The 72,089-nt window shown below is 38.7% G+C and overlaps 1 long non-coding RNA gene across 1 annotated transcript; it reads right to left on the bottom strand.

Moving 5' to 3' along the window:
- Positions 1–67,914: 67,914 nt before the first annotated feature.
- Positions 67,915–71,026, bottom strand: LOC149316425 (uncharacterized). Its single transcript, XR_016280704.1, has 3 exons — positions 70,930–71,026; positions 70,137–70,230; positions 67,915–68,939 (listed from the first exon to the last, which is right to left on the bottom strand). It is a non-coding gene; the product is annotated as an uncharacterized LOC149316425 (long non-coding RNA).
- Between the last annotated feature and the right edge of the window lie 1,063 nt (positions 71,027–72,089).

The following is a 72,089-nucleotide window of genomic DNA, read 5'->3' as shown; positions in this document are numbered from 1 at the left end:
AATTCATATATATGGTAATGTTTCATTATATCACAACATATAAAAATCAGAATAAACCAAAGGTATATTTTTCATGATGAATAAAACTTTGCAACAGTGGTTATGGACACAGTTGTATTTACACTGCATGTTTTTTTCCCTTGCTGGAGACATATACAATAAGTTTCTATGGAATAAGATCATAGAGTGCTGATGTCACTTGCTTCTGTGGGACTAAAATCCTTGCTAGAACAGTATGCATGCACAAAATAAGAACTGTTTGGGAACAACCTTGGCTACAGTAACAAAAACACAATATGTGCAATGTGATAAAATGTGTTCTCATACCATTACCATCACGTTACAGATTATCAAATGCAGTAACACCCGTTCCCATATAGTTTCTCCAAGGAATGCTACAGGGACCCTATGGGAAAGTTAAAGGTACTGGTGCGATAAACTTAACCTTTGCAACAAAATCGATATGGGTGTAGGAAGTCAGATTATGATTTTTCCACCTTCTAAGCCATGTTTCTATTTTTTTTAAAAAAGCCAGTTGCTTCGTGGTTCAAACATCTCAGAGGGATTCAACAATCATGCATTTTCCCCAGCCTGTTCCTAGCTGTTTAGAGGCTCCCACCATAATATATTCAAACATCTGATCCTACTTTCTTGTGCAATCGGCATTTGCTGGGTTTCAGGCTCTGAGGCATGTTGACTTGTTCCCTCTGTTTTCAAATGCTGTGTGTGATTTAATCACATCCCGAGGAAGAGGTGTAATTATGAAACCACAGTCAAGTTAACGGGTGGTATGTTGCTGTTCAGTTTAGTGCCCAGGGTTTGGCATTTGGTCCAGTGGGAAAGCCCATTTGGATTAATATCTCTCCAAACCACACATCGTTTCCCATATTTTCTCTCTTTACATTTGTATTTCACATAGAACAACGGCTCTGTGGGTTTGGTATAACTAACCTTTTGTTCAAGCTTTCATGGCAGTGGCACAGAGGAAAGGGGCTGTCTATGCTGTTAAATTCTACCCAGAAATTATCCTATGTGTTCCTGTATGGTAGAAAATGGGTATGTCATTTTGCACAAATTAGCTTTTCACACACAATTTGCATGCTTATATAAACCCTTGACAGTGGTACTTGTCATTATGCAAATACATAATTCAGGGTATTTCATTAAAGCAGGAAGCCCTGCTGTCTTTTGCTTATTATGTTAAAATTGTTAGGAAATTGGGTACCAGTTGTTCAACATTCATTGAGAAGAGCCAGCTTGCCTAGCCATGACAGTTCATCTCCAGTGATTTTAATTGATCTATTTTTAGACTATTCACCACACTCTTATATATCATAATAAAGCTATATTTTGTATGAGCATCAGAAATAAAAATGAGCTCACTGCAGACTCTTCTGGCCAGCACATTCAGTTTGTGAGCAAATATGATGCGCTATTTTGGGAGAGCATTTAAGTTTAATAGTTCTGGACAATCAGTGGATCCAAGAAGAAAAACCATTTTGTATCACAAAAATGAGTGAAGGGGTGATGTGATGCTGAAAGTACATGATCTGTGGATTCTCCTTTGGTACAGGTTTCCTTTGCCATGCAAGAAATCAAGGTGTATTTGATATTAAATTAGACTTGAACTGGATACCAGAGTGAATAAGCACATAATACACCTGGTCACAGCTTTCCAGCTGTTGATGAGTTTAAATTATATTTAAATTATAGTGATTATTTTTTTTAAAAATGTATTTGTCAATTTAAATAAGATCTGTATTAGATGATTGTTGTTGCTGCTGCTTTTGCTGTTGTGTGCCTTCAAGTCATTTCTGACCTTTGGTGACCCTAAGGTGAACCTATCATGGGGTTTCCTGGAGCAGAGAGTGTCTGATTTGCCCAAGGTTGCCCAATGGGTTTCCATTGCCGAGTAGAGAATTGAATCCTGGTTACTAGAGTCATAGTCTAACACTCAAACCACTACACCACACTCGCTCTCATATTAGATCTACAGACCTAAATTATATTCCGTTTGTGCAAGCCTATGTCCTCTTTTTTCATGATGTGTTTCCTTTCTTGGGGGGAGGGAATGCATGAGTGACCACTCTACAAATTGGGACATCTCAACATACCACAGTCAGATTCACTCAAATGAATCTGTCTTAGGAGCTGAATGTAGTAAGTTTATGCCTGTAGAGCTTTCTTAGCACCTAAAGTTTTGTTTTCCTCTCTAATAGCCATGATTTGATCTATAAAAGAGCAAAATGCCTGAATCTTTGCCATCTTTGATAAGAATGCACATAATAGACTGAGAACAACCTAGACTTTACACACAAGAGGAGAAAAAATGAGGGAGCAAATATTCTTCTCTTTCTTTCTCCCCACCTTGCATTTCTTCGGCATCTCTACAGTATGCATTAGCCTCAGGGAAGGATCCATCCTATTTTCAGGGACCCCAGGAGAAGGAACTGGAAAGCTGAAGCTAGGGCCCAACATCAACACATACTTGCTGCAATCCAACATCTTAGCATGGCATAAATATCTACACAAGTAGATATGCTATGTAAGCTTGTTGTTTTTCTCAACCGTCCTCAGGTTGGCCCTGACTCATGGCCACCCTGTGAATTAAACCTCTCCAAACTGCCCTATCCTCCACTGCTCTATTTAGGACTTGTAGATTCATGCCTGTGACCTCCCTAACTGAGTCACTCCATCTGTTGTGTTGTCTTCCTTTCTTTCTATTGGTCTCCACATTTCTAAGTGTTGTTGCCATTTTAAGTGAGTCATACTTTCTCAGGATGTGGCCAATGTACAACAGCCTCAGTTTCATCATTTTGTCTTCCAGGGAGAGTTCTGGTTTGATTTGCTCAAGGACCCATTTGTTTGCATTTTTGGCAGTCCAAAGTATCCTCAGCGCTCTTTTCCAGCACCACATCACAAATGAATTGATTTTTTTCTTATCCCTTTTTTTCACTATCTAGCTCTCACATCTATACATAGTGATAGGGAATATTGTGGCTTGGATAATTCTGACTTTAGAGCTCAGTTGTATGTCTTTACTCTTTAGGATCTTATCTAGTTCTTTCATAGCTGTCCTTCCCATTCCTAGTCTTCTTATTTCTTAGCTACAGACACCATTCTTATCATTGTTTGATCCTAGGTATGGGAATCTTTTAATTATTTTAATTTCTCCATCATTTGATGACCACAGAAGAAATATAGAAATTCAACCTAGACCCAGGTTGATTTTATGTATTTTTTTTCCTGTGGTCATTATTGTTATTTTATTTATATTCAGCAGCATTGCACTGTCATCCATGACCTTCTTTAGTAATTGTTCCAAGTCTGTGATGTTTTCTGTTATTAATATGGTGTTGCTGTTGGTGTTCCTTCTTCCAGTCTTCAGTCCTCTTCCTTCTGAGTCTAACCCTCCTTTTCTTATGTTTTCTACATATCTAAGCACTGCACAACAGTACCCATGCAGGATAGCAACATTGCACTACACACATAAATAACTAGGTGTCATTGCACAATGTGCCATGCAATGCACAGTATGCGATTCACAAAATATGATGCGCAACCACAGTGTACAATGTAGGATGCACAATAGCAATGCACATTGAACAATGCACAACTGCAATGCACAGTGCATAATGAGTAATCACAACTTGCAAAGACAAGCCACAACTTGCAAACACAAGGCACTGTCTGTACAACCCAACTTCTGTCACTATCAGCAGAATATGTCTCTTGCACAATGGTTACTTTTTGGTCCTGCATGCATATCGTGATTTGTGCATGTGTATGTCCTTAACTGGATGTGAGCCACTGTTTATTCAGGGGCTCTCCTACCTCTTCAGGTGGGTACAGAAACAGGGTTATGCAACATCAGCGCTGATGACTGGTGGCTCATATGGACCTTCTTAGTTGGCCACATCCACTAAATCTGTGAGGAAACAACCCCTCTGCCCTTGACTGGTCAGTGACCCAGTCAGTGGAACAGTCAATTATTTTAGACTGCAGACTTTATGGTTTTACTTGAATGGTATTTCTGAAGTGGATAATATCTAGTAGTATGTTACTTACTGCCAAGTGTGGTAAGCCAGCCCAATTACCTTTCTACTTACTCTGGTTAATGGCACCCTTTTCTTACACTACCCTGAAATCATGCCTTACAACACCACCAAGAATAGCAACTTTTGTTGGTTGCTCCCCCTCCCAGGTAGTTAGTCCTGGAGATGCCAAATTGATGAGCACAGTCTCCAAATCTAAGTTCAGGTCTATCAGCCGAATCTAGAAGCCACCCATCACCTTGATAAGCTTTAGATAATAATATTTCCTATTACAGGAGAATGTACATATATGCAATTTGGACAGTATACAGATAGCCTAAAAAGAAACATAGAAGTCCTTCCTTCCACTAGAGTCAGTTGGATGAAATCTGCTTACAAATGTCCAATCAGTGAGTCTTTGCTGTCTCTGTCTCTGTGTCTCTCTCTGTATTTATCACTGCATATGTGTTTGTGTGTATTTGCTTTTGGACTGAAGAATTCTGCTTTGGGAATAAGAAAACAAATTGCTCACTTGTGAAGTTTGAAAGTTTGATGGTGGGTGTTTTTTTGTTATGGATGGGGGAGAGGTTGGACCCTGGGAAATGCATTGGTTTTTTTTCCCTTTTCTTTAATATATTTTTTTGGTTCACTCTATAAATAACTCTTGGCAGGCAGAAACAACCTTGATTGCAAGAGATGAAGTAGAACAACCAGCAGGCTCTACAGCAGAATAAATGGCACAGTGCCAAGAGCTTCATCAAATGAATAATAGCTTCCACTTGACAATCAGTAAAGTGCCTCTTCTCCTGTGGATTTAGTTTTTAATGATGATTAGAGAGGATGGGCCCCTAAAATTTCTCTGGTAGAAATGACCTCCTATTAATTTCTGTTACTTGAAAATGCTGAATTTAAAAGCTATTTTACAGCTGCAGAACCAAAGGCACTGACAGAAAGGAACTATTATCTTTGTAATTGTAGCAACAAGTACTAAATTTCTCATTGATTAACCAGGACTTTTTAACTTTATGGTTCCTCAATAGGTTAAGCCCTCCAATATTGTGTACTGGAGTTTTTGTAGACAGACTTACTTGAAAGTAAAAAAAGTGGCTTGACTAGGACTATGACTGCACAGTGTGTGTGTGAATCTTATTTCCATGTTACACTACATCATCTTAATGCCTATTATGTATATTCTCAAATCACATAAGTTACCTTCCCTTTGGCAGCCTTGTGCTGAGGAAACTGTTGTAGATCTAGATCTCTAAGGATGTGGACAGTAACAGTGGCCTACAGAGATAATTTTATCATAGGCCAGATCATGGAAATTTCTGTCCGATGCACCTGTTAATCCAAAATTTGTGACTCTTTTCCTGTTATAATCAATCTGACTCTGCAGAACACTGCATTATTGGACCTACCAAAAGAAGGATCTTAACAATAGCATATAATATATTTTGCATATTTAAGGATGAGATGGTGAACCAGTGACCCTTGCTGTTGGACTCTAGCTTGCATCAATCCCAGCTAGCTTGGCTCTGCTCAAGAATGATAGAGCACATCATCCAGTAACATCATTTGCGGGGGGGGGGGGGGGGGCACAGGTTCCCAACTCCTGCATAACAAGATACCAGTTTGAGAAATCAAACAATGGGCTTTCGTGCATTGAAGGAAAGGAATATATAATCCCTTCATATGAGTGCAGTATCTGGAACCTCAATACACTAATCTGCAAACTGTGGTAAGGAATGGAGCAGAGGAAAATATTTTTTTTCTGCCTGCCTGGAGTCATGTCTCTTGAGTTCCAGATCCATTTCCAATATCTCAAGTGGAAGGATCTCATGTAGTAGGACTGAAAAACCTATCAGATCTCGGAGACCTGTTGTCAGCCCAGCAATGCTAGCCCAGGTGGGGCAATGTCTAGATTCAGAATAAAGCTTTATATACCCATGTATGATTCCCCCCCCCCCTTCAGTCTAAAGTTGCTTGTTTCATCTAATATGAGGGGAAATATTTAGGTTATATTTTTCCCCTCATGGAATATTTTGCATTCCATTAAATTGGTAATTTGGTTACTATATTTCCATGGAAAGATGATACTTCAGACTTACCAGTTCCAAATTCTCAAATATCTTTTCCAAAAGTAAAATACCAGAACTTGGTATTTTTTGCAGGTGATCTGATGCTGTGACTCTGGCTTGGGTTTTTTGTAGAGTTCAGAATAGATCTGTCATCAACATTTCAAATGCTGATGTGAACTGCAGGCTGCTTGCTGTTTGTGTTCAGTGAGAGCTCATGCATTTCTTTTACTATCTCAGTGAATAACGTCAAAATTAAAATCTTTAAACCACATCACCAGATAGATGGTAATTTTTCTTTGTACAGAGAAGCCTATACTGAGTGGATTTTGCATTTAGAACAATGCCATTTTAGGTGTTCCCTCTGCCAAAGCCCAGATTTTCTGCCAAGAGCAAGTGATTAACATTAAACACATCTGCATAAAAATATTTTACATTAAGTACATTTGGGGGATGGAGATGAATGCACATTAAGGCTCTGACATTTAGCAGAGCAGCAACAAAACATTTTAAAGTATTTTAAAAAGTCTTCTTCCTAGTTGTTGGCTCAGTGGCGTAGCAGAAGGCTTCGCAAACAAAAGCTCCCACATTTAGCCTTTGCAATCTCCAGCTAGGCTTTGGAAAGAAAGAACCTGGTCTAAAACTGTGGCCTGCCAAGATCCATAGACAATAGTGAACTAGATTGACTAATGGTGTTAACTGGTAGAATTCAGAGACATACATCCAAAATACACGACAGAAACAATCCACTTCAAGAGCACTCTAACTGCCCTGTCTCAGTGCTAGGGAATCCTGGGAACTGTAGTTTATTGTGGCACTAGAGGTTTCTGATAGAGAAGGCGAAATGTCTCACAAAACTACAGTTCCCAGAATTCCCTAACATTCAGCCAGGGCAGTTAAAGCGGTCTCAAACAGGATTATTTCTGCTGTGTGTTTTGGACCATAGCCATATTAGTCTGGAATATCAGTACAGAAGGGATCTTGTAGCACTGAGACTAACAGTGCAAAAGAAGTTGTAGCATAAGGTTTCATAGACTTAGGTCTACTTCCTCAGATGCATGGACATGCATCAGAGTAAGTAGACCTAAGTCTACAAAACCTTATGCTACAACTTCTTTTGCACTGATGGGAGTTTATCCCAAGGGAGAAATCCTGTGCAAAAATAGGTGTTTAAACTAGAAAAAAACCACAAAAGTGGGTTGATTTTCACACAACATCATTGTTAAGCTTGTGTTAACCTGAACAGAAAGTGGACAGAAAGTAGACAAAAGGCACTCCTTTGCATATTGTTCTTAACTGGTGTATGGCATCTTCCTATAGTTCTTTAGAGTTGAGGTACTTCCTATTCCTTTCCTTGTTTTCACATCTGGACTGGATTATCAAATGGTTCAATAGATGCAATTGCTCTAATCTAGGAACCCATTGTTAAAGGAATTATATGTAGTTTACTTCCTCTTCTTCTCAGTCTCTTCTTGAATCTCCTGATATCTTTTCCTTATGATAATTTCCTGTATTACTTGAATAATACCTGGAATACTGTACAGTCAGCCCTTCTTATACACAAATTTCTTATACACAGGTTCAAGCATCCACAGTTTGAAAATGTTCAAAAAAAGTATAAATTTCAAATATCCAACCTTGATTTTCCATTTTTTTAAATAAGGAACACCATTTTGAAGTCGAAGGCTTTCATGGCCAACATCCACAGTTTTTTGTGGGTTTTTCAGGCTATGTGGCCATGTTCTATAAGAGTTTATTCCTGACATTTCGCTAGCATCTGTGGCTGACATCTTCAGAGAATGCTAACCTAGAAGAGAGTGGGTATACACACACACACACACACACACACACACACACACACACACACTGTGTGACCCTGGGTGAGGAGGAGTGATTCCCATGTTAATCTGTGTATTGTTCTGTTGATGATGCCCTCCTCAGGGTAGGAGGATATGCAAAAGAGGATTACTGTCTGCTAATTGATGATCATTGTTTGCTGGGAAAGTCTCTGAACCTGAGTGGTTTCTCATTGCATTTGTCCTGGTTTTGGTGTTCTTCAGGACTGGTAGCCAAACTTTATTTACTTTGGGGGTTTCTTCTTTCCTGTTGAAGTTATCCAAGTGCTTGTGGATTTCAATGGCTTCCCTGTGCATTCTGGCCTGATAGTTGTTGCCATGGTCCAGAATTTCAGTGTTTTCAAACAGCATTTTGTGCCCAGGATGGTTTATAACATGTTCTGCTATTGCTGATTTTTCTGGCTGACCCAGTCTGCAGTGTCTCACATGTTCCTTGATTCGTGTTTGGACACTGTGTTTGGTGGTCCCTATGTAGACTTGTCTGCAGCTGCATGGTATGCGATAAACTCCTGCGGCTGTGAGAGGGTCTCTCTTGTCCTTTGCTGAATGTAGCATTTGTTTGCTCCATCCATTTTGCTATATCATTTTATTTAATGGGACGTGAGCATCCGTGGATTTTGTAATCCACGGGGGATCTTTGAACCAAACCCCAGCGTATAACAAGGGTCCACTGTACCTATTTCTGGGCACCACCATTCCAAAAAGGATGTTAACAAGCTGGAGCATGTCCAAAGAGAGTGACTAAAATGCTGCTCCAGAGAACAGGACTCGGAACAATGGATGCAACCTGCAGGAAAAGTGATTCACCTAAACATTAGGAGGAACTTGCTTGACAGTAAGAGTTGTTTGATAGTGGAGCCCACTCCCTTAGAGTGTGGTGGAGTCTCCTTTTTTGGAGGTCTTTAAACAGAGGCTCAGGGATGCTTTGATTGTGAGTTCCTGCATAGCAGAGGGTTGGACTGGATGGCCCTTGTGATCTCTTCCAACTCTGATTCTATGAGTAATGAAGTAAAAATGCATAGGATGAGGCTGTTCATCTCATTGAACTTAACAGGGTTGAAAATGAATTCACACATGGACATTTTTTGGTTGCTGTCTGCTATATTTTTTTCATTGGCTGGTTGGTTGGTTTAGCTTTTATAACACTATTCCTAAATACGTCGCAAATTTTTTTGGAAGCTCATTGGAGCCCTAATGACCTTTATGTGTTGTTTCATAAGCCCTGTGAAAACACATTATTGTTATTTTTGTGTGTGTCTTCAAATTGTTTTTGACTTCTGGTGACCCTAACATGAACCTATAATGGGTTTTTCTTGGCAAGATTTGTTCAGAGAAGGTTTGCCTTTGGCTCCTCTTAAGGCTGAGAGAGTTTGACTCGCCTAAGGTAACCCAGCGGGTTTCTATGGCCAAGCAGGGATTCCAACCCTGGTCTCCAAAGTACTAGTCCAATGCGTAAACTACACCATGCCACTACACCACACTGGCTCCCCTTGGCTTTTTTTGTAGAAAGTAAGTGAAAACGTACCTTCTACAAAAGGTGTGGAGAATCTTTAGTCCTCCAGATGTTTTTAACTTCATTTCCACAATCCTTTTCCATTGGCCAAGCTGGCTTTGGCTTTGGGAAACTGAAGTCCAGACAGCTGAACCACACATGGTTTAAAATCCCCAGAACCATCAGTGCTTCCTGAGGAGACAGAATCCTTTTGGCAGATCTCCCTATTATGGTATTTTGAAAACAGAATGTTAGCATATTGGACTGAAATTAATATGGGCTAATTCTGAAATATTTGGGATCAGGGAAAGCCAAAACCATAGCTCCCTTCCTCAGATAGACAATTGCGCTAAAACCAGTCAATGTAGAAATTGATGTGTTCTACACAAAAAAGCAGCATTGGATGGGAAATTCCAACCTCTCTGGGCAGGAAAACCAAAGATACAAATACCAGACAAGAATGAAAAACTATCTATGGATGTTTTTAAGATCTATACTAAAAACGAAGGAGGAAAAATTATGTTTTTCATTATGGTTGATGTTAGGGCATTTCTTTAGAGACTTAAAAAAAGGGCTAACTTCACTTTATAGATAATGTGTGGGCCTCTATAGAGTGTGCTTGTGCTTATATTGTCTGTTAGCATCAAAGTAGATACTGTCTCCTTCACTGTAAACACAGAATAGGTGTTTGGGGAATCCTGGCAAAGATTTTCTGAAGTAAATAACAGCTATTGGATGATTGTGCTTGTGAGAAATGTTATGAGAAGGTACACACATAATTTGCAGTATGCTGGGCATCAGTATAGTTTGTTCCCTTATGAAGAACTGATTTAAATAGAAATGAATTTACAGAGGTTAAGTAATGCCCTGGTGTGCATATGTGAATCATTGGATTGCACATCCTGGGCATGCACTTGACCACTATGCATAGTGAGTTTTGTGACTATAGACCCTATGCAATGGCTTCATATGTTTGATTATATTCTTCATTTTATCAGGGTATGGGCTGCATGTATGACAATGTATATATTGAATGTACATGTGTAAACTCTGTATACCTGGATTCCTTAAATATGTAGGGATCAGGGCAGGATTTCATGTCCCTTCCTGTGTTCATGACTGCAGTCCAGATACTAACTTTTCCATACTCTAATTCCAACCTCCATATCCATCTCATGCCAGTTCTATGGGGATCTTTTTTTAAAGAGACAAAAAAATATTGAAAAATCCTGTACATTTTTTGAATGGATGAGGGTCATTATATAGAGAAATGCTGGATATAAACAAACAAACAACGTCAATACTTGTGTGGTTTCCCCTCCCCTAATAAATGTAAAGAGAGGTTTAAGCTGGGCTTGAGAGGCTGAGCTAGGAGATCTTACCATGGGGCTGTATACACTATTCAAAAAGTAATCACTTTGAATTGGCAGTGATCTGGCCTCATGACATTCTGACCAATTTGTGAAGGATGCCAGGCTTTTATGCACCTTTAATCTGCAGAAAAAAAGAATCTCAATGATCTCCAAAATTTCCTTGAAAATTTGGATGAGTGGATGTGTAACAGACACATTCTCATTGGTGGTGGAAGGAGGTACTTGTGATAGGTGAGACAGGACAGCAAACATACACCTTACCATTTATAGACGTTTTGGAAAATCTCACCAGCAACAGTCTGCAACAACTTATAGTGCGCCCGCGCCATACGCGGGCACGCCATACGCGGGCGCGCCATACACAGCCTTGAGCAGATGCGCTCAAGCCGCAGTGCGCACGCGGGGCGGAAGAGGCGGCGCGTCCCATTCAATTGAATGGGCGCGCGTGCCCGTTGTGCCCCACGCGCGCCCGCGCTGCGCCGCCGCACACAAGCCCCATTGTTTCCAATGGGGCTCGAGCATAGGCGAAATTCGCCTTACGCAGAGGGATCCAGAACGGATCCCCGTGTAAGGCGAGGACGGACTGTATATCAAATCATAGGAGTACATTAGGTCCATATTACCCAGTCATTAAACAACAGTCATTAAACCATAAATGCAATTTACCAAGCGAGCAAGAAGTGAAAACTCTTCAAGTTCAACGATTTTCTTATATTTCAGATTGTTGTTGTTATTAGAAGAACATGCCAGTTAGTCAATGTTAGGGTGAAAATGTTCAACACTTTTCTTTCAGTGTGGCTCTAATTTACTTTGGCTTTATGGTTAACCTCTGACCTTTTCACAGCAGGACGTACCCAGTCAGTTCTATTTGAATTCTACTGTGCTTTTAGATTAAGTGCATGAAATTTTGAAAAATCCTAAAGGCTGAGACATATCTGGTTTGGGAATTTACCTTAAAAGTATCTTTTGACCAGAAAAATATTGCCTGAAAACAATTTAAATAAAATGATATGAGATGCAGTTGGCCAGAGTAGCTGTGGTTGATTGGAAATGCAGCTGAATATCTGGAGGACATCAGATGAAAACTCTGTCAGAGAGTACCTCTTTCTATTATGATTTACTGCATTTTCATCCCAACTTTCCACTAAATAAAAATAGTTCTTAGAGTGCTCACAAATACCAATTAAAAAAAAGGAAAGGGATTGTATGACCCTCAGATGTTATTGGACTACAACTCCCATCAGTGCTAGCCAGTATAACCAATAGTGACTAATGTTGGCAGTTGTAGTCTAAACACATCTGGAGGATGATTCTTACTCTGAGTAAAAAAAATAGTAACGGAATAACAAAACCAATTCAATCACCACAAAACAATGTAAAGAATAAGAACATTGAAATCTGCAACCAATAAACTTTGTAGTTACTTGAAAGTCCTATTTGAAGAGAGGTGCCTTCATACACTTCCTAAAATCGGAGAGATCAGAACTGATGGTGACTCCGAAGGGAGTGCACTCCACTGTCATGGAGCAACACAGACCATCAAGCCAGTTTCTGAGGCCATGGTATTCTCAAAAGAGCTTCTGACCTAATGCTTGGACAAAGTTCATAACAAGATTTCTCCTTTTGATAGTCAGGCTCCAAGTCTTACCCAGGCTTTTAAAATCAGCAGGAATTTTTTTGTTAAATTTCTCCATACTGGAGATACTGGAAACAATGTGAAGATTAACAGGGTTGGTCAAAGATGTCTTGGAGCTAGAGTCAAGCTGTTGATGGTCTTATTCGCTCAAGTCAAAGGGCATAGTGTTACAGATTGCCTGTAATCTGAGGGGCAGGGTTCATCCTGCGGTATTGTGATGTAGGGGTGTAAATCCATAATTATTTCATCCACACATACAGAGGGGAATAAATATTGTCATTTTCTCTTCACTGCAAGAAAAAACAGATATTTTTGTACAGTATCCTTGCCATATCCAAGCATCCTGAATTGTTCTTTTCAGCCCAGAAAAATCACTTTTTTGTAGGAAAAATTTCACAAATGTCCTGCACACAAAAAAACCGTATTTCTTACACAGAAAACACTATTTCCTGTGAAGGCTCAGAAATGCTGTGTTTCTCTGCACTGAAATGCCTTTTAGAACATTTCAGGTTGTTTGGATACTGGGAGAAAAATGCACAATTTTTTTATTGCTCTATTATTCTTCCAGATGGGTTTTCCTGCCTTTGCAGAAGCAGAAAACCGCTTTTTTGATCAGGAAATGAATAATAGCGAATATTGTTTCTATCCCTCATCAAATAAAGTGCGTTCTCTCTCTCTCTCTCTCTTTCTCTCCAACCAAGAGCTTTTGGTGTACATTACACAAAGCTAGCCCAATTACTGCCAGATAGCATAAAATACCACAAATGTTTCTCCACTCCTTGCAGTAAAAATTGAAGTAATAATAAATTATGTAAAAACTTTATGCTCTTTCATGACATTGAAACTGAGTTGCCTAAGGCAACCACCTTCCCGCCTAATGATACAAGCAACTCCGAGGACAGAGCAAAATTCCTTGTACATCTTGAACTCTGAAACAAGGGTGGCCACATATCCTGCTTTACAGAGGGTTGTCCTCTCATTCAAAGGACTGTTAGAGGATAGTCCTGTATCACAAGCCACCCTCTCTTTGAAAGGTTGCCCAGTTCAAGTCAAAGATTTAGGAGGAAATAAATGCTGAAGATGCCCATCAACAGTTAGACCTAGCAGATAGAACATGAAGATAGGCCACCTGGGTATATAAACAATGAAAACATCCAAATATGCACCTCTGCATACAAATCAGTGAATGAAGATACATTCCACTCTATCTGGAACTCATTACTGAAGGTCTATATACTGCTTGTAGATTCTTTCCTCTTCTGGAAAGTTAGGGGAACAGGATAGGCAACTTTTTACTAGCTTAGATTTTTAAACACATTTTAATTGTGTTCAACATTGTTGCTGTATACAGGCATGCATTGGTTAACAATGCCTCTGACAATTAAATTCCTTTTTACAAAGTCTTTTTGTGCCTGGCCAGATCCCCTTTTCCTTCTTATCTTTTGACTGGCTGGAAGGGTTTTCATTTTTAGCAGCACTGACAATGAGAGGATAGCGAAGAAGGCTGGAGAAACATAAATTTTGGGTGCTGGGTTTGAGGAGCATGTTTGCAGTAAATACAGGTTGAGTGTCCCTTACCTGAAATGCTTGGGACCAGAGGTATTTTGAAATTTTGAGTTTTTTGGATTTTGGAATATTTGCATATACATAATGAGATGTCTTGGATATGGCACCCAAGTCTAAATATGACATTCATTTATGTTTTGCCTTAGATACATAGTCTAATTTTATATACAATATTTTTAATAATTGTGTGCATGAAAGTTTGTGTACATTGAACCATCAGAAAGCAAAGGTGTTTCAGACTTTGGAATTCCAGATAATGGAGAATCAATCTGTAGTATAATATATAGTTGACCCTCTATATCCATGGTTCCTTTATTCACAAAACCAACCAATCAATGGCTTAAAAATATTTTTTAAAAATCCAAAAAGCAAACCTTGATTTTGCCATTTTATATAAAGGGCACCATTTGATTATACTTCTGTATTTAATGGGAGTTGAGCATCCATGGATTTTGTTATTCATGGAGGGTCCTGGTACCAAACCCAAGTGGATACCAAGGGCCCACTGTAGCTTGAGCTGGGAAAGAATGGGATTCTGCTCTAGCGGATCTTTCTGTAGCTGTGTGTGCCAGAATGCAACAGGCATAGTAAACAGCATCTGCCTCCAGAATCTCTTACTGAGCATGCATGAACAGAAATAAAAGGGACGAGTGGATAAGCCTGCCTCTCCAGCCGCCCCCCCCCCCCCAGCATGTTAAACAATGGCTGCCAGAATGGAAATTGTAGGAAAACTGAAGGCTCACGAAAGAAAAATACATCTTTTGATATATTTTGGAAGAACCCTTCAAGTGGTCTTTAGAAGGTTCATTTTTGTTGTTGTTTACTTGTGCATGCCTTACCTAACCTGGTTTTTTCATTTCATGTGTGCACATAATTGTTGGCTTTGAAAGAAAAGTTGTTGACATCTGTTGAATGGCTCTTCTTCTTTGTGGTGCAGGAAACGATCCCCATTGTTTCCATGTTATTTCTGTCTCTAATATCAATTTTATTTTGGTTAAGGTATAAAACTTGTGACCAGAAAAAACAACTATTAATTTTAATTAGTTAAACATCCAATTTGAGAACAGTTAGCAGACCAGAGCTACCTTAGACGTTATATAGAAATTTCTATGTTAGGTGTGAGATCAGCCCTCCAGATTTCGTTTCTCCAGATTTTGTTCCTACAGCAGGAACGTATCTGGTGTTACTATTGTTGCTGGTTAGGACTTTTGATAGGTGCAATCGAACAACATCTGGAGGGGTGAGTCACTCCTACCTCTGTTTTGTATGCAGGAGATTTCCTCTATGGGATGGAAATCCTGACCAATTAGAAGTCCCATCTGTGTGGAAAAAATTCTACCTACTTAGAAGTGGCTGACTGAGACTGGTGTCAACTACATGTGACCTAGGGCACCTATTCAATGGTGGTGTTGATGAAATTAGTCCTGTGCATACTTATTGGTTTCTTCACACATTTTGTAACTATGAGAGACTGGTATGTCGGTACTTCCAATCCTGTGAAGCACAAGTTCCAGAACACTATTTGGCTACATTTTTCAGAGGTAGCCATTGTGGGAGTGGAGGTCAATTAAGGGAGGAGGCATGTTTCTGGCCATCTCAGAAGTATCTTTCAAGTCAATTCAGAAACTAGACTTGATGGAGCTTTGGTCTGATCCAACATGGCTCTTTTTACGCTTCTGTTCATGTATTACAATATGTGCCATAGTAATCATAACATGAAGTGGTGCCCTTATGCACTCTGTCCTTTTACAAATAATATTCCTAAAACCTGTCAGTTTAAGAAAAAGAAGAGGAAGAAAGCTTTAGTTGATCATTTTAAGTTAATTAGCCGTGTTTCATCTGAAGGCAAGTGAAAAGGTTTAAAGAAGATTAAGGTCTATAGCTGCATAGTAGAAGCCTTTCCATGTTATTTCCTTCAATTTCAGCCAGCTGGTATAAAAAGAATCAAAACACTCTGTAGGGATTATGAATGTTAAAGTGTGCTTTATTCCAGCAGTGCAGTTTGGATGGCTTTTGCAAGCACACAGAATGTGGCCAACCGTAATTGATCGGAAGCATTAGAAATAAAAATTAACACTAGAAAAATCAACTCCTTGAGAATGTTCCCCCAGTGATTTCTATTCGCCTGGGATAGGGAATCACCTCAACAAATACACCCCAGGATTTCTGAGAGATTTAAGTGTTTTGTTGTGGGGGTTTGCTTTCCAAAGCCTGAATTTTACAGATTAATATAGATTATGTACAATTATCTTGCCAAATATGTACATTTGTGTATGCATATCTATATTTAATCGTTTGTAACAGAAACTCTTGAAAAATATGTAGCTTCTTATTACAGGACACACCTTTCCTCCTCTTTATGTCTTGTTAACTATTACCAGTTCATTCTAAAAGATAAACAGTTTATGCTACTCTAGTCTCATTACAATTATTTTATGCTCAGGTTTTTGCTTTTTTTCAATGCACAGTATATTGTCCATTATTGAGTAAGGCGACTTTGCCAGTGGAAACTGGTTCTGCTGGTGGAAGTGATGGGGCTGACCTTTCCTTCCTGCAGCCTCTTCCCATGCACCCAGGAAGTCTCAGTTTACAAGTAATCCCCTAGATCAGTGGTTCCCAACAGTTGCTCCTCCAGATAATTTGGACTTCAGCTCCCATAATTCATCACTGTTAGTCAAGTTAACTGGAGTGTCTGGGAGCTGAAGTCCAAAACAAATGGAAGACCAAATGTTGGGAACAACTAGTTTAGATCCTATAGGTCATCTCAATCAGAATAGACCTACCAAATCAGTGATTTACCTTGGCAGAATGGGGGGAGAGATGTGACAAAGTCCCAACTACTACCATGAATGTAGCATTAGTTCAAGGGCATGGCTTCAGTTTTTTTATGAGGTAGTGTAAAATCTAGATTAGACTTTCCCATGTCTTGGCTTACCAGTGCTCATAAATCCCAGCTAGCAGAGAAAGAAGACACTGTGGGTTAGACACATTACAGTCTGGTCTAGATGATGCATAATTAAACATCTTGAAAAACATTTATAGTGCATCTAGCTATTGGAAAAGAGTTGTGCATCCTTGTTCATCCCCTTGTTCTCTGGCAATGCAGAAATGGCCATGTTCAGAATAGTGGGCACCACTATGTAAAAGTTAAGTTTTGTGGGGTAACAGCAGGAGATGTAGCTAGAGACAGGGGCAAAACAGATGGCCCCAAACCAGCGGCTTGATGCTGCCCCTTTCACCACTGGATCGGACTCACAGCAACCACATGCCATGAGCCCAATCCGGCACTTTTCTGGTTCTAAAAGAACTGGCAAAATGCCGCTCCTTTTTAGAGCAGCAAAAAGCTGCCCTTGCCACTGTGGTGGTGGTTTTTCCGGGTTTCTTTGACTCAGGGAGTCTAAACACTGTACCAAAGAAATAGTGTGACACCACACACTATGTGGTTGGGTGGTTGGCATGATGCCGGCATTGGGGCGGAGTTTGAGTGTGTGGCGTGTGGCCCCCACTCCACCCCATGCTGGCATTTTATGCCAGTCTGTTTAGCCCCATAGTGACATCTGTATAGATATATCTCCCAATGCAAGGTCTTGGCCATTGCTTATAACTGTACTGTGACAATATTGTAGGATGCTTACATTTTATGTCTAGGTCTGTGGGGACTAAAATGTACTGGCTTGGTGCATGAGACTTAATGTTGGAGTATTAATTCATTCTATTCAGATTAAATGGATGTCTCGCCCTTGTATTGTGATTGTTTTGGAACTGTGTTTGCTTCAAAACTCATCCATTTTCTTTATTAAATGGATTCTGAATATACAGGTTAATATGTACAACGTGTCCATCTCACTCTGAAAAGATGAGGGAACACCATTTTCACATTTATTACCAGAGCAAGCCTGGAGGTACCATAGATACTGCCCCTTAAATTTTCTGAAATCTATTATATCTAGAGTGACCGAAAGCCTCATGTCCTTCATTGGATGTCTTTTGGTCAGAATGTTGTTGCCAACAAATTCATCTTTCAGATGTAAAGAATAGATTTCTGTATCACCAGAGAGTGGGTATATTCTGTCTTTGATTCTTGTCTGGGAGCATCAGATGCAGTCCCAAGAGAATGCAGTGTTATTCTTGCTCATGACAAAATACAAAGTGATGGGTTTTCTCATCAGAGTAAATTGCAGAACTCATTCAAATGAAATGCTACAGCAGAACTTTAAAGTAATTCTCATGAGATCTAATTTCTGAAATCTTTTGATAACTGAATATACTTTCTTAGCTCTGTGGGAATATCCTGTTTATGGATAACTTGTTTATTGTAGCTGTGTGATGGCACAGGAAAAATGGAGGAGCTGATATGCCTAACGAATATTACAGTCTGGTTACCCATTGCTCAAGTAAAATGAAGGCTAAATAGCAGTTGTATTTCAGCAGGCTATCTGTAACCCTTCCCCCCAATAATATCTCAGTTGTAAGCAGTATTATACCTTTAAATGTTCCAGCCCTGTTTTCAAGATAAAATATACTGCAGCTTTTACTCGTGTGGAAAATGAACTCTCTATCCTGTTGGAAATATTCACATTCCAGATCTTACTGAGGGATGTAGACATCACTTGGAAATCTGTTACTCCCATGTGGATAAAGAGATACTAGAGGTTTGCTTTCAGCCTATTCATTATCTTATTTTCATTGGAATAAAAATGCCATGTCTAGGTGATAGTGTTTCTGCAGGCAGCAATAGCATTCCAGCAGGGGAGTTTATCTTTCTGCACAAGTGAGAGCTGCCTCCAGGCTCTTCAGAGGCAGATGAGTAAACTCTTCACAGAACGGGGTAAAACAGGGGAGGAAGACAGGGACATGCTACATGGCCCAGAGGGATGCTCTGCTCCACTGAAGGCTCTGGTGGAGTTCTGAAGGGTCACACTGTGCCATTGTGGATGCCATTTGTTGCAATCAAAAAGGACATTGTTTCACTTCCAGTAGCTTTGGGGATCTTTAAGTTTGTTTGTTTTATTTTTTTAACGTTTAATTTAATTTTTTTTTTTACTGTTTCATTGCGGGTCCCACAATATTATTTAACAAAATCTGCCATAAATTAGTGTTTTCTCAACTGATTTTTAAAGCCATGTTTTTTTTGAGGGGTTTTTTTGCTAGGATATTGAGAAGCCAGTGTGGGACCCAAGGCTGCACTGGATTCCCCAAATGACTGAATGTAGAGAACAGGTTGTATAACTCCCACCCCTGCTATAAAATATACATAAGTACTAGATGGAAGGGTAGCTCTTGGGTAGCTTTGTACTCAAGATTGTACCATCACTGGTTACCCAGACTTTTCTCCCTAAGAAAGATATTTTCAATGGCTGGGACTAACTGTGCATGTTATTCTTTTTCCATGTCATATTCTATGATATTAAAAATTAATATTAGTGATGAATTTTTATTTTTTTAAAATGAAGTTTCCTTGATTTCGAATTTGGATGCTAGTGAAAAACAAATGTAGAAATAAATATATCCAGATCAAGTGTGGATAAAAGTATCATCTTGTATTGGTAACTATTCTGACATTCTGCAAACAGAAAAAACAAAGAAGTAAAGATAAATAATGAATTTTGTGTTAGGAATAATGTCAAAACATACCTTTCTAAAGGTGAAACGTTATACACAATGGGGAGAATTTGGACACCATTGGCACAAAACAGATAGCTCTATCTGTTCCTTATGTTTTGGCATCTTATCAGCTATGGCTTCAGCCAGACTTTGCTCTTACTGGTGTAGAAGGGGGAAGCCAACTCTCCCTAATTTTTCCTGCAATCCCTTGCATTCTTCCCAAAGATTGTTCTTGAAGTTGGATGAATCCTCTGTAAGAGGGCATGGGGCAGGTATAATCAGGAAATATTGCTCTCACTTTTCCACCATCAGGGTCAATCCACTGGATCAAAAGACTCCTGTGAATGGCCAAGATGAAGCTTGAATTTAGTCCCAAAAGAGTTTAACAGTTTTGGAGGGTAAAATGCACAACAGCCATTGACCATTCTTATCAATATCTTTGATACCTGTGTTTGACATGAAAATCAGACTCTTATCCATGAATTGTCTGCTTTGACAGATGGCTGTGATGCAGTCTAAACTGAACCAAAATGTTAATTTCAGAAGAAATAATGTTTGCATTGGAGTAGAACAATGCTTAATATTAGTAGGTAACACATTTGGCTGAGAGCAACTGAGTGTGCAGCTGTGTACATTTAACAGAGTCAGTTGAATTTTATTTTGGTGCCATCACTGCCTTGTAAGGTCAATCCTGAGTTGTTGGCAATACGTAATGCTGAATGGGTTGGTTACATTTGACACAAGATACCATGATTAACAACTCTGTTTTTGTTATATTAATGCTAAGCAGTGTTAGAAACATATTTTCCATACATGTGCTGGTGAGAGTGTTTCCCTTCAGAATATTTCACTATACTTCCCTCAGTTTATCATAGTTTAGCACTGTTGCAGAGTTGTGAATAGAGGATCTGTTTTGAATTGGCAGCTCAGTTCGTCACTCAAGTGTGTTGGGTTCACATCCCCCAGAACAGATGTGTTATGGATATGAATTTATAGTCCATAACTTGAACATATGAACTTGCTTTGTGCTGAGTCAGACCACTGGCTCACCTACTACATTATTGTCCATTTTAACTGGCAGTTGCTCTCTAAGCTTTTGGGGAAAGTTCTTTCCCACCTCTATTTTCTGAGGTTCATTTAATTGGAAATGCCAGTAACTGGACCTGGGACTTTCTGCTTGAGGAGGCAGTTATTGCGAGCAACAGAATACTGGAAATCTCTTCATTCTTTCTTAGCATGATTACAGATCTAACCATAATTCTGGCAAGAAATGTGACTGTCCATCATTGCACTCAAGGAGAAATGCCTGCAGAACTTTTGTCAAAATGCTAGAACAGGCTAGGAAACATGTGGCTCTCCAGATGTTGCTCAATTGCAGTTCTCATCATCCCTCCACACTAGCTATGCTTCTGGTGGGAGTTCAAGTCCAATAACATCTGGAGGGCCATACATTTCCCAGGCCTGTGCAAGAGAATATCCTCTCTTAAAAACAATACAAACTATATTTTACCACACCATAGAAAAATGAGCCATTGTTCTTTTTCATATGTCACAAGCAGGTGCCATTTAATCCTAATTAACCTTATGGAAGGAATTCAGGTTAAGGGAAGACGCTAGGCAACTTCAAATCGAGTTGACTGGATGTTCACAGAAGTATAGGGTATAGGCTCAGTTATAGGAATATAAAGAATGTTCATGTATTTTATCATGCTTGTTAAGAAAGGATGTATTGACATACCCCATTTATAAAATGGTCAACCACTATAAGACATTTTCCAAACTTCTTTTTGAGACTTTTGTGAAAAATTCCTCGGCACACAAATATTGTGTTTTGTATATGCACAGTGAACATTTTTAGCACAGAAATCAGTATATTTTGGACAATGTTGCTGTTTGTTCAAAACCCTAAAGTTTTGGCATTAAAAACCAATGCTTTGTGCAAATGATTTTTTTTTCATTTTTAATAAGATTCAAGGTGCAAGAAATGATTCAAAAATGTGCAAAAACACTCATAATATCATCATGTGGAAAGGAAATGTTTCATATTATTTGGACTTGCATGCGAGAATGAAATTAGTGAAAATTTATGTCCCTACTCGAATGTTGCTTCAGCAGGAAAACAACAACACACCGCCTCTGTAGAAAGGCCTATAGAAGGCTTCCGCTCATATGAATCACTGGCTCCATCTCCACTGCCTCTTTTGTTAAAGGAACATTACCTGATTAATCTGTCAACATTAGGAGCACCATGCCTCTGTTGCTCAAGGCTCTAGATTGTGAAAATGACAATAGCATAACCTTCTCCAGCCGGGGTGGTAGCAGCAAGATCAGATATGGGATCATTTGAGGTCAGTGCTGAAAGAATTTCATTGTTCTCTAAGGTGGCATCTGCAATGCAGAAAGTATCCAGTTTGACACTACTTTAACTGCCATGGCTCAGTGTTGGCATTCTGGGAAAAATAGTTTGCTGTGGCACCAGAACTCTGCAACGTTGGGCAACATTGGCTGCTTCCACACTGCAGAATTAAGGCAGTTTGACACCACTTTATCTGTCTTGGCTCCATCCTATGGAATCCTGGGATTTGCAAATTGTTGTGGCATTGGAGCTCTGACGGAGCAAGCTAAATATTTTACAAAATTGCAAGTCCCAGAATTCCTAATCATTAAGCCATGGCAGGGGAAGTGGTGTCAAACTGCATTAATTCTGCACTGTAGATTTTCATAAGTGATACTTAAGTTCAGGAAGAAAAACTCAATTATTAAAATTAGTTTATAATTTAGTGAATCTGTTTTCCATACTTCCAGCTTATTTTGGTTTACCTTTTATTTCATACATTTATTATAATAAAAGTAAAAATAATCATATATAAAAACAGAAGTATTAAAAATATTGAAACCATGAAACCAGCATCAGAGGGTAAAATCAACAGCAAAATGCCCAACTGTAGCAACAAGACTGCACAGATCTTGACCCAACACTTGCCCCCAGGGTATCTATAAAATAGTGCATACACCGTCAAACATTGAAGTCCCAATGAGGTTGAGGGAATGTGCTTCTAGGTAGGGTCTATAGGAATGGAAGCTAAGTGATGTTTAGTTTTTTTCTCATTTTATTTTATTTTGCTCCACTTTGTTTTTGTTTCTTTTTTCCAGCTGTGGGTGGAAAACACTTCTTTCTACAAACACTTGTTTGGTTATGTGTCATTTTAAAAATAATCTTTTTAATAAGTAATTTTTATTCCCTCTAATTTTCACTGCATCCAATGAAAGTGTTTGTTTTAATCATAGCATTGGACGGTAAAGGTTACAATACTACAAGCAGTTTATAAAAGGTCAGGTATCATTTGCCAAGTAGCTTTGTTTATAGTCCTCACTACTATTTTCTCTCTGTGTGTGCATGTATCACACACACACACACACACACACACACACACACACACACATCGTAGCATTCACACTGGGGAAATGACTCATTTAATAAACACCTTGCATCCATCTTTGTTAAAATCTGTTGTTTCTCCAGTCTTCCACTGCTGTTAGGTCATCTACAAGTTTTGGATGGCTGCATTATATTAAAAGAACAGTGAACGAGCCTGTCTTTCAGTTTTGTGGTCTGTTAAATAACCCCCATACCCTGCATGCCTGTGTTGTAGCCAAGCAAAACAGATTTGTCTTAGCAAGTTTTATTGATTGATACTGTTACTTTAAGTTTATATGGGGTATCAAATTTTTGTGTGAGGCTTGCTTAACTTTTCTTTTCAGAATGCTGTTCAAATGGTCTCTGCAGGGGATTGATCTCAGCATTGTGGCTAGGAAGACTCTCAGTGCTGGTGACAGTTTCTTTCATTGTACACTTTTTTCTGTGATTCATATTTCAAAATGTGCAGCTCTTTGGGTTTTCCTAATGGAGACTTTTGCATGGCTGATGATGTCTGTGTCAGGAAACCCAGATTTAAAAGATGAAAAATCAGCTTGCTAGAAAATTGGGCTTCCATCTCTGTCAGGTAGCCATGGTTGTCTCCCAAATATCTATTTTCACTGACAAAGTCTCAGAAGCAGCAGGGAATGACCCAACAAATGCAACTGCACCTTCTGCCTCCCCCCCACCCTCGTAACTGATATGCACACTGCCACTGATGTTGGACAGAACATGTAGCTAAGCCTTTCAGAGCTGATCAAATTCAGAAGAAACTGCACGTTTTTTCCAATGAAAGTTGAATATTCAAGATATAGTTCCTCGAGCTAACTTTTTTGTCTGCCTAGCCTGGTTTTGCCCTGTCAATCTAAAGCACAGTGGGAACTTCCGCTACAAAGTGGGTCAACACTGTGGCAGTTTGTGAAAGGTGGTTGAATAGACCTTGGAATCACCATTCCATAGGGTATGCTATCGTCCACCACTGGATCCCTAACAGCAAGGTTTAATTGCAACAAATTAAATTCTTGGGATGGATTTTGAATACAATTAAATCATATCATTGTCTACTACAAAAGAGATAGCCAGACAGATAAGCTGGTACTGGCTTGAAGGAAGATGAGCACACTTCTCTCTCTCTATATATATATAGAGAGAGAACCATACCACATGCTACTGTAATATTATTTCCTGTGCAGAAAATGCTGTAATGGGGAGTTTCTACACAAAGTTTGCATGTGATTGATTTGTACAGAAAACAACATTTTCTGTGAAAGAAAGAGCTGTTTCTGCATAGGAAATAACATTTCTGTGCAGTTAGGTGCAGGCAAAGTTGTAGTTGGGGATCTATTCTACAAAAAACATGCACAGACATATATTATCTTTTACATAGGAAATACTGTATCTGCAGAAAACCCTGTTTTCTGCAGAAAGTAACTGTGTGTGAATTTTCTGTGGAATAAGCTCTGCATTGTGAATAGTATTAAAAATTGTGTGGTTTTCAAATACTTTCTAGCAGCCGGAAGAAAACTGCTAAAACTAATTGTTGCTTCCTTCAACAATTGCTGTTGAAAGCCCTCCTGATCCAACATTTTGTTCTACAGTAGCCATGCAAAGGATTGTATAATAGAATTTTCCAATTCACATTCTTCAGCAAATGGTATCCAGAGACACGGCTGCATCTGTTCCTAAAGACACCTTATGTTATGACTAGTATTCATAATCATAGGAAGCCTTCTTGAAATAAAGTTTGGATCCCATGAACTATGGGATTATTTCTGTAAGATAAAGGAATCTTCAGATTCCATTTGGTAGAACAGGTGCTTCAGTTATTATATATAACATATATATGTTACATATAACATATATTCAAAAATGAAGAGATTTTTAAAAATAGTTTTCCCAATGATATATGTGCCTAAGTACACATGCACACATGAGGTATTCAAAGGAAACATGACAATTCTTTTTATAGTATAATGATCCTTAGTTGTTGTTGTTGTTGTGTGCCTTAAAGTCATTTCTAATGTATGGCAACCCTAAGGCAAAATCTATTGACGTTTTTCTGGGGCTGAAAATGTGTGACCTGGCCCAGTGAGTTTCCATGGCCGATAGGGGGGAATTGAACCCTGATATCCAGAGTTGTAATCCAATGCTCAAACCATAATACCACATGACTTTTAGCTGAACCTAAAGTAATTCTATGCTTTCCAATCATGTTTGCTTATAGAGATGGGAGAAGTGCTGTTAGAGTTAGCAATCTCTGCATGCCTATACTCACTAATTGCTAGTTTGCATCTTAGGCACTTTACAGACCGCCCAAAAGGGCGGTCTGCTGGCGCCGGTGTTTGCTGCGTCAGGGAACCGCAGTGGACAAACCGTGCGATTCCCTGATGCAGCAAAAAGAACCCGCAAAAAGTGGGTTCTTTTTGTGGCACGATGTGTGTCCGCTAAGCGTCCGCTACGTCAAAATGGTGGTGCCCATGGAGAATGGGCGCTGCCATTTTGTACATACTCGGCACTTACTAGGGTTAGGGGTGTCTGGAAAGGACGCCCCTTTCTAACCCTAGTATGTGCTGAGCATGTACCTTTCGGCGATCTGGAACCCGCCATGGTGACTTTTTGTTTGGTTGTTTTGCCAAATCCGTTCTCTTGCTGCATCACTCTAACCTGCTTCAATTTTCTTTTTTTCATCTCAAACAAATATTTGATTATGGAGAAGTGCTGGAAGTAAAGCTATTTTATATGGTTTACAAAGAAATCCAAGCTTATTTCTTTCTCTGCCAGACCAGGTGTGGGTGTGGGACTGGTTGTTGTTCAGGTTCTGCTTTGACAATTTGATTACTTTGCTTGAGAGATATACTACCATTGCTCACATTTCCCAACACATGCAGCATTCAATCCCTTTTTAAAATGTCTCTAAGCCTCTGAAGCAACTGCACATCTCCCCAAACATCCTAAATGGCACCAAATGCCACCAAACACAACAATCTCTTTCTGCACACTCCAGGACTCCAGACACACAATGTCCACCTTAGAAAGTCTGCAAGCCTGCTAAAAATGCAGGAAGTGGAAACTGGAAGTAGGCTTCTGTTTGGTTCCTGCTTGTATTTTCAGATGCTTTTTGGCCCAAACCATATTAGTGTGTCCTACTGGGCATATGTGGGTGAAAGCTGCAGTTGTCCATCCATAGCTTAAAGGGAGAAGAGGATGACTGATAAGAGAAAAAGTACCCATGTCAATCAAACCACAAAAATAGATCCAGTCTTTCTCTGCAAAGAGAGAATTTTTTAAAAAGGCAATATCTTTTTCTTTATGTATATAATTTTCCTCTTCTGCTTTGACCTACATAATAAGTCGTCCACAGTTCTGACTCAAGGATTGGCTGAGTGCCCTACAGAATTCAATGTGAGGCCCCCAGACCCTCTGGGAGTTTCATTCTAAACAGAGATCCTTGCTTTACACAAAATGAAGGAAAGAGTATCCACAATTTCTTAAACAATTGAGGAACTGAGGTTGATATTGTGATTCTTCTTGAAACATTGGCATTTCCTGATTAACTGGACTTTCTTTTGGTGTGTATGTGGGGTGAGGGGGAGAGAAAAAGTGACAGGTGCTCAGACTTCTACATGAAATTAATCTTAATTTGCAACCAAAAATCCCCACACTTGCAAACAAACTATACTGTGAAACTGGCTGATACAACTACATACAGTCATTCTATTTAGCAATTCTAAAAGGAAAGCCTGGCACTTCTGCTTCAATAGAGAGACTGGTGAGTGAGAAAAGGAGTTACATCCCACCTTTTAAAAATTAATGGTAAAACCAGGTTACAACTAATAAGATACAAAAGCTAACGCAATAAAATATCAAATGTAAACAATATTAAAACCAGGATAAAATATAAAATATTGTTGAATTGGTATCAAGACGAAGAAATTGTTAAAGAAAATATGACCCAGTGGGCTAAAAATTTTGGGTACCCTATAAAATTGGAAAGATGGGAATCAGTATGGAAGAAAAGATTAAAATATTTGGCATCTCAAAATCAAAAGGGAAACTTTTAGAAGATATTATTTCGCTGGTATTTAACTCCGGACAAATTGTCACACACACACACACACACACACACACACACATAATCAAGTGTAATAAAGAACCAGGGACATTATACCATTGTCTTTGGACGTGTAAAATTGTTAAAAATTATTGGATAAAAGGAAGTGATGTAGTAAATTCAATCCTTCCGAGAAAAATGAAATTCCAAACAGAAACATTTTTATTAAATATGTGGGAAGAAGATTTAGATAAAGAATACGGTAAGATTCTTTATTATTTAATCACAACAGCAAGACTAACACTGACTTGAAAATGGAAACCAAAAAGCCCCCCGAGTATAAAAGAGTGGTTAATTAAAATGTATGATGCAATAGAAATGGATGAACTAACAACACTTCTCAGAAATCAGACAATAAAGGAAGGGAAAAAGGAAGGGATCAAGACTTTAAAATATTTAGATAAAGAATGGGGTAAAATAGCTACAATTAGTTACAATTAGCCTTGCTTATAAGACTGGACAGATGTCAGATTATAAGATGCAAAATGGAGAAAAGATAAGAGGAAAGAGAGACAAGAAAAGAGACATAAAGTGAAAGGACATAGGACATTTAAATTGTATAGGATTAATAGATAAACTAGGATGAAGGTTTATAAAATCTCAGATGACTATGGATAAATATTTCTTCTTTTTATTTTATTATGACCATAGGATAATATTGCAAATGAAACTTTTTTCATTGTGAAGTGTTCAAACTATAGTGTATAAAGCCATAAGTATGTTATTAATATAGGCTAATGTGTATATGGGGATATTAAAAAGGTCTATAAAAAATTACAAATAGAACCCAGCTAAGAGAGGGAAGAAGTCAAGGATGAAAGGAATGAGACAAGATTGGAGAAAAGACAGAGTAAGAGTTTGGAAGGTAAGAATGAAAGTAAGTAAGACAAGCAACAGAAGAGTAAAGTAAGTAGAAGAAGGTGAGAGTAAGTTGAATGAAAGTTGATGGGTAAAGTAAGTGGAGGAAAGAGAGAGCAAGTCAAATGAAAGGAAGAAGATAGAATGGTTCAGAAAAGAGAAGATGAGGAGAAACGAAGGATATGAAGAGAGGATAGAGATGGGAAGGATAAATGAAAAAGGTTGAGTATAAAAATGGGATCAGAGAGAATTTAGGTAAGAAATACACAAAGAAGGAATAAAGAACATAATAATAAGAAGAAGATAGTAAGGAAGATGTTCATGATTTTGATATTAATTTGGAGTTAACAATAGATATAAGAAGCAGACAACTACTTATCTGTTGGGAAAATGAGGTAGATTTGTATATGATGTACATAAAACAGAATGAAAGTAGGATGTTAAGTAATAATTATCCAAATCTATCCCTTGTTGAAAATTTTCCTGTTATTAGTTTCTCCCTTGTAATAGTTTGGTGACAATCAACACATATTTGATGTAAATGAAGAGTCTGAGTGTAAGTGTGTAAGTTTGTTTATGGTGTATGTTTGTTTTTAATATTCAATAAAATTTATTTTAAAAAAAATATATGTAAACAATATTAAAACCAGCATAAAATCTGATGATCAATTAAAGCAACAGAGTAATTTATAAAAAGCCTCCTGTCCTTTGAAACATGGAAAATTATGTTCTGCAACCACCCTCCAAAAACATAAGGATTAGAAACGTGCCATTGGGGTGAGGGAAGCTGGGTTTTCCTTAGAATTGACACAAGAGATTCAGCATACTACATTTTTTCCATTTAAGAGAATTCAAAACAAGAGGACAACATCTAATTACATTTGTGCGAGAGATAACAACCATGGATGGGAAACCCTATGGCCACAGTGCTAACATAGTGTTAATGATGAGATCATTTGTGCTTCTGTTTACATACAGGAAGTGTCATCTTGCATTGATTTATGTAGTTCTTGCAGACCATAATGCTCCCCAAAGTAAGAATGAGAGAATGCAACAAGCTATTGTCTGCTGAACCTGCCACAACCTGATGATATAATTGTTTGTGTTACCATCTATGTTTATTTATACACCTAGGAAACCCTTTGGATAGTTTACTTATTTTCCTTCCAGTTCTATGTTCTCACTCAAAAGAACTAAAACTATGCTGTCCCACTGGAAACTGCCATCTCGCCTCAGTTTATTTAAACAATGATCTAAGCGTGCAAAATGTTTCAAATGCAATTCCCAGATTCCCTTGTCTCTCTAAGCATACCTACCTCAGATTCCACATTCTACAGTGGGGATCAGATTTCATTGTCTAGTTAACAAGCACAAGCATGTACAATGGAAATTGCATAATAGCCATGCTCCTACTGGATACAGTTTCTGGATCCTCCTTACGATCCAGCTAGGGTTGCCCAGCAAAAAACAGGAGAAGGGTCTTGTATCTTTAATAACTGTGTAGAAGAGGGACTGCCATCAGGTATTGTTTGTCACATCAGTAAAATCTGCTGAAATTTCCCCTTCCACATATTAAAGACATAGGAGCCCTGTCCTGTTTTACACCTGGCAACTCTGCACTCAGTAGAGTGAGCCAGTTGCCTCAGACAGTAGATTGTGAAGTGACAGCACCATCCTCCTCCTAGTAGCTATTCCTTTTGAACTCAAAAGGAATAGCTACTAGGAGGAGGATGGTGCTGTCACTTCACAAAATACTGTCTATTTGCCCAGCTTCAGTCATTTGGTACAAGAGGGAACAGTTGTGTAGAGGAAGGAATTTCAGCAGATTGTATAGGGAGGGCAGACTATATTAATCAAATTCATGAATAATCAAATCCGCAAAAGTCAAAGCCAGAGGGTTGACTGTATTTCCATTACTGTATCTCCTCTTGGCAACCTACTTATTTTACCCATTATCAGATGCATGAGGAAAAGAAGGTCCATTCTGTCAGTGATCAGAGCACAGTTGAATGTGTTTCCATCAGGTCTGGAGAGGTCAGGCCAAGAGAAGTTACTTCATAAAGTACAGTCGTACTTCCATATCTGTGAGGGATCTGTTACAGACCCTCTGCAGATACAAATAAATGTGGGACCTCAAGTCCCATTCTTCCCAATGGTGGTGCAACACAAGCACACCTGCTAGTGTGGCGACATGCAAGTGTGGCCATTGGGGACAATGGAGTCTGCTGTTCGTGGATGCTCAGATTCATGGATGGAGAGCCTGTGGATACAGAGGTCTGACTGTAGAAGCTGATAGTGGATTCTGGGTTGACCCTCTAAACCACTACACCAGCTTGACTTGGGAAGAAGAGTGGAGAACTCATCTCAGTACTGCCATTTTTGGCAGCAACTCTATATCAAGTGTTCCATTCCATTCCACCCTGGGGGAAAGCTATTTAATAGGTCACATCTGCCTTTGGTTCTGAATGCTTAGAACATTGGTATGATTTTGCCATCAGTAATTGAGAAGACAAAACTTCTCCAAATAAAAATGTCAGATCTAAGAAAAAGCAACTCCTTCAACCTCTAACCACAACAAAGTTTGAAAATGCAGCCCCTACATAATCCTAATTTTGTTGTGTGTATTTTTAAAAAACATAACTTCCTGAATTTTGCTGAAAACTCTTCCTGAAGGCAAGGATGAGGGAAAAGATGGTCTCTAATGCAACAGATGTCACTTAATGTGCTCTGGAAAGATGCTCAGATAAACTGGTGATGACAACCATCAAGCAGCCTATAGAGAATGGAATTAAATCAGCCATTATTGCCATTACAACAACACAAAGCAGATGTTTCTCCTGAACATAATTTTAAGCATTAGTCCTGCACAAATAACATTGCAGGATTAGAACGAACAGTTGCTATGCAGAGATTGCACACCTGATAATATGAACTTGTTGTTGTCCTGGTCTGCTGACAGTTCGCCTAGGGGATGAAAAGCAGACATGAATAGAAACAACTGCTGAGCAAATTCAGCTATTGTGGTGGTTACGGTGCAGATTCTCTCTTATACAGTTGCACAGAGCCTCCCACTGAAGATAAGTTGTGATAGTTCCTGCTGTATTTTAAGTCGTTTGTATTAGCAAAAGGCAGAAGGGTTTAACTCCAAATGACTGATTGGCCACAAAGAGATTTGGAATTTTCCTGGGTAAAAGGTTGCTGTGGATCTGTTCCAGTAAAGATAGCCATAAATCTGCAATGCTGGAACAACAAGTTACCTAATATCAAGCACCCTTCAGAACCATCTTTACGTCCATTACTTGATATATATCTGGGCAGAAGCCAAGGGCTATATTCTAATTCTTAATGGCTTTAAAGAAGGATCATGTACATAAACACATATAATCAAAGACAGATTGGTGCAACATGTGTGCAGATATATCATTCCATGTGTGTGTGAACAAAGTAATGAGGAGACTGTGAAAAGCTATGTATGGAGATGTTTCCAAACTGGGTGAATTGGGGAAACAAAATGGCAACTTTGATTCAGTGTAAGTGTAAAGTAATACGTACTATGGGTGTGTGAAGCATAATAAGTGGAGATGGTGAAGAGCTTGCTAGATTGTCCATTTGTAATTGCCAGGCTTTTCAGGGCAACAGTGCAGGGATTTGGAGCTATCCTGTTCTATGTGTCTCCTAAATCACTTCAAGTGTTGTTCTGAAACTGTGGTCATTTCAGCTCTTCTGTATGAACGTGACACCCAGTTGCTTTGATGAAATCATCATGTCTTGATGCTTTTTTCTGTGTTATGTGTCCATTTTGAATTGGTTATAGTGACGGGGTGGTGTGGTGTTGTTTTTGGTGCTCTGTGTTGTCCTGCTTGTGTTATTCAGTAACAGTTTGGAATCAGGATCAGTTCTGGTGATCACAGCTGGCCAAAAACAGTTTGTTGCCTGAAGCAATAGATGAGATGCAACCCTTTCTCTAATCCATGTAGAGAAGCCAGTTGGACTGGCAATTCAGTTTGATATCCAACATTAACGATGGGATTATGTCCTCCATCATACCCATGGCTAGTTTAAGGAGCCCAGGAAAGGTTGTAAAGCATGACCAATTCTGTCCTTAGCAGAGTGAACTAGTGGGAGAGTTCGAGAGGAACAGCTGAGAGTTTCATGTTTTATCTCTGTGTCCTCCTGTGTGAGATGCTTTTGCACATGTATTTCTTGTTTCATTACCTGTTCATTGTATGACACTTAGGAGATTATTGCACTACACTCTTAAAGCGTTGCTAATTCACCTTAACTCCTATGGCTACCTCCTGTTGCATTCTAGGATTTGGAGTTTAGGAAAGTACATTTAGAATATTCAGCTAGTGTGATAATCTCCTAAAAGGAAGAGCTCATTTCACAAGATTTCCTATGTAAAATGGACATTTCCCTAATCATTATCTGAATCATCACTTAAATATTTGCTCTCTTATTAGAGACAGAAGATGTTGTCACTGCCCTGCCAGTCTTACATAGCCTTGAGTGGAAATGTTTTCTTTCTAGCTTGGCAAATTGATGTCAATTGGATCTGTTTAATGTTTACCCAAACAACTGTTTTCACTTCACATGCAAAATATGGACAGTTGGGTCAAATTACATGGAACATGGGTTTTGTTATTAGAACAAATTACTACTCTTTTCTTGCATTCAAACCAGGATCCTTTTCTGTATCCTAAAAGTTTCAGTTTGATTAGGAGCAGAACAGATGATGAGCATTTCTAGCAACATTAGGATGCTTTTTGGAATCCCTGTGCCACCTCCTTAAGACCTAAATACCCCAAAGGCTCCTGAACCTGTCTGATCTTGGAAGCTAAGCAGGGTCTGCCCTAATTAATACTTATATTGTACTTGGCCAATGAATACTAGGTGCTGTCGGGCAAATTTCAGGAGAAGGCAATGGCAAACTGCCTCTGAATCTTCTTTGCCTAAGAAAACCCTGTGGAATTCATAGAATCATAATAGTTGGAAGCTACTACAAGGGTCATTCAGTCCATTCCCCTGCCATACAGGAATTTATAATGAAAACACTCCTGACAAACAGCCATCCAGCCTGTGTTTAAATTCGTGGAGTTGCAATAAAGTTGAAAGGCAGCTAAAGGTAACATACACACATAATGGAAAAAACAATTTTTAACAAAAATCTAGCTCACAATAATGTAGAGATCATTTGAAAAAGCATGTGCCTGAAGGTTTTGCATGGTGTACTAAAGCCAGCTGTTCTGTTACTCAGAGTTAAATGATGTCAGGTATTTATTCACCATTTTTTAAGTTTAGAAACCTTTACCCAAAGTGGTTCAAAGAAATATAGAAAAAAACTATCCATCAACAAAAATGCATTCAGTAAAACAAAAGAAAATTAGCAGCAGCATTTTTTTTTTAAAAAAAAAGCTATACATAGGCCCCATACAGACAGGCCAAAATAAAGCTGCTTTGGGGTCACTTTGGAGGTATGTTGTTTAAGTTATGTATGTGTTTTAAGAGTCCGAAAGCTGAGCCAAACCCATGCTCCAGTCCTTAGGACTGGAGCGTGGCTTTTGCATGGCTTCCGGACTCTTAGGACGCATGCATCATTTAAACAGCATGCCTCCAACGTGACCTGAAGCAGCTTTATTTTGGCCTGTCTGTATGGGGCCATAGTTAGCAATCAAGAACTCAGACATTGTAAAGAGTCCTGTCTTTCCCAATAAAATAAAATTCAGGTAGTACTGAAGAGAGTTGATGCCAACTGAACAACACTGAGGAACACATTCCAATGACAAGGGACACAACAAAGATGATCATTTTGGATCTGCCTTGCCTCAGTGGGAGTGAGAGAGAGACTTGCAGAAGACCTCATGTGTAGATCTTAATACTCAAGCAGGTTTCCATTGGTGCAGTTCTCAAGTTATCCTAGTCAGAAGCTAGATAAAGGCAACTTGTGGGTCTCCAGATTTTGGACTGCAAACCCTATCATTCATCACAATTAACTATGGTGTCTAAATCTGATGGGAGCTGCAATTCAAGAGCATCTGAAGTGTCATATTTCCCCCATCACTATTTAAAGTTTTCAATAGTCAAATTTTGAATTTGGCATGGAATGGATTAGGAACCAGTATAACTGTATCAAGTTTAACAAGATAGAATCTATACTCTTGATCCCAGTTAGTGAATAATAACTTGCTGCAGTTTCAGAAACATTTTCAAGAAGCATGAATGAGTAGAGTCAGGCCGTGAGAGGCTGCAACAGGAACACCCTCCTAAGCTGGTGAAAGGCCTTCAAGACACTAAGGCCAGAGATACGGGTGAGCTTAATAGCTCTCTTCAGACTCAAAGGTATCAGCAATGTCTGATCCAGCAACCTGAATCTTTGCATATTTTAATCACACATCTCTGGAATATGAGAAGAACATTTGCTATCAAATTTCATAGAAGAGGAGTAAGGGATATTAGAAGAACATTTACTATCAAATTTCACAGAAGAGAAATATTTTTGGGAAAAATTGATTTCAGCTCTCTTGTTGCATAAATATAAATTTTGTATAAATTTGTAAATTAAAACCTTTCTTTTTCAGGTGAACCAAGGAAAGAAGCATGAAATAAGGATAGCTACAGAAAAATGACAAAGAACATAATATTATTTTATGTAGGAAAGCCCAACTGAATCCACTTTTAATAACAACTGGCAGCATATGCTAAGGTAATATCCTGTTGATTTCTTTGTGCTATAGCTGCATGTAGTTGCCTACAGAAACACAGCAAAAAGCTCAAATTGTTTTAAAACCAATAATGGACTATGGGTGTGGACACTTTTTATCCAGAGGATATTTCTGAGGAGCACCATTCAAGTCAGAGGAACAGCTCTAAAATTTTTAGTTTGAAGGTTAAGGTGTATGGCCACAGACCAGTTGACTTGCAGACATATCTTCTTCAACCTAATCCTAAGGATTCACTGGAGGTATTTGATTACAACTCCCATCATTTCATAACAGTATGGGGATTGGGAAAGCCTGCTATGTGCAATTGGCACTTTTCTTCAGTTTCTGTGGCTCAGACTACCCAGTAGCTAACATGCAATGAAACTAATGCCTACTGTAGAAACAAAACATGCCTACTGTAATTATGAAGCATATGTGCAGTTTTCTTCATATATTAGGGCTAACTTAGGATGTATAAGTTCCATGATGAGGATCTTCTTGTCTGTCTCTTTTTAAATTCAGTGCTATAGTAGGCTGCTGTCACATGGGCTGGTAATAGAAGAGGAAACATTTTCCCAATTAAAAAAAATGCTAGGTACTCTTAGGCGGGGGTACACAAGATGCAGCCCGTGGGCCACATGAGGCCCCCCAAAGGATTTTTGGAGGTCCAGTGTCTCACTTTTGTGGGGAGGGGGCGGGTATGAGGAGAAGGAGGCTGCTGCCGCCATGCCTGGTGAGCCAGCCTGGAAAAGGAGGCCGAGGGTCTCACTTTGAGGGTGGGGGCGAGAAGGAGATGGAGGCCACAGCTGCCGCCTGCCACATGGGGCCTCAGCCAGCTAGCTGAGCCCTGCCAAGGTGGGAGGCATCTGCTCCATGGCAAGGCCTCTGCTCCAGTGGTCCCAAGAAGGCCACTGTGGCAAGGAGGCAAGGCTTCCAGGGCCTGCACCCAGCCCCTGCTGATGCTGGCAAGCTGGCCATGCCTCTCTGGGGCCTGGGCCCTGCCGAGGATGCTGCCGCCATGGTAAAAAGGTAGGTAAGGGAGGGAGGAAAGAAAGAAAGAAAGAAAGAAAGAAAGAAAGAAGGAAAGAAGGGAGGAAGGAAAGAAAAAAGCAAGGAAGCAAAGAAGTGAAGAAGGAAGGAAGGAAAGAAAGAAGGGAGGGAATAAAGAAGGTAGAAAAAAGAAGGGAGGGAGGGAGAAAAGAAAGAAAAAAGAAAGAAAGATGGTAGGGATGGGAGGGAAAGGAAGAATGAAAGAAGGGAGGAAAGAAAGAAGCAAGGAAAGAAAAAAGGAAGGAAAGAAAGAAAGGAGGAAAGGAGGGAGAGAGAGAGGAAAGAAAGATGCAAGGAAGTAAAGAAGGAAGAAAAGAAAGAAAGAAAGAAAGAAAGAAAGAAAGAAAGAAGAAAGGAGGGAGGGAGGGAGGGAGGGAGGGAGGGAGGGAAGCAATATGCGATGAAATAAAGAAGGTAGAAAAGAAAAGAGGGAGGGGATGCCTTGCTCCTTGATAGGGTGACCAGACTTTCCCTCCTTTTCCTGGACATGTCCCCATCTCAGTATTCCTGTCCAGAAGGACGGATTCTACAATGTCCTCCATTTTGAGCGTGACTAAGAAATATGGATTTACATTTATATGCTTCCAGCTTTTATTGGGTCATGTCCGCCATTTTTCTTGAATGGCCTACATTTTACCTTTACTGATCTTAATTTTGGCCCCTACCTCCTTCCAAGTTGTGCAGGCCTGCTCTTAGGTATAAATGGAATTGTGTCCCACCTTCCTTTTCAGGAAAACAAAGGGACAGAAAAGGTTAATATCACCCCTCAATAACGGGCTTCCATGACATTTGGTGAGACACTAGAGCTATCTGACTGAGAATTCTAAATGTTTGGATTGTTCTGTTAGGCACTGTATTGAATAGATTCAATGATGGGCAGTGGCTTTAATGTTGGTTGGTGAATCTACTCCAGTTTTTAGAACATTAATGGGAAATTAATTAAGGTGCTAGACAGGGTTGGCAGTCTACAGACGCTTTAAATATTGGACTAAAGCTCAGAGCAGATTCACCATTCCACCATCTTCTTTGAATTGCAAATGGACATTAAATTTCCTTGACTTTGAAAATCTCCCAGTGACCACATGGCCAAAAGGGGGAGGTGCCAACCTGCTGATAGCCCTCCCTTCCATCTGAAGTAAACAGAAAATGTAGACCTATGACTAACATCTTCCATTTCTTTCTGCTGTTTGCCTGATGAAGAAGGCAGTGTGACTTTGAAAGCTTGAAACATGTAATTGTACATTTTGTTTGGCTCAATAAAGGTATCACTGTTTGGATGTTATATATTGTTGAATATATGTAGACATGTTCACTCAACTATACACAGGTGAGAACTTAGACACCTGCTCTGTTCTGCCCTACTCAATTGCATTGGTTTAGTAACGTTTAAAAAAATATATGATGAATCCTCAAAGTCTGGTTTGTATTTGGTCACTGTACATAAAATCACTGAGATTTACTTGAGGGTATCTTACATAATGTAGTCCACATTATGGATTTTCCAACTTGGTTTCAGTCTCTCTGAAGATCTGCCTTTGTTTAACGTCCACATTGTTTCAGACCATACTCATTTCATTGGTAGAAATGTTTTGTGAGTAAATATTTTTGGAAGTTAATTATTTCCAATGCAATAGAGATGTAATTCAGATTAACAGCTGGAAGACCTGCTGTGAATAATTGCAATGCTGTCCTTTCCCTGAAATCCAAAGAGAAAAAAAAGAAAGAAAAGAAAAAATATTAGAACTAGAGAGTTGACAGCAACAAAAACAAGTAAACAAAAAGGCTTTGTTTTACAATATGCAATTAGTTCACTTAGCATGGTGCCTTTTCTTATTAAAAAGTTTGTGTTTCAAAGTCTCATGAACACTGCTGAAAGAAAATTTTGCAGTGTGGACATCTGTATTTTCCAATTGGGGTTTTCACGGTTATCAGACATTAGAAAAGTGCAATTGTATAATAATAATTTATTATACCATCTTCTAAATCTTTTGGTCCTAGGTACATTTGCAATTTTGTAAAAGAGTCATGAGCATCATCACAAAATGGCTACTCTGAAGGGAGTCATCAGTAAGAAAACAGTTGTTATGCGGGAGTGGCCAATGATAAAATTAATCACTGCAATCATTTCACAGAAGGCAAACTGATGAAGCTGAAAAACAAGTAAGGGGATAAACATACTGGCAACTTCAGTTGGCTTTGGGGCAGTGTGGGGGCATGGTCTTCAGGTGATGGATGTCCCGACACCACCCCCAAGCCACATGCCGCACACCATAGGAACACTGAAAAGCTGGGGCCAAGGTGGAAAAGCTGCCCTTTTTATGCCCCCAAAAAACATTGGATCAGGCCCATGGCCCTGATCCAGCACACAAATGGGTGGTGTTAAGCTGCAGTTTAGGCCCATCTATACTGGCCCTAAATTCATTATGAAATTGAATACAAGGCAGATGCTGAGAATCTGAGTCCAAAATACCAGCTGACATATTTGCCCTCACATAGCACCAGATATTTTTTCCATAAAAGGTAAACTGCTGAAGCTGAGAAATAATGTAAGGAAAAGACATTGGCCTGTTACAGACTGCCAAAATAAAGCTGCTTCGGGTCTCTTTGGAGGTATGCTATTTAAATGATGCATGCGTCCTAAGAGTCCAGAGGTCGCGCCAAAGCCATACTCCATTCCTAAGCACTGGAGTGCAGCTTTGGTGCAGCTTCCGGATTCTTAGGATGCATGCATCATTTAAACAGCATACCTCCAAAGAGACCCGAAGCAGCTTTATTTTGGCAGTCTGTAACAGGCCATTGATTGGGACTGAGCTCCTAATATGAAGCCACTTCTTTCACCTTATATACCACACCAAAGCACCCATTTCGCACAATGAAGATGGCCCCATTATCTTACTAATCTCATTCCTGGTCCAACAGTATTTCCATTTCATAGGAAGCAAACTGCTGAGACATAAAAGACAAAGAAAATATTCCCTGAATACAAGGTAGAAATGGTGTCCAGGTCATTCCTTTGGAGCTGCAGTTTTCAGCGGCAAATGCATTAGCTTACTTTCCCTGAAATGGGTGTTCACCCATTTCACAGACAGGAAGCCAATGAATTTCTCTAAATCACCTCTTTAAAGGTGCTCTAAAATTTATTTTACCTACTTTATAATAACCTCCAAATTATTCCCCTGATTATTGCCCAAATCAGTTCCTGCTTTATTAACTCTGAATCCATTCAGTTTTATTCTGGCAGCCATGTAGCTTCTATATCCCAGACGGTACACACACTCTCAGTGTCCTCTCTTCTAAACATTAATTCCTACATTACCTGCACAAACATCTTCCTCACCCCATCCACATTCCAGCTGTTCAGCTACACAAATGCACCTGTAGCCCTGTATGTATGAGTATGTTTCTCATATCTTTTGGCAATCTCATTGTATTTTCTATCTAGGTTTATAGTGGGGTTGGAACTGACCACTAGTGCATGCCAAACCTGCAAGAAATGTGACTCCAAATTGCAGATAAAATACATTGGGGAAGTCCTATTTCAGGGGAAGGGCAAATGGGGGCAGAGAGTGCTGATGGTGCCAGTTAGATTATCCCAGCTCTCATTCCTGCAATGTTTTCATCCAGTTTGGAAACTGGTTTAAAAGGGGAAAGTTAAAACTTGTGCCAATTTTTCCCGACATGAATTTTAGAGGGGGGGTCTGTGCAAATCCCACTTAACCCAGTTCTTTTGAAACCAAGACATTTACTGAGTCTTTTAAAAAGGACCGGGTTATTTTAGGGAGCTGCTAATGGGAATGTGCTGCCGATCCCATTCGGGGCACCCAGGAGGGAGGGGCAATGGGCAGATGTTGGGCAGAGGGGCAAAACATACTCATTGTTTTTCTCCTCTTGGCACTCCATGGGCAAAGATACTGGCTATTTGTGAATTCAAATTTTCCGCACTGTCAAGTGGTCCATTTAAATCACCACGCAGCTGTTTTCTGCTTCTGCTGGTGAACTGGTTCCCTTTTCCCTGTTGTCTAGAGGTCAGGGAAGTTGGGGGGGATCCTTGGGGGGCTTGATGAGGCATGATTATTTTTAACTTTAACAGTTTCTGTGTACTGTTGCATTTGTATGGCTTCACAGAGGTGGAGGTTTATGGGTGCCAGGGGGATTCTTCCGTGGCATGCATGGATCCAAGGGTGCCATGGTGTATTCTACCCTGGTATGCATAGATTCATGGGTGCCATGGGGGATTGTACCCTGGGATGCATGGATTCATGGCTGTATATTGTTGAACAAAATCTGGGATATGTCACAGTGACGCAGATGTGCATAATTTGACTGACAGTTTAAAAAGATGCCAGCTCTGATCACCATTTTGAATCAGTTCCAAATGAAATGTGAACGTGAAGTGAGTTAAATTGCCACGGACAGCTTTGATCGTGGCAAGCATAGTCTGAACATCTATTTGGTGTTGAATCGATGGTGCGATTTGAATCGATCCAGTGCAAAAACATGAGTGTGAATGAGGCCACAGACACTGACCCTCAATCAAACTGTGGGAGATTATACAGATGTCTTGGCAACATGTACAACAGTTAACAGATGTAATATGTGTTCATCTGTGGAAATATGTAGTCACATCCTGAAATGATCTTCGGTGAAGAGAAGAGAAACAAAGTATTCATGTAAGCTAGATGGAGGTGGTTGTCCCATAAGGTCTGCTTAGGTGCTGAAGAGGGTAGTATAGAGTAGACCCTCTTTGCCTCATTGGGGGCTCCTGCTAAAATCATACAGCTCTTCGGATGATCTTGAATTATAAATTGAAGCATCCCATACCATTGGCCACATGGGCTAGGGCTCTGGGACTTTGCAGTGCAATAACAACTCAAGTGCTACATGAGTCTTATTGTTGTGTTAAAGGGATCTCAAATAGCAACAAGTCTAGAAAAGCCATCTCCCTGCCAGTATGGAGAACTGTACACAGGGCATCATTTTCTATCAGAACAGATAATACTGGGATAGATGGACTATTTGCAGTGTAAAATCTCAGCTAGTGTGGTCAGGGGCTGCATTGGCAAGGATTAAGGGGAACATATACTCCTTAAAAAAGAACTTTTTCAAGCAACAAACCTGACTAAATAGAAGACAATTTCAAATATCTGTAGACCCTTTATGCTCCTGCCATCCCTGGATAGTCCTACAAGATGGTTACTGCATTATTTGTAGCAGTTGCAAAGTGCAGTAAGTAGAATAACGTACAAATTAGTGGGAGTCCATCTGTTTCTCAGATTTATGGGAGTCTGTCTGGGGACAACAGCTGAATCTTAGTATTTTGTGGTAGTAATTTGAGTGCCTGCTTGAGGTTCCATTGCTCAGGGGGAATGACAGTGTTTCATGACCAAATATGGCAACTAGACCATGACTTCTCCTTCCCAAATTCCCAAACCTTACCCCAACCAGCTTATTGTCATTGCTTAATGGCCCTCTGAGGCATTGCTCAATGGTCTTTCTGTACATTCTGAATTGAGGGAGTGATTCTGTAGTTACTCAAAGAGCACAGTGATTCCTTATGGCCACCCAGGGATTACTGTACACAGGCATTGCAGAATGAAAGTGAATGGTTTTCCTTTTGATTGTCCTGTTTGGTATCCCGATCATTATCAGTAAAAAGCAGTGTGGAAGAAATTGTGGTTTTGGCAAGCAAGAGTTCAAGCAAATGTGGAAAAAAACAAGTGAAAACCTTATGGTCTAAAGTAAGCCCATAGGCAACAGTTAAGAGTGGTGAGTTCCTTGCTGGAAACATGCAGGCCAACTATATATATATATATCTGTTCATTCATAAGTTTTACCCTACTTGACAGATGGAAAAGGGGGCCAAATTTCAAAATTACAGTTTTTACTACAGCTCCCAGAATTCTCTAGTTAGATGAGCTGTGGTCATGCTGGGTAGGGGATTCTGGGCATTGAAACCCAAAAAGTAACTTTTTCAAGCTGTATTAAAATGTTTAAATTATTAAAATTAAAGGAGTCATTGTATTTTAGGAATGGCATCCCTTGCTTGAGTCCCTCTGCCTACTTATGTATATTCCAAAATATATTTATAATTCTTCAAAAGCTTGAGAACCAGACTGAGCAGGGACTTTGAGAAACCTAGTACCACCACCAAGAAGGCCCCACCCAAACACCAGTTTAAGGAGAAGCCCCCCCGATAATCCCAAGAGACAAGCCACACTCATTCAGCAGAACAGAGTCCCAGCTGCCTGAGGCACAGAAATGCAGCTGGTCAAGTTTATCTAACTGTGAAAGTTAGCCAACAGCTGGGGCTAGCCAGACATTAACCTGATTTGGAAGGAGTGTTTTCCTTAACCCAGGTTCCATGGTCTAGGTCTGTGTAGGTTTACTACCTATTTTATAGAATGTATCTGATTTTCTTATTTATATTGTTTAAATATGTCCTAGTTTCTCTTTCCTCCTCCCAATTTTCCCTTTTGTCATTGGCTTACTTTAATTGCTGCAAACTGAGTTTAAAGTGTAAAATTAATTAATTTAGCAGGGGGAATGGACAGGTGGGCCAGAGTTCTACCCTTCCCAGTAGGCCCAGGTAAAAGCAAACTGCTGCAACCTCTTCATTCTTATGTGATCTTCCTCCTTAATAAGTTGGTCATGATTGCAACATGCATATTAAGCACAGTTAGCATTAACCCAATTATCTAAATATATTTAGATACCTGAGAGCAAGTGTAGTATAGTGGTCTGACCATTGGACTATGCCTCTGGAGATCTGGGTTTGAATCCCTGCTTGCTTATAGAAACCCATGGGTCACCTTGGGCAAGTCACACTCTCTCAGTCTCTGAATAAGGCAAAATAAAACCTTTTCTGAACAAATCATGCCAAAAATACCCTGTGATAAGTTCGCCTTAGGATCACCATAAATTGGAAATTACTTGAAGGTCCACAACAATAACAATGGTGAAATCAGGGGTGGAATGAGGCAGCCACCTAAATATTGATTCCAAAAACCCTTGATTATCCTGCTGTTGGATTGGAAGTTGTAGCCAAACCTGATTCCTACCCCTAGTGCAGGAGTCGGCAACTGTCAGCTGCTAGGGAGTTAAACTGATCACCCAGCAAACTTGAAGAGCTGTATCCCCCTGCCAAGCTCTCCCACAAAATATTTTTTTTGCCCCCAAATATCCTCAAATACTCCCTAGAGGTTGACTGGTTGATTGATTTTTGTGCCTGTTAAATAGTTAATTTAGCATTCATAAAAACCACTTGATTTCTTAGCTTACTAGCCACATAAACTTTAGTAAAGGATGGCAAAAGAGATATGGGGTAAGGTTTAAAAAGCATCACATGGCAAGATCTACTGTTACATATAAACTCAACTTTAAATTATAAAATACAATAAAACATACTCAGTGCAATTTATTATGATTCACTTTTCATCTCTCATCTTAACTGTGGAAAGATAACCTATATAGAACAATCACTCTGCTTTTAAGTACAGGCAATGTGTCTTGGGGTAGAAGTCAGAGCAGGCTATGTGCTTGTTGTAATTTGTGTCCTGACACTCAGCATTCAACACTGTCCTTGTGTTGATTAAGAGAAAATAATAGAAATCTGGGCTCCTTGTATTTTTGAACTTGCTTTGGCTAGCGAGTGCATGTGGCTAGCCTGTACTTTGGCATTTACTATTACACTACTGACAAAGTCTGAAGAATAATTTTTGTGAGGGAACATCGGCTGTGAAGCACATTGAGGAAAGCAGGGTTTCTACTTCATCTGTACTTCTCACTGATGTTTGGACATTAGAAAAGGAAAAGTAGGACTTGAAAATCTACTTGTCAGAGCTTTTCACAACATCCAGAATAAACCTCATTCAAGTTCTCAGATGATTAATATGTGACAATTCCATCTAATGATGCCTCATTGTATCTTATAAGTTTTGCATTAATTATTTTAAAGTGAGGGTTGGACCAAGACTAAACTAGATCCACTTCATTTCCATTTAAAGCCTTATCGTGTGATATGTCATCATGGGTTAGGCCTTTATGACTAACTTTTCAAGTTAATTTCAGTGGGACTAAGATGCAGCTAATGTAGATTACATCCAACCCTTTACACCTAACGAATAATTAGCCATAACAGCCATCTGTCTTATATCTATATGTTTTGCTGTTTTATAGGTTATTCTGCAAACTTTGCCAAATAGAAATATTGCAGTTAAATGTTTACTAAACTATTTTGCATAAGGTTGAATTTACATATTGCAAATATTTAATACTTATTTTAGCCTGGTGCCAAAAATAAATGTTTCAGAAATGGTGTGTGTCTGTATTGTATTATATATTCATTTTAGCAAGATTAATATTTTCCCCCAGCTTGAAGTCTTATACTGAATACCCCCCCACACAGTTACGCAGCTTTGATACCACTTTAATGGCCATGGCTCCATCCTATTGAATCTTGGGTTTGGGAGCTTTGCAATGGGTTTGGAGTTCTCTGCTTCAACCAACTAAAAACTCCAGATTCCATAGGAAGCAACCATGGCAGTTAAAATGGTGTTAAAGAATCATATTTGTGAAAGAGAACATATCACTAAATTTATCTAGATGCACAATAAAACTTATCCCTTCCCACTAACAGCGGGTCTTCTTATCTTTATTCATATTCGTTTTAAATGAACACCTGAACCAATTTGGAAGACTGTTAAGTACCTTAATTCTAACCTTACCTAATTTGAGTGATAGGTTTTCAAACTTTTTTTTTTTTTTTGCTCTCAGTGTAGACAAGATGAGAGAGGGTTGTGTGTTTAAGATTAACACCTGGGTATGTTACTGTGTAGCAGTCAAATAAGGGATACTGAGTACATGTTCTTCCTTGTAGTTGATGAAGTTGGAATGAATGAGAATTGCATCCTAATGCTGGACAGCAGAGCAGATATAGAGCTTCTTGTCAAATGCTTAACTCCTTCCAGCTTGACACTGGCCTTTGCAGTTCCTTTGAGTTAAAAGGATACTTGCTGTTGTGGGGGGTCGGGGTGTTAGGCCACTTTTAAGGATGGAACATTCTCAAAGTGACCATAAGATTAAAGAATAAATTGAGTACAAAACACTAAAAATCAGTTTTAAAAATTGAACTCAAGAAAGCAAAAATCAGAGCTTGGAAATAAAGATTTTTTCCAGACTACAATTCTTAGGTCTTCATGGCTGGGGAATTGTGGTAACTGTTATCCAAAAAATAGCTTTTCCAAGCTCTGCTAAAAAAATCAAATTCAAGAAAAAGCCAACAATAATAATCAGATCCTGAGAACCCTGGAAAATCTGCAGGGAAGAGGCTTTATGGAACCTCATTCCAGAGTTGTGTGACCACAGTGAAAAATGCCCTCTCCCTTGTACTTACCAGCCTAATTGTCCTTCATAGCTGCGAGCTGAGAACAACCTCTGTTTATGATCTCAGACTTCATGCAGATAGTTATGGGTGAAGTGAGTCCTTCTGTTACAGCTATTGCAAAGGACTGCATTGTTGTATTGCTTCTAAAAGAAGACAACAATGTTTTCATCAGTGGGATCTGATGTCTTGGGAGCTAATCCCCGCTCCTTCTCCGCAATATAGCTTATAGGACTGGTCCATTATGGCAACTTACTAGGGCCAAGGTTGAAGAAAGACAAATGGATCCCCTCCCAGCATGTCCATGTCCATCTCCACCATCTTGTCCATCAGGGCAGGGGCTGAGATAGATCAAGCGGTGGTTACTTTTAAGGTCTAGGGTCACTCCCCATCAAACTTTAATGGTAGCTGTAACTTACAGACCACAATAATTGGGGTGGGCTCATGGACTGTGTGGAGGGAGACAATATCCATTCAAAATAGAAATTAACAACATATGGCCCATGGGCTATAAGCCACCTTTCCATTTTTGCTGTTCCTGTGCAGTTCCCAAGAGTCTCTCCCATAGCTATTGAAATTTGGCATAACACTGGCAATTAAATGTCATTTTCTCCTTTGATCAGTATATGCTCTCAACATGCCTTGTTTATAAGAATATTCATGGTTCAAGAAGACCCTTGGGAGCACAAATCTGCTTGTAAACACAAAGCACATGGAACATGTGCCTTCTTTAAAAGATGTACGTTTTCAGGTAAAGGACCACTTTTATCATCACTGTGCTGCTGATTTTTTGGGAACAAAATCAGTCTTGAATTGAATTGAATTTTGGTGGCAAGATTGGTATAATACAATGCCCTAAGGTCAATGACACCTAGATATGGCAGTCAGTTTCAAATATTTTCCTTTTAATCACTTTTACTCATTTTTAAGCAGCTTTTTTCTTGTCCTCCATATAATTCCCAATAATTCTGATTATTTTTAGATCATACATCATCATCGTATATAACCATTATTGTCAGATAATGACAATCCACCCATTAACAAATATGTTCAGAATAAATCACTGATTTAAAGCAGAAAATTTAACTTGAAGCTTAGGTGACCTTCTCTTCCCTTTTCAACTCTCCCCTCCTTTTCTTGGCTTGTTAGCTCCTAGCACATTTCATTCAGCTACTTCAAAATAACACGTTAAGAGGCTGGTCTTTCCTATATTTTTTTTAATTAGCAGATTGAGACTCTGACATTTATCAGTCCTATCTCTTAAGTCTCTTTGTAAAGGACTAGAAATAAATTACCTGAGGTCAAGTTCTGTTTATACAGTGGACTGTTCTGGCAGAATTACCTTCTTGACTTAATAGCTTCCTTTTGGGTGACATTTCTCCCAGAAAGAAGACAAATTGTCTAAGGTCAACCTGCAGATCAGCTCAGAGTGTAGGAGGAAATTGTATGGGATCAGTTAAATTACACCAGGTCTACCAGCCAGCATTTTCAAGCATGCTGCCATTTGCAAGTGAACAAACACAACCTTCCCTTTTTGGGTAGACTGAAATGCAGCCAAATGTGTAAGAAGCTTTTGAAATTGGCTGTGTGACATCTGAGAGCCTGAATGTTTTCTCTTTTAGGCTTTTCTTGGATCTAACAAAGCACAGTGGGGGTCACTAAAATCAGACCAGCAAATGCATCATTTTTGTTTCATAATGAAGGATGTATATCCCCTATTTTAACAATCCTCCTCCTCCTCCTCCTCCTATTCCTCTTGCTGCTGCAGCTAAACCTCAGAGCTTTGTCTTGAATGAGTTAAATTACTCCAAAGACATTATAAATCTATTCAGCCTGTCTTGGGATCTGCAAGACTGCAGGGATTTCTCGTTGTTTATAATGTCACAAGGGAAAATTTAAACTAAGAGGTCTACAATGTACAATCACATTTTAATTTTATTTTTAGTGCCAATAATGTCAATCTGCATGACATGACGTTTCAGTTGCAGTGTAAGACATATAAAAGCAACTACTTACTTGGAGTGAAGTGATTTAACTGGAACCAAGGGCTCTTTCACATTGCACAATTATAGCACTATGGTTTAACTAAATGTGATATATGTAGCCTATTGTATCCTGAGATTTGTACTCTGGGGAGGCACAGGAATACTCTGGCTGAGAATTCAAAATACCGCTCCATAAATTGAAAATCCTATGATTCCATAGGCTGTTGCCATAGCAATTAAAGTTGAATCATAGCACTACAACTGTGGAGTGTGACGGCCCTAAATTAATTGAGTTTAAGAACCACTGAAAGTAAGCCATAGTTAGGTTGAATTCCATCAGTTGCTGAATGAAAATAAATTCAGTTAAATTTAAGGGGGAAACAGACAGTCAAAATAAGCAGATTTCCAGCTGGCTTCAAGGCAGGGCATTTAGACGATGCACATCTTGAAGCCGGCTGGAAAGCACACCCAAGCTGCACTGGGGGGGGGGGGGGGGGACAGAATAATAGGAAGAGTGAAGTAATACAAGTATTGTAGATGATTATTTAGGCAGAGTGAAACCCATAAGCTTATGGCAAGGCACTTCGAGGGACTGGACCAGAACAGAATGGAACAGCATAGGAGGACAACATGTGTTGCCATACGGGAGAACACTGCCAAAGCTGCTGGGAGTCCCCAAGCTATTCCCCATCCATTTCATGGCAGCCAATTTTGAAGAACAATTTTTACCTGTTCTTCAAAATCAGCTGCCAGGAACAGCTGGGAACGGCTTTTGGACTCCCAGCGGCATTAGCGGCATTCTCTCATGTGGTAACACACATTTTCCATCTGTTCTGTTCCATTCCATTCCCATTCCTCCAAGTGCCATGCAATAAGCTTACCAGTGTGAAATTAAGCAATATGTATTTTATCAAAGGCCAAGATAATAATAGTTTTTTGTGGATTTTTGGGCTATGAAGATGTTTTGTTTATTCCTGATGTTTTGCAAGCAGTTGTGGCTGTCATTTTCAGAGAATGCTGGCATGGAAGACAGTGGGGTATATATTACTATTGGTTGAAAGGAAGCGATTTACATATTAATATGTTATGTTTTGTTGTTGAATGACAAGGCCTCAGGGTGTCTAATTAATTAATGATCCATTGCCTGCTGGGAAACCCCCCTTTCCTGGATGGTTTTCATTTGCATTTGCTGGGTCTTGATTTTGGTGTTAGATAAGATAAGATATTTCCAGGAAAACAAAAACATTGGTCATGTGTTTGCATGTGTGCACACTGAGGACATTACCATATAAGGTTTTAAAACCACAATGGAAGTTGGAGAATAATGTATTGAAAAATATTTATAATGTGATATCTTTTCTGTCCCTTTTCTGCTGTGCCTGTGAAGCATTGTTAGAATCTTCCCTTTCATTGATGGGGAAAAACCAATCAATAAGCTCCTAACTGCACTGCTTTTCCATTACTTCGCAGGTGTGAAACATCCCTTCCATGGCTATTCTGATATTAGTAGTCATGTGGTATAAGGTCTCCTCCTCTCCCCTTGTTCCCACTTCTTCTCACTATTCCCAAACAGGCTGCCCCTCCACCTTTTTTTCTTTTCTTTTTTTTTTTTTTAAATGAATCATATTAGCATAATTCCAGAGTTGCATTAAAAATAAAAATACAAATACAAAAGTGAAAGACATGCTGGGTAGGATACAGGGCATGAAGACGGGATTAAGAAGGAGTAAAGACTGAGTAAAGTTGAGATAAAGCAGTGCTTAATTGTGTGGAAATATGTAAAGTTGATATATTATTAGTGATTTATCAAGGTTATTGAAATTGAAAGTGGAAAAACAGAGTAAGCAAAGCTCTCCCCTACATTATCAAGGTTTTCAATGTTTCCTATATGGACTGATGTTCAAGAACAACTGCTTCATATTTATAAAATCATGACGGGATTAGAAAGATTTGCAAAAGAAAAGGTATTCCTCCCCCTGCCATCTTACCAAATGGGCAGGGTTTGGAGAAGTGTGGGGAGAGGGAGAAATAAAAGTCTCTTTTTAATTAAGCTTCTTACCCTTTGAAGTTTTCTGATCCCCCCACACTGATGATGTAATTTATGTAAATAATCATCTATCTATGAAAGGAGTGTGTCTGTCAAAAGCTAAAATAAAAAACATCCGTCATTTTGAAGTGATTAACATTCTCCAGATGTTTAAATCCTCAGATTTCAGGAGTTTCTCTTTGTTGTGATAATGATATAGTATCCAGAACAAGAATGTTTACTTTTTTTGTATGGGTCAAACACAGATTTTTCACAATCCTATTAAAGCATGCCGTGCGTTGTAATTGTATGTACAGATGAAAGCATATCCAGTTATTATTATTCCCCTTTTAATGGTAAACTGCTGCTGGTAATTTTACTGTAAGGCCGAAACAAAAGGAGCATACATGAAAGGGCCACCATTGCTCACTTATGTAATCAATTTATAGATGTCAAGTTTGCACAAAGATGGTTATCCTTTTCTGTTACCAGACATGAGACATGCTACCACCCTGCAGCACCAGGAAACATAGCCTTCACTCCAGTCATTTCCCAATTCCCCCCTCCTTCTTTCAGGTTGCTTGGAAATACAGTAGATGTAGCCGATAATATTAAATGACAGCTAAGCACTGCTTTAACCCTAGGCCATCCAACTTTGGAATCAAAGGAGGCTGACACAACATAACATATTCTTCAGGGAATATGTTTTTAGGAACTGTCACACTTCCCTGGTGAGGCCAAAAAGCTAGAACATGTTTTCAAAATACTGTCTTAAAATTAGTTTCTCCATTCCTTTGGCAGTTTTTTGACAGGTCGTTTACAGGTGAACATGATCCTCCCTTCCTATATGAATGGGGATATTTTCAGTCAATTGTGAAAGTTATTTTATACAGTTTCAAAAGAAAATTTAATAGTACTTTAGAATATGTACATACCTACCTATGTGTGTGCATGTATGTATAATACAGTGAAAAGGTGTCCTAATGTTTGTTATTTCTCTTCTTTTGTGTTTTTTTATTTATTGTGGTGCTAGGTGGAACTTGTATTTTGTGAAAAGACCACTTTCCAATCTCTGGTTTGGATGAATTAATTCAATTTTTAATAGAATTCTTACCAGAATTGTGACATAGATCTCACTTTTCTTGCTTGCCAATATGCTTAGACATATTATAACTGCTATCCTGAAGAAGAAGGCACATCTCAAACAGCATATTTTGTTATGTTCTCATTCTTTTTCCAAAGCAATGTTATAGAAATGATTGTAGATCTTACTGAAGACCTTTTAAAAAATTATAAAGGGATGTTAATCAGTTTGGTTCTGTTAAATTTCTGTACTTTCATTTTTAGGTAAAGGAATAAACTATACAATATGATCTCTGGGAAATCCTTGACATTGCAAAGGGATAATTCTGTGTGCCAGAAAATAATAGTCCCATTTGAATGATCCCTTAAACTAGGAATGGCTATACTGCAAGGAGATTACTTCATGTGGCTTTAAAACTGTGATTACAGCCAGAAAAAAAGCACCTTTGACCATACTTATCTATCACACGATAACACCTCCACCCCGTAGCTGCTGTGTCTCTGAATTGTAGTTAGGGTCTCCCTTTTCAGTGATGGGGAAAACCTGTCAATGAGTTCTCAATCGTGCTAGTCCCCAGATGCGAAACATCACTGCTGGGGCAGCTGCGATCACATGGTGTCCGTGTGTCCTCCTCTCCCCCATCTCCCCTCTTTACCTTACTATTCTCAAACAGGCTGATTCCCTTTATTATTATTTTTCTGCTTCTTTTATTTTTTTCTGTTTCTTTTCTTCTTTTAAGAAAGAAGAAAACTTAAATCACATTAGCAGAATTCAAGAATTGCATGAAAAAGTGAAAATATAAATAAAATAAAATAAAATAAACCCCCAAAAGTATGCTGGATAGGGCAGAGGGCATAGAGGTAGGATTAAGAGGGAACGAGGAAGAGAGTGTGGTGGCCAAAACAGTTCCAGTTGCACGATTGCAGAGATGTGCAATAATGGCTGCTATGAAACCAGTATATTTCCATTTTTGTTTAGCTGATGTGATTACTGCAAGAAAAGGGTTTGCATGGTAATGTCCCAAGTATTGAGGGAACCTTTTTGGGCTCTTCAGACCCTTGGTAGACTGTGCTGGAATGCACTGTGATACCTTGAGGTGACATGTAAGTCAGTTTTGGTCACTTTCCTAAGCCCTCCCCATCTCCCCCATTTTGAAGTAGGGTGGTCAAGGAGAAGGAGAGAGAGACTGAATCTCCTTAAACCCACTTTTGCTTCAAGTCTTAGTCACAGCAAGGATGTGACCCTAGAACTTGCCCATAAGGAGGGTGTAGTTCTCAGGCTTGGGGGGAAATGCTTCTCACCCTGGTTTAGGCAATTGGGAATGGCCCACAACAGATCCTGGATTCATACCACACTCTCTGCCTCCCCTTTTGGATATGAAAGGTGAAAGTTTCTGCTCTTAGGTTTACAGCAGACCACAGTTAATCTACCAAAGTCAGTGAACAATCTACAATCTCAAACCACATTTTTAATCACAATTTTGTTGTTTAAATGAACTTTGGTTAGAATAACCACTATTGTCCTTCTTCATGGCTGTAGCATGGAGCTTGCCTTTGTACTCTAGTCAGTGGCATCACTAGGGGTGTGTGGGAGATGCAGACTGCATCAGTTGACACTCTAAGCACCACTGCTCCTCAGACATCTGCATTTTGGCAAAAATGATCTGTGGCATTCACCGGTATCTCTTTAAAATGTTGACGAGATGGGATGAGTGGGATGAGGCTCAATGGGAAGAGAAAGGAGAGACCCCAGGGGTTTTTTTAATTAACATTTTAACTTCAATTTTTAATTTTTAATTTTAAAACAATTTAAAATTTTAATTTTTCTTAACATCACACTGTGTCAAATTTTCACTTTAACCACATGAAACTGCATATGTAAACACATTTATTATGTGTGCATGATATCATAATTTAAAGGTATACATTTAATTTTGCTAGTTGTTTGTCACAACTGTTACCATTACATTCAGTGATATATGGGAATTATAAGTAAATTAGTACAAAAACCTTACTAAGGATTCTGTATGGTGTGGTATGGAAGGAGATCAATGGGGAGGTGTGACACCATGTGTTACCACACTGGGTGACACCAACCGTAGTGACACCACTGACTGTAGTGAAAGTTAAAACAACAACAACCCTTCCCATGTTTGCTATGACTTATTCTCAACCATGGTTTATGTTGAACTAAGCCAATGTATCCAACACAACTGGAAGATGCAGCTTTTCATAACTCTTGTAACAACAATTTAATTTCCATGCCAAATAATATTTCTACAGTGAAGAAGACCAAAGAGCATACAAAGGAAGGATTTGAGAAGCATATTGCACTTCATAAACATAAATGTCTATTTAGAGCAAAAGTGGACAACTTCCTGGGTATCTGTGTGTGCCAACGGGTTATACTCCCACACTTCTGCCAACAAAGCTGCCACTCCTATCTCTGCTGCCCTTAAATATTATGTTGAGGAACATGGCACATGTGTCTTGTTTGCCCGCTGAATCGTGCCCCTGGAAACCAACAGGAATTCTGCTCCCACCTGTGCAGCTGTTCTCCTGCATAGCCTCACTTTGCATTCTGTTTCCTAGGAGAATTCCTGAAACTGGCAGAGTTGAAAACTGGCAACTTGAACTGGTGGGAAGGATGCTTGCAAAAATGTTTGGTGAGCCCCATTTGTCCCAGGGACCACTTGTTGCCCATCCTGGTTTAGATACTGAGGTTGCATCTACACTGCAGAAATAATCTCGTTTAATTCCACTTTCACTGTCATGGGTCCATGCTATGGGATCCTGGGAATTAAAGGTTATTGTGGCACTAGAGCTCTCTGACAGAGAAGGCTAAATATCTTACAAAACTACAGTTCCTAGAATTCCATAGTATTGAACCATGACAGTTAAAACAATTGCTCCCAACAAACTGCTATGGCTCAATGGTATGGAATTCTGGGATTTGTAGTTTTGTGAGCGATCTAGCTTCCTCGGTCAGAGAGCTGTGGAGCCACAACAGACTGCAAATTCCAAGATTCAAAAGGATGAAACTGCATTAATTCTGCACTGCAGCAGGAGCCCTGGTTAATCTCTCCTAATTTACTGAAACTCTTGATATGATAATATTTGAGTAATGCATGGAACAGTAAAGAAAGGAGCAGTTACAGTATTTAAAGTTGTATGAAAGATATTTCCCAAATAGGTCATTTCCAGTGCTTTTCATAATTTATAAGTAGTTCTTATTTTGGAATTTATTTTAGGGTGCAGTGTTTTTATTAGCCTAGTATAATATAGTACTTTTGAGATTTGCTAAAATTAGTTTGATTCCAGTGTATACTGTTGTAATCAGTTCTTATTACAATTCACCTAAGACTGATTTTATAAAATTCTGATGAAACCATGAACGCTTATTTCAAACTACTTAGCATTCAGACCCCCAGACTGTGAATCCACTTTTCAACAAATATTGGGTGGGGTGGGGGACTGCTATCTTCTTTGAAGCAATGAAAATACAGAAAAATACAGTTCTTTTGCAATTATTTATTTGTTTATTACATTTATTTATTTAGCTGTTTATTGATTACTTGTTCAAAGTGTTTTAAAACTCTGCTTCATCTTTAAAAATATGAGGGTAGTATATAAGAGGCACACAGCACAATTATACCACTATAATTCCACTTTAACTGTCATGGTTCCTTCCCATTGAATCCTGCGGTTTCAAGTTTAGGAAGGGGTTACCTCAAGAAACTGCAACCCAAATTCCCATGGGATGCAGCCATGTCAACTAAAGTGGAATCATGGTGCTATAATTTTATATTTTGTAAGAGCCCCATTACTTGCCACAAATATAGTAAAACAAATCAGAGGCATAACAACAGCCAAGTAGATTACACATAAACTAGCCCTTAAACTTTAAAATGGCTAGGCGAACAAATGTTTAACATGCACCAGTATGATGATGATATCAGTGAGATGCAAGCTGGTGGGTATATGTTTGCGTGTGTGTTGGTGATATTCCAGGCTACCATTGGCTAAGAAGTCAGTAAAAAGCAAGTTATTTGTTTTTCCATCTCCAACATTGATTGTGGGTATAAAGGAAATTTGCTAGTTTGATGCAAAAACAGTTTATAAAGCCCTTTAAATGTATGAATTTCATTTTTAAATGGATTACATTTCTGTTACTCAAAGAAGGTATAGGGATGGTTAAAATACAAAACAAAATACAAAGTTGATCCCAAAGTCTTCATCAAAACATACCAGAACTTAGGGAAAGGCACTCTAACAGTTTCTTGACTAGAAGTGATACTGTTATTATTAGTTATTGTGATAGTAGAAGGCTAATAGGATTTTAAATAGCTTTGGACAACCATCTGGCCCATATTGAATCATGGCACCTCATCAAACTGAGGCATTTTAATTTAAGTAAATACACATTTTTTTGGTGTCTTGGTGAGTGGACTGAACTAATTTGGGTTGTTGTGTATTTCATGGTGAAGCAGTATTCTGAATCCCTCAGATTCTCAGATCAACTATATGATTGACTAAGGATATCCCAGATGTTGATCCGCACCAAGGGAACAAAAGTACTGAAGCCAATCTGTCTATAATGTGTCCCAAAGCAGATGCAGAACCTAAGTTTGATCAATCTGCTACCCTTCCACTTGTACTCCATCACCTCATTGGATGAATTCACATAGCCCTTAATTGGTCTTCTGCACCTATCCTCTACATTAGGAGTACAGTGAGCCCTTGATATCTGCTGGGGTGTGGTTCCAGGACATCCTGTAGATATCAAAATCTGTGGATGCTCAAGTCCCATTAAAGCGTTCCTTATATAAAATTGCAAAATCTAGGTTTGCTTCTTAGAATATCTATCTATCTATCTATCTATCTATCTATCTATCTATCTATCTAATAAATTTTCAAGCCATGTATGGTTGAATCCATGGATAAATAATCTGTGGATATGGTGAACTGACTGTATAATCCAGGGTTGGGAGTGAGACATACTAAAGTATCTGTCAATTTTTATTATTATGGGTTTTCAGCAATGCAAATTCAGCAATGAAACATCAGATGATCTGCTGGAAATCTGCAGTAGTCCCAATGCTTCACATTTAACTTTATGCGCTTTCTCTCTCTCTCTCTCTCTCTCTCTCTATATATATATATATATATATATATGTCTCCTGATGGAAGCTAAAAGGTGGCAGCTGTGCCAAAGTAGTGGACCCCAAATCGCTGAGCAGAAATGAGCAGAGAAAGCTTTGATTGCTTCTAGAGCAGTAGTGAGTAGTGTCTCTCAACTACAAATCAAGCAAGCTACAAGGGGGGAAAAAAAGACCCAATCAAGGCAATAATGGCCTCCACTTCACAATCAGACAAGTGCTCCTACTTTAGAAATCCTACCATTTATAGCTGATTGCTAAGCCTGGCCTCATTTCTAATCTAAAGGGCGAGTAATAATTTGAAAAAGGAATTATAACAACTTCCCAACAATTTGGTAAATTGTTATTATTTGGAGGGGGGGAGGAAGAGAGGTTGTTGTGAAGCTATTGCTATTTGTAAGTTATTTCACACACACACACACACAGTTAAATGTGGTACACTACTATATCCTCCATATAAATTCTTTTCTGATCTGTCCTAGAAGAGATGGGAAGGAAGACACCAGGAAAACCCACCAACAAAAATCTGGAAAGAATATTATATGACGTTAAATATTTTAAATGTTATGCCAGACCAGAGAGAGAGAGAAAGAGAGACAGAGAGACTTATTGCAGGGACTTGAATATTGTTGATTTTGTAGTTGTAATTATACAAGAATTCAAAAAAAAATGTTCACCTGGGAATGAGGAATGGAAAGTAGTATCTAAGGCGGGTTACACACTGCCATTAAAGTACGCGCGGAGCGCATACTAGGGTTAGGGAGGCGCGGTGCTTCCACACCTCCCTAACCCTAATACGTGTTCCGCGCGTAAAAAATGACGGTGGCCGTTCCAGACGGCCGCCGCCATTTTTACGTAGCGGACGCTGTGCTTCCGCACGTGTTGTGGTGGCTATGATGCCATGAGTGCGCCAGCGGCGCTTCGCGGCATCATAGCCACGCCGCAAGAAGGAGCTCCATTTTGGAGCTCCTTTTTTTGCTCCACGAGGGAGTCGCGCGTTTTTGCAAAGCAGCGGTTTGTAACCCACCTAAGTTTCTGCAGAGCTATCCCTGACGTCAGAAAACCCGTCTCAACGTTTTATACAATTGAAATGCAATTTTTCTGAATTGTAGTGTTATGGTGATATCATCTTTATAGCTACAACAAGCAGAAAATAATGAATATTGTATTCAAATATGAAAGCTAAATATTTTTCTGTTTGTCAGTTTCCAAAGGGTATCGTCTTCACATGGACAGTAAGGGGAGTGGCCTCTGCCTGCATTGAAATCCCTCAATACAATCTTAACTGACATCTCAGTCCAAATGTACACCTGTCACTCTGACACCATCACCATTTATCTCTTGCATAAATTTAAAACATTTTTGCCTGTAGAAGAAGGCAAAAGCTTGCATAATATGTTTTATGTTTTGGAGCTGGCTTGTGGATTTTGGATTTTATTGTATTTTTGTTGCACAGCCAAGAAAGCTACTCCTGAATTTTCCTCAAAGAGTATACCATATTGATGTCCAGATGTTGGCAATCTCAACACTTCTGGATTCAGGATATTCACAACAAATGTTTTATTTGCATTGCTTACTTGAGAGAAAGAGAAACTGTTATCTTATATTGTTAAACAAAGAGTGCATGGGTACAACCCAAGTGAAGCAACCTCTCTGCTAAAACCACTTGGACACACTTTCCTTTTGACTACATATTATACATATGTTATAATAGGTAGCATGATCAGTTGTTTAAAAATGTATTGATGGAAAGCATTAGATTCATTAATAACTCAGTCCCAAATACACTTAATGCGAACTTCATCTCAAATCAAAACGAACACATTTAAAATCACTGAGCAAAGTAGGTTGACACAGCTATGCACAGCCTGACTGCAAGCTGGCCACTTTCTTTGTGTAAATTGGACGGTTCCTCAAATTTTGTATTCGTTTTCATAAGCTGGTCACAATTTTGGATACCAGTCCATAGTACTGCTGAGACAAACTTGTATATGTTTTAATTTCCTTTAGCAATTGCCCATATTTCAAAGTCCTCGTTTCTCCTCTCTCATTTTTATTATGTTTCTGCCAGCTGTGACAACAGTATCTAAAAATAACACAGTGCTCTGGTCTCATTCTTCATCATGCCATTATTGTATTTTTTCAAAATTACCACAGTGTTCTAGAACTTTCTAACTGTGCACTATTCAGACATATCTGCAGGGAAACTTCCTTCCTTCTCAGTTTGAAACTTCAGGACCCAATGTTAGAAAGTGGAAACATGGGAAGTGTTGCTTGAAAGAAAAAAGCCAACACCATCCATATATTACTTGTAGTATGAAGACCCTATGCTGAGGGCAGGCTACCAGCTGGGAGAAGTGGTTACTAACTGATCCTGTTTTCATTCATGGCCGAAGGCAGACAAGTGGGAACTGTTCAGTGTGAACAGCAGAATGTGGATGTGAACAGATCCACATCCAGCCTTTACCTTGAGCCTCTGTCTTTAAAAATATACTCTCAGCTTTTGTCTCTAGAATTATCCATCAGGGCGGGAACAACAGTGAATTCATAAATCAACATTTTGCACATTGGTTATCATACATATTACATCTATAAACTTGTCAGAATCTAGGCCTAAATTCACTTGCTAATCCTACCTGGAGTACACCCACTGAATCACTTGCCAAATGATAGAGAGTAACAACTGGATTATAAGAACTGGATTTAGACCTATGCTTCCATTTTAGTTTGTTGTCATCGTTGTGTGCCTTCAAGCCGTTTCTGACTTATGAAGATCCTAAAATGAACTTATGATGGGGTTTTCTTGGCAATATTTCTTCAGAGAGGGTTTGCCATTGCCATCCTCTGAGTCTGAGAGAGAGCGACTTGCCCAAGGTTGAGTCTAATCCAGGGTTTAATGTGTACCTTCATACAGCACATAGAATTTTTGTATCAACCCCCCTCCACAAAAAAGCCCTTGCCCTGTTATAGGACACAGCAAAAGAGCTGCCCTGCAAGATTTCACTGAACTGAAGGGGTAGAGCCTTAGCCTAAATATACATAGATGAATACATTATACTTACTTATGTAGAAGTAAGGCCCATTGAGTATAACTGTATAGGCTTCTGAAGTAAGGCCCATTGAGCAAAACTGTACTGATTTCTGGATAGGATGGTGCAGTGAATAGGGATTTTAAATTCCTTTAAAATAGAGCTGGAGAACCTGCAGCTCTTCAGATACTGTTGAATTCCGATTCCCATTGGTCCTAGCAAACTTAGCTAATGATGAGGAATGGATAGAATTACATCAACTGCTCAGAGGGCCAAAGGTTCCCTGCATTTCCTATAAAGGAACTAAGCTTGAAGTAACTTTTCTTTTTTCTTTCTTTTTTAGGTCTGAGCTTTGAGTTGTACAAAATCAGTAGAAGGTTCAGGCATTTTCATGAGAAATGTCTTCCTAGTGTTGCACATGCACACAGCCACACAAAATCTTGTTCAATGTGCTAAATAGGACTGCAAAAATCATTCACCCTAAAAGACTTCCTGGGCTGAAAGCATTATACAGCTATGGCTAACACCATGGTGTTTCTTCGTTTACACTGACTTGGGATGTGGCAGGAAGGTCTCTAGCTTCTATGGCAATTACAATATGCTTGGATCCGCTTTTTTGAAACCACAAAAGTGAAGTGTTCATATTTCTATAGAGCTAAATCCATTGTTAATCTTACTTAAACTGGCTGAAATCAATGAGACTTAAGTTAGCGGTAACTAATAAGTCCCATGCATTTCATTGCCTCTAATTAAATAATTCATAGACAATTATGGTCCATGGGTATCCCCCCCCCCCCTTAGGATGGCTTTTTTTCTTGATAAATAACAGAGCATTTGTGAGCAATATGTGATATATAAAGTTGGCTTGCAAAATATAGAAAAGCTGTGGAGCACTTCTTTCTGCGATTACTTTTATTTTTGTTGTATGTTCTGCTTCTATCTGTTGAAAACTAAAAGCTGTAAGCAGAAGGCACATACATAAAGATATAGTGCATGAGTAAGCTTGTTAATTATAAATCACAAGCAGAAATTGAGAGGGCAATCCCATACACATCTACCCAGAAGCAAAGCCCACAAAGTTCAATGGGACTTTTACTATCTTACCTTTCAATTCAAATAATTGTATGCAAAAAGATATATATGCATTTATTTATTCAAACCAAGCTAATGAGTGAGATAATAACAGTTTTTTTTTCTTGTGATTCAGTAGAGGGAAGCATTATGCAAAACACACAGTGGGATTTATTTTTTCAAAAAAAATATTGAGTGAAATTTAAATATCCAAAATAAGCTGAAAATTTGTAAAAGAAGCATTGATAAACTTGCAGTCTTGGCACAAATCCTGAGCTCAGTGGGAATGTTTTGTTACACAAGAGAAAGGGAATGGTGAAAAAGGCAACAGCAAACTGGAGTACAAGCCTCAGCTAAGGTTTGGTATTCTTTGGAAAACCAACAGTTATAACCCCCTTCCCTTACATACAAATGTTTCTTTACAATTAATTCTCAAGTATCACTTTATCAATCACAATGTAGCTAGGATGTTCCACCTCGGGCATTCAGAATTGTGTAATGGGTGAAAATTAAAGAAACAACAACTATCTGTCCTATCTATCTATCTATCTATCTATCTATCTATCTATCTATCTATCTATTCAGAGGGAGAGAAGATCCACTGGACCTCATCCCCTTTCCCTCCACCATTCCCTTCTCCTTTTGTTTCATGTCTTTTAGATTGTAAGCCTGAGGGCAGGGAACTGTCTGATTAAAAACAATAATTGTAAGCCGCCCAGAGAGCCATTAGGGCTGAAGGGCGGGATATAAATACCTAAATAAATAAATAAATAATATCTATCTATCTATCTATCTATCTATCTATCTATCTATCTATCTATCTACCTATCCATCCACACACCCTCTCTACCTATTATAATTTCAGGTAAAAGGAGGAGAAAAATTCCCTGAACACCAGATATAAAAATGAGCTGATAGTCATTTATAAACAGATCCTGACTTTTTAAAAAAAAATTTTAAAAAAATAATGGACAGATTTCAATACTGTTAAGCAAGTTTGACCAAGATTTTCACAAATGTGTCACGGACTCAGATTTTCTATATTGCAATGGGATCAGTGTACAGCCATATGAATAGAAATTTGGTGGTGAAGAATCATGAAACTGGTTTCCCCCACCACTGTATTATAGGAAATGTTGTATTCTTTGAATGTTTAGTATTACACAGCAGGAGTGTAAGCTTAAATGACCCCTAGTGTCAGAAAGCAGCATGCTTAAGATAATTACAAGGGGTTTTCCCCCCTTCAAGGAAAGAGAGAGAGAGAGAGAGAGAGAGAGAGAGAGAAATAGTCAGAGCTATAGGAATAATCTTGATCTAAAAATAGTGGCAATCATCCAGTCTCATGACAAGAAATAATAAAAATTAAAAGGCATGAAATAAAAATAATGGAAAATCTATTAACAGGAAGGAATGCTGATGAATTGTTATTGTTCCCTCCTTCAGTTCATATAGACATTAGTTACTTTTAGTAAACGTGTATTATACAAGTACTGTCAACTGAATAGAAAGAGGTAAGATGCAGTCAAAATAATTTCCCTATAAAATGGTAGGAGAAGTAAAATAAAAATAGACATTTATGACTACTTCTTCATCATAATCTTTTTCAGAATAATTCTGTTACAAAGGCATCAAACAAAAAAGCCACCTGTTCATTTAAATGAATGAGAAAAATATGCTTGTTCCTGATCATGCTCATCATAGCTGGTGGATAATTCAGTTAGATGTGCAATTCCACATGAATTAGGTCTTGTGTGGCACAAAGTTCTTGCTAATAATAATAATTATTATTATTATTATTATTTGTATACCGCCCTCTGGCAAACCAATCCGGGCGGTTAACAACAGTAAAATATAAAATATAACAATTAAAAACACTTTATCCCTCCCCCCTTAAGACAATATTAAACAGTATAACATATTAAAACACAATATCAAAGCATAAAAACAACAATTAAAACTAAAAACCCTGATGTCCCTCTGTTGATCCTCAACCATCACTAAGATGGGGCCACGGGAGGAATGAGGGAATCAGGGAACCTGGGCCGGGATGGTTAATCTGGAAAGGCCTGCTGGAAGAGATCAGTCTTGACCACTTTTTTAAAGCTGTCTAATGATGTTATCTGACGGATCTCATCCGGCAGGTCATTCTTAAATCTCTCCTTGTATCATTAGTAAGTATAATGGCATAGCAAGCTGCAGTTATTATAATGAAACAAAATAAATATGAACATGAGGTAGCTTTTATAGAATTGCTCCTAAAAATATAATAACATGTTCAATTCTGAAGTGTCATGCATGTGAAAAAACAATGATGATCCTTTACAGAGTATTGTTTACTTAGAAGTCAGTCCCATTGTGCTCAGTGGTACATACTCTGAAGTACATACTCTAAAGTAACTGTGTTTAGGATTGTGCCACTTTAAAATGTTGGGGAGGAAACTGGGTAAAAATGTCATTTTCCCTGAAAGAGTTATAGACATGATAGGAAAAAAACCCTATGTTTCTGACCCCATGAAACAATGTTTTCAAAAGGGTGTGTGTATGTGTGCGTGGACATATATAAATAAGTATGCGACCATTAATAAAACAACAGCTGCCTATTAAGAAACTATCATTAGATTCCTATTATGAGTGTATAGTGGACTTTTTGGGGTGATCAGATCAGTTTATTCAAAGTTCACATTACACACTTTATGGCTGACCTTCCAGCTTTCTGCTCTGGTGATAAACCACCAATAAGGGAGTGAGGAAAACCCAGGAGTACCATTCATTCCAGACTTCATTACTGGGGGGTGTTGAGGGAAAGAGACATAATTCTCAGCGAGGCATAAAGACCTGCATTTGGAAATATTCAAAATCAGTTTACATATAGCTGTCTGCCTTAAGAATAAAATGCATCTTTGTTAAAAAAATATATAATTCAATTCGTTTGTGGGTTTTATTGGGAGGAAACTTGAAAAACGTAATGGTTCGAATATCCATTGCAACTTTCTATGAACAGGCCAAAGCATGAGCCTCTTATACATGATAGAGGGGTTATCTGCACATTTTGTTTTGCAACACAACTATGCAAATAATCTCACACATGCATTCCTGATTTGTTGTTCACACTACTTTTTTTTATCAGAATTGCATTTCTGCGCATCTCTGAGTTCTGTTGCCCACATGTGTCAGCACTGTGAATTAAAATGAAGTCAATGATGCAGGTGTATTTGAAACACATTCAAGACGTAAAGTTTTATCCTCTTTTATCCTGGGTCTGTTTGCATCAGTTCACACAGCTGACAATGCAAATCTTTCAGGAAAACTAAAAAACCCCAAACAAAACAAAATAAAAACCCCAAGATCAATTATCCCTGGTTTTGTGGGGTTTTTGGCAGGCCCCTGCCAAACTTAATCAGATACATTCAGAATTCATGTGAACAACACAGATTCAACTTACTTTCTACTGGGATTATTTACACCATCTGAATAACCCCAGAGTGAATTTGTAAGCACACTTACCTAGGATAACAATATTTTTAAAAAGTAGTCTTTTTGGTGTATTAACCTAACAATTTGGCAGAAACAATTCAACATGGAGAAATGTAAGGTACTGCACTTAAGGCGGAAAAATGAAATGCACAGATATAGGATGGGGACACCTGGCTGAACAAGACTACATGTGAAAGAGATCTAGGAGTCCAAGTAGACCATAAGTTGACCATGAGTCAACAGTGCGATGCGGCAGCTAACAAGGCCAATGCGATTTTAGGCTGCATCAATAGAAGTATAGTGTCTAGATCAAGGGAAGTAATAGTGCCACTCTATTCTGCTTTTGTCAGGCCCCACCTGGAATACTGTGTCCAGTTCTGGGCACCAGAATTTAAAAAGGATGTTGAGAAACTGGAGCGTGTTCAAAGGAGGGCGACTAAAATGGTGAAGGGTCTGGAAACCATGCCCTATGAGGAATGGCTTAGGGAGCTCGGGATGTTTAGCCTGGAGAAGAGAAGGTTAAGAGGTGATATGACAGCCCTGTTTAAATATTTGAAGGGATGTCATATTGAGGAGGGAGCAGGCTTGTTTTCTGCTGCTCCAGAGACTAGGACCCAGAGCAATGGATGCAAGCTACAGCAAAAGAGATTGCACCTCAAAATTAGGAAGAACTTCCTGACAGTAAGGCCTGTTCGACAGTGGAACACGCTCCCTCAGAGTGTAGTGGAGTCTCCTTCCTTGGAGGTCTTCAAACAGAGGCTTGATGGCCATCTATCGTGGATGCTTTGATTTGGATTTCCTGCATGGCAGGGGACTGGATGGCCCTTGTGGTCTCTTCCAACTCTATGATTCTATGATTCTAACATTGGTGCTCCTGAAAAAAATCATGTGTGGTCAGAAACAAAACTTTGTATGTTTTAAATTTTATATTTGTAATTTTTATATTTTGCAATTTTAATTGTACAATTTTAATTGTTGTGTTTAAGTATCTTAGCTGCCTTGGGCCCCACTTTGGGAGAAAGGTGGGATAAAAATAAAATAAAATAAATGAAATAAAAGTGATAATGGTGCAGAGGGTGAGGCATCTTTGCATCCCACTTACAGCTTCTGTGCAGAGGAATCTTAATTGCCAGTTTTAGCTCAAAATTATAAAAAACTCTATGACAAACAACTTTCTCTGGTTCTATTCATGGGGAATCATTTGAGATGCCTGTGCTTGGATCTGGAGCTTCATATGTAAAAAGCATGTGCTCCATCACAAAAGTGCATTGAGAAATCCACATGAAATGAAACACTGCAGTACTAAGGCACTTAACCTGTTCAGTTTCTGCTGAAGATCATAACTATAGCAAATTTCTAATAAACGTCACCAATCATAATTCATTTGGCTTTTCTCAAATCTCTCTTCATGTTTCTGCCTGGGAAAGAACTAGCACATTTATTTCGAATGATGAGGCCATACCTTATGCTTTCATAGTCACCATACTGAGGTGCCCATATGCAGATGTTTATGAAACTATTCTTGGGTGGGCAGACATAAGTTTGTCTGTGTTCATCTAAAAGAAAATTATGGTTCCCATTGTGGTTTCTATTGATGTGTATTTACTCTACAATCAGATCTTGAACACAGCTTGAGCAGGAGAAGTTTTGCTGAAGTGAAGGTTCCAACTGTCCTGCAGTGAAATTTATGTGTTTCTAGACTGAAAGCTTGGTTTGGACGTATCTACAAGTAATATAATTTACGGTATAATAGTTGAAATTCCCCATTGTTTAATCCTTGGGATTTTTTATTATTAAACAGTCGAGGCTGTGGAGTTTTAAGTTTCAAAATTACTCCTGCTGTCTTGTCTGATTAAATGAACATCTACTTCTATGTCAGCAGAAGTATCAGTTTTCTGGGGTGGGGGAAGGAGATCATTTTCATGAGAAAAATAGATAGAAGTAAGTAAGTAAAAAAGTCATAATATAATATTAAAATCTAAAATACTAAATGACATGTGTATTAGAAATAGTACATAACAACTCTGCTGTTTTGATCCCACCCACAGTTTAGGTAAACAGCATTTACAATGAAAGTAAGCATATAATTTTGTTCTGGATGTTGGGATTTGGTTCACTTTGTTTTGCTACAGAAACAAGAGAAAATACAGAGTGATGCATAAGTTGGTCTCCCACTACAGCTGAAAAAATCAAGATTCCTAGAAGTTTTGGTTTCTTATGTAAAATGATCTAGGGCTCTTGTGATTTTTAAAAAAACAGTGCAAAAGAGAAGACGTATGAAAACTCTCCAGGACAAATCCACCCCAGCCTTTATTGTTTTTTGCTCACTGCATTAGGATTCTTCTCACTGATAGGAGCCAAAGACATTTGATGGTGTTTTTCTTACTGTGAAGTAAATAAATTGTTAAGGGAGTGATTGCTATAAGAATTTAAAATGCCACACTGCAGAACTATAGCAGTTTGACACCAGTTTAATGGTCATGGCTCCAGCCTTTGGATCTTGGGATTTGTAGTTTGGTGACATATTCAGCCTGCTCTGTCAGAAAGCTCAGGTGCTTCAACAAGCTACAAGTCCCAAGAGTCTGTAGGATAGAGTAGTGGCAGCTGATGTCAAACAGCTATAATTCTGCAGTGCGGATATACCCAAAGGCATTACAACATATACAATATTTGTCAGCAAATTGACAGAAATATACAGAAGTCATTTCAGATTTTGAAGGCATGGAGTACATAAGTTCATAATATAGAGGTTTACCATTTGGCAACATCTACTGGCTTACGTTTTGTGGAATATCTTCTCGGCTAAATTGTGGAGAGCTCTAGTCATTGAAGTGCAACCACTGTAATTATTTTCTAATGGTTCAATGTGGCAAAGAAGTCAGAGCTCTACACAAGTGCCAATGCTATTGGTGTCTAGACACAATGTGAACATTTTTGCTTTCACCTCAGATATTTCCACTTGGCATTCTGTGGGTTTTAACCTCATGAAAGAATCAAGAGGATTGCAGTTTTATGGACTGGATTCCGTGTGGTTTACTCTCAGATATATGGATGCAAGACTTCACATACACCCCCCCCCCGCAACTGTCCTGATCTGGTAGAAACAGCCCCAATTAATCCTGTGCATCCCACTTTTTCAGCCGCTTTTACATTGTTTCACTTTCTCTCTCTTCCTCTCACTTTGCCCTCAGTTTAGCCCAATTGCTACAAACTAAGTGAACAAGGAACTTGCTCTGAACTCAGCAGGAGAGCAAGGAGAACAGGAAGCAGAATCTTGACCTTCCTAGTAGAATCAGGCAAAAACAAACTGCTGCAGCTAATCCTAGCTTGGGCGTTCTTCTTTATTAATAATCTTTGGCATCTTGACCACACTCTGTTGGTGCTTGCCACCATCTGTGTTGCACCTTTCACATGTGAAATGTTGGAATGTATGCATGCATGTAAACGTGTGTAACCATAAATATATGAATACCTACTATACAAAGTAATATGCATGTATACATAACTATATACTGTATGCATGTATATTTTCCCCAGAGGTTTGAGGTTGGTAGAAGAGACTCACCGCTGTGTCTGATCAGTCCAGGTAATACACAGGAGGAGGATAGGGGTGATGACTTTTTCTGCTGTAAAGCCCCCGTTATGAAATATTCTCTCTATATAGGCCGGATTAGTGCCAACTCTGATATCATTCCAGTGCCAAGTAAAAACATGGCTTATGAGCTAACTGATTTTATACAAATCCATATATATGCATGGTTTTAAATTTTCTAAACTGTTCTTAGGAGTTTATCACACGGGGGAAAGTATAAATGGTGATTAACTGCAGTCGCATGAATAGTTTTCACATGACATTGCATGTAAAGCGCTATTATCCCTTGAATAACCTGTGATTAACCTGCAATTGCACGCCATTATGTGAATAGTTTTCACACGATGTTGAGATGAAACGTGATTAAAGCACCATTATCCCATGAATAACCAGGCAAGAAACAACAGTAACTCATTCATGGAATTTTCCCATGAATGACTTTTTGCTGTTTCTTGCCTGGTGATTCCCTGGTTCTTTATGGGATAGTGGCATTTGCGTTAATGTCATTTTAAGCATGTTTTAATGTCAATTGTGCAATTTTCACAGGTTAATCATTGTTTAAACTCCCATTTCTGCCATGTGATAAATTCCTTATTAGTTTGAACTGGTCTTGTTCTGAACAAGTTGAATTAGATAATATGATGCAGACTGTACAAATTATCTTTTACAGTTTAAAACTAGTCCAACTGGATTGTATTGCATGCTGCCCTGAGATCTTTTATATAGGACAGAATATAAATATAATGATAGATAGATAGACAGACAGACATACCAACCGACCGACCGACCGACCGACCGACTGACCGACCATGTTTTAGAAAACAGCTCCATCCACTTTTGGCACTGCAGTGATCATGTCATATTATATTACCCTCTATGCAGAAAATATGTGTGTCTGGCCAGAGGCAGACAAACATCTGAGAAACAGCAATATGTCCTTGGAATGCACTGCCTTCCCCAACCATCCTCCCCAAACAGTGCCTCTGTTCAAATCACTAGAACTATGGTCTATTTGTTATCATTGCACTCTCAATCTCATCAGTACAGCCAGAATGTCCAATGGTCAGGAAGGGTGGAATTATAATTTATCAATAGCTAGAGGGCTACAAATTCCCTCTATCCCTAGTACAAATAAAGTTTGTCAACACATGAAACCCACATATATAACAGGTTAAAATATGGGATACTCAAGAATGTGTTTTTATTTCTTTTCATCCAATTACAACACAAAAACTGGAAAACTCAAACAGCTAACATGAAATTTGACATGACTAATTAGATCAATGTCTTTTCAGGATTATACAAACTCTAAGGTTGCAAACACACAGAGAGTGTTGGGTGACGATAATACTTGTGAAATGGCAACAGAACTGAAAATCGGAGTACTTGACTGTTAGTGTTTAAGACAAACTGCAGATATTCCAGTACAAGATGTACAGATTACAAGATGTTTGTCTCACCTGATCACTCAGAACTTTTCAATACTTTGCTGTGACTTAAATGTCATAATATACGTAATGTTATGTTCTGAATGAAAATTCTAGAAGAAAAGAGTTTTTCTAGAGAGTGCTAGGTGGTACTGAAATAATAACAAACCAAAATGACTGTCAAATGTGAATATAGGTAATGTCATCAAACTAGTACAAAATTCAAAATTTATACAGTGGACCCTTGTTATACGCTGGGGTTTGGTTCCAAGATCCCCTGTGTATAACAAAATCCATGTATGCTCAAGTCCCATTAAATATAATGACATAGCAAAATGGTGTCCTTTATAAAAAAATGGAAAATCAAGGTTTGATATTTGAAATTTATACCTTTTTGGAACATTTTCAAACCGTGTATGCTTGAATCCATGTATAAAAAATCCGTGTATAAGAAGGGCCGACTGTACTTCAGTTTGAAAATGTTTTGAAATGGGGTGAGGGGGCTACCCTATTCAAGATCCCGGAGCCAACATATCTGGGGCCCATTTTAACTGAGGAATTCTGAGAGCTGTATTTATTATTATTTATTTATGGTATTTATACCCGGCCCCTCAGCCCTAAAGGCTCTCAGAGCAGATTACAATTATTGTTATTTTTAATTAGACAATTCCCTGCCCTCAGTCTTACAATCTAAAGAGACATGACACAAAAGAAGAAGGGAATGGTGGTGGGGAAGTGGATCAGGTCCAGCAGTTCTTCTTTTCTCTATAGTCCCCAAAGGCAACTTTTCCAAGTTCTGCATAGCACTTAGGTATTTTCTCAGCAGCCAGGATATTAAAATCCATGCATGCTAAATTCAAGATGTTTGATTCACAAAATCTTGCATTTTTGTTTGCAGTCTCAATTTATTTCTCTGTTTCAGCTTGCATGACCACTCCCTCTGAATGATGAAATCCAGATAAAAAGATTTTAGATTAAAACAACAACAACAGCAACAACAACAACATAGCAATGCCCAAAGCCCCAGAAAACTGATATTTCAAGGTTTAAATGCAAATCTGAGAACATTTATTTGGATTTTTAAAAGTACATGTTTGTTAAGTAATGCTTAAATGTGGGTAATAGTTTGTTGGTGGTCCTCAGTTGTATTTTGGTGTTTTATAAATTTCTCTTGAATACCTCAAAGATGTGTGCAACTGAACTGAAATTCTGTTTATTGTATATGCCTGAAAATCCATAAGGGTTAACATTGCAAATCTGAGTTAAAACAAGATAACAGAATATACCACAGGCAGAAACTATGCAGGTCAGAAAAATAAAGGTTTAGTGCTCTTAGATATTTGTCTAAACCTTTGCCTAGGATTGTAGAGGAAGGGACTGAATTTTCAAACTCGTTTATCAGTTGAGAGCTACTGATGACAATAGCATATTCTTCTTGATATTAGCCATTAGTTCTCCATTATTTGCCATTGCATGATCTTCTATGTCTGTGGTTTGTCTCTGATATTTATTGCCGGATGCTTACTTCCTTGAACATGGAAATTGACACATGCCCTGACATAACAGGCAATCACAAAATAAATAGAAGCATATGGATTTGTGGACCTATTCGACCCCTCCCCCTCCCACACACAAAAGCATGAGTCAAATTTCACATAGAGAGTCACAAGAACACAACAGGTCCCTATCTACAGTTTAACATAATTAATCTTGACTCTTAATCAATAGTCTATTCACTCTTTATTTTCTATGCATACATGATGATTCCGCACAAGGCATTTTCTTGGTACAGAATACATATTTTTCTACCTAAAACATGATGAAAAGCTGGGGTCCAGATTTTATGCGCTGCTAAGAACTCATTCCACCAAGTTCCAGTAATGTATATAAAACAGTATATACTAAGTAAAAATAATAATAATAAAATGCCTGACTAGAAACAGTGAATTGGCTACAATATCTAAATAGTATGCCATCCTGATACTAAAGATGTTTAAGGCATTCTAGTAACATCTAAATCCAGTTTAAGAAAAAGTTATAGCTCGCATCTCTCATATTTTTCCTTGAACAGAATTTATTTTTTACTCTCTTCTGTTTTCACTCAGCTCTCCCAGGCTTTTATTTTCAATTCCCTCACCCTTTCGTATTTTCAGCATGTATCATTTCTCCTTGGCGTATAGAAAGGACAGTGTCTATGCACAGTGTTTAGCTCTTGATGAAGTACTGTGTGCCTTTATTGAGAAAAGATTAGGTTATTAGAGATAAAACAGATGTAGAACAATGTAATAATCTTTGGCTAGGATCCACAATGCACCTCCATGCAAGCATTCATGGAGTTCCACTTCATCAACATTGGGAAGTTAGAAACGTTACTATTTGAACTAAAACTTCCAGTATCATCCTAATCTAATTACGTGCTGCAAGGCCCGTAGTACAGAACATACTCCTACCTTGCCATTGTCTCAACACCAACACTGAAAAATAACAGAGCTGCACAATTATGTGGTTTTGGGGGCAGGTGGGTAAAATAATGGCTTTCCTCTCCCAGCAAGAATTCTGTCCCATCCAAATGAATGTTGTAAATTACTGCAGTGCTGGAAATTTTGAGACTAAAGGAAAATTTCTTTGGATGGGCAGAATTTTTATGGAGGGGACAATGCCCTAATTTTGTCCCCTGGAGCTGCATCTCTGGTGAGGAGAGGTACCTCTTTTTATGTTCATTTAACTTTGCCATGTTGGTGCTGATATTAAAGTTTTTCTCTTCTTTTTACAAGGCAAAATTTAGCATGTCATGCAGCTAGGTTTTTTTTTTTAAATCCTCTGAAACAATTCCCCGAGGATAAAATTTGTCCAATTGGCAATAGTGGAAGTTTTGTCACTCTTTTTTTGGACACAGTTTGGTGGAGAATAAACATTCTGGAAATGCATACTTAAGCTTTTCCTATTCAAACATAGTAGGTCCAGTCTGAATCAGTCCTCTACATATTTACCTAAGAGTAAAAAGAAAAGAAAAAAGGATAAAGATTAGCCACATACTACAGCATTCCCTTCACATTAGTAAATAATAATAACAATAATAAAAAAAACCCACACTTTTTTTTTTTTACCTGAGGAAACACCTCTAGGAATCTCTAGTTCCTTTAGTGCACTTTAAGAAGGCACTAAAAACAGATCTCTTCTGGTGGGCTTTCCCATCGGATTTGGTATAGAGATGATGATTAATACCCCCCTCTCTAAGTATGATGGCATATGAATTGATGTTTGGAGATTTTAAGGAACTAATAGGGATGTATAATTCAGTATTAGTATTTTATTGACTGTTCAATTGCATTGTATTATTTTAATTATGTAATCCTGCTTCGATCCTTGGAAGAGGCGGGACATATAAATAATTAATAATAAAAAAAGATTGATGGAAACTGACCAGAGTTGCACTTGAAGACCTACAAATGCCTAGTGAAAGTCTCTTTTCTAGGAATCTCCAGGAATTCAGTAGAAGTTGATCACAGAGTCAAGCTGGAGGACATAAAAATTCCTAGAGAGAACATATTGATCAAATTTGTGAATAATCACACCCACAAAAGTCAATGCTGCAAATGTGGAGGTCTGACTGTACATGGTGTAGTGGTTTGAGTGCTGGACTACAGCTCTGGAGATCAGGGTTTGATTCCCTGTTTGAGCATAAAAACCCACAGGGTGACCTTGGGCAAGTCACATTCAGCCTCTGAGGATGGCAATGGCAAACCTCCTCTGAAGAACCTTTTCAAGAAAATCCTATGATAGGTTTGCTTTACGGTGGTCTAAGTAAAAATGACTTGGGAGGCACACAACAACAAAAGCCTTCAATGTAACATGCGGTCGCACCCCCAGTTTGTAACTTGGTGTAAGCAGATATGACTCAAACAATTGCATACCACTACCTCTGTGTTTTCTGCTGCCTACTCTTCTTCCATTTCCCTTGTAATTAACTGTAAACTGTAAACTCCATGGGAAAAGGCTCTGCTCTCTCAGGGACACTCACGTGTAGACTAGTGCTATATAATACTACTACAGAATAAAAATGGCTTACAATCCATTCTGCATAGTTCTT

This window comes from Sceloporus occidentalis, unplaced genomic scaffold (genome assembly GCF_023333645.1).
Source record: "Sceloporus occidentalis isolate IW3139 unplaced genomic scaffold, rSceOcc1.0.p SCAF_3, whole genome shotgun sequence".
NCBI lineage: Eukaryota > Metazoa > Chordata > Lepidosauria > Squamata > Phrynosomatidae > Sceloporus > Sceloporus occidentalis.
The sequence above is the reverse complement of the archived record's forward strand: the minus strand, read 5'-3'. Positions and strand labels throughout refer to the sequence as shown.